The 70,875-nt window shown below is 43.7% G+C and overlaps 5 protein-coding genes across 10 annotated transcripts in view; 1 reads left to right on the top strand and 4 right to left on the bottom strand.

Moving 5' to 3' along the window:
- Positions 1–3,877: 3,877 nt before the first annotated feature.
- Positions 3,878–14,981, bottom strand: LOC310793526 (far upstream element-binding protein 2-like). Of its 4 annotated transcripts, none has more exons than XM_083655328.1 (18): positions 14,888–14,981; positions 14,101–14,203; positions 13,956–14,009; positions 13,833–13,869; positions 13,642–13,703; positions 13,480–13,551; positions 13,314–13,371; positions 12,185–12,359; positions 10,109–10,207; positions 9,874–10,014; positions 9,287–9,389; positions 8,173–8,297; positions 7,729–8,037; positions 7,435–7,547; positions 7,202–7,308; positions 6,809–7,006; positions 6,456–6,637; positions 3,878–3,933 (listed from the first exon to the last, which is right to left on the bottom strand). In XM_083655328.1, the coding sequence occupies exons 1-18, from the start codon at positions 14,969–14,971 to the stop codon at positions 3,925–3,927; spliced, it is 2,031 nt and encodes a 676-aa protein (XP_083511454.1). In that variant the 5' UTR covers positions 14,972–14,981; the 3' UTR covers positions 3,878–3,924. The 4 variants fall into 4 exon arrangements, with proteins under 4 accessions (XP_083511454.1, XP_083511452.1, XP_083511453.1 ...); XM_083655326.1 differs by having other exon boundaries at positions 9,859–10,014; XM_083655327.1 differs by having other exon boundaries at positions 13,314–13,383.
- Positions 14,982–16,899: 1,918 nt separating this feature from the next.
- Positions 16,900–25,927, bottom strand: slc25a23a (solute carrier family 25 member 23a; the record flags this gene model as incomplete). Its single annotated transcript, XM_083655259.1, has 9 exons — positions 25,694–25,927; positions 25,459–25,546; positions 21,322–21,433; positions 20,319–20,477; positions 19,349–19,501; positions 18,909–19,022; positions 18,490–18,657; positions 18,190–18,337; positions 16,900–17,120 (listed from the first exon to the last, which is right to left on the bottom strand). The coding sequence occupies exons 1-9, from the start codon at positions 25,812–25,814 to the stop codon at positions 16,900–16,902; spliced, it is 1,284 nt and encodes a 427-aa protein (XP_083511385.1). The 5' UTR covers positions 25,815–25,927.
- An 8,391-nt stretch (positions 25,928–34,318) lies between these two features.
- Positions 34,319–41,376, top strand: LOC310793790 (regulator of G-protein signaling 4-like). 2 transcript variants are annotated; one of them, XM_083655678.1, is made up of 6 exons: positions 34,319–34,450; positions 34,610–34,699; positions 38,766–38,834; positions 38,926–38,978; positions 40,377–40,540; positions 41,097–41,376. In XM_083655678.1, exons 3-6 carry the CDS (start codon positions 38,776–38,778, stop codon positions 41,262–41,264), a joined length of 444 nt encoding a protein of 147 aa, XP_083511804.1. In that variant the 5' UTR covers positions 34,319–34,450; positions 34,610–34,699; positions 38,766–38,775; the 3' UTR covers positions 41,265–41,376. The 2 variants fall into 2 exon arrangements, with proteins under 2 accessions (XP_083511804.1, XP_083511803.1); XM_083655677.1 differs by lacking the exons at positions 34,319–34,450; positions 34,610–34,699 and adding an exon at positions 38,524–38,640.
- A 240-nt stretch (positions 41,377–41,616) lies between these two features.
- Positions 41,617–44,480, bottom strand: LOC310794339 (UPF0390 protein zgc136864-like). The gene is made up of 3 exons (XM_083656322.1): positions 44,348–44,480; positions 42,836–42,891; positions 41,617–42,703 (listed from the first exon to the last, which is right to left on the bottom strand). The coding sequence occupies exons 1-3, from the start codon at positions 44,436–44,438 to the stop codon at positions 42,551–42,553; spliced, it is 300 nt and encodes a 99-aa protein (XP_083512448.1). The 5' UTR covers positions 44,439–44,480; the 3' UTR covers positions 41,617–42,550.
- Positions 44,481–52,810: 8,330 nt separating this feature from the next.
- LOC310793621 (methylthioribose-1-phosphate isomerase-like) overlaps positions 52,811–70,875 on the bottom strand; it is a 20,083-nt gene continuing 2,018 nt past the window's right edge. For both annotated transcript variants that reach the window (XM_083655457.1, XM_083655456.1), the window contains 5 exons: positions 68,622–68,845; positions 59,320–59,489; positions 58,724–58,900; positions 56,453–56,677; positions 52,811–55,251 (listed from right to left, as the gene is read on the bottom strand). In XM_083655457.1, the coding sequence (XP_083511583.1) occupies positions 55,118–55,251; positions 56,453–56,677; positions 58,724–58,900; positions 59,320–59,489; positions 68,622–68,845 (930 nt within the window). In that variant the 3' untranslated portion in view covers positions 52,811–55,117. The remainder of the gene's footprint in view (positions 55,252–56,452; positions 56,678–58,723; positions 58,901–59,319; positions 59,490–68,621; positions 68,846–70,875) is intronic.

The raw sequence follows: 70,875 nt of genomic DNA on the forward strand, positions 1-70,875 counted from the left end.
TGGAGCCAATGGAATAAGTCCAGCCTCACCACCATGCCGTTGTCCACCCACGGCTGGAAGAGGGTCTCAAGGGCCGTCGGACCCTGTGCCTTGCAGCAGCCACAATCTATGTAGAGGATCTGGGGGACGGGCTGATTGGCGCGCCTGAACCGCTCCATCACGCCGTGACACATCGGCCTCAGCTTCTCCACGGACTCTTCGCAGGTGAGCACGAAGGTCACTATCTGGGAGTACTCGTTGCAGATACTGGTAAACCACTCCGCCGAGCCCTTGCCCTCCCCAGATAGCTTCTTCACCACCTGCAACAAAACAAAAAAACAAACAAATGAAACAATTTTTAGTTTTGCATAATGTGGTGTTTCCCACTGAGTGCTAGTATGTCAACACGCTTTGCTTAACTTGCCTTCTTGGTGGAGTCCATTTTCAGGACCGTGCCAAACGTGGACAGAATCTGGCTCCGGTAGTCCTGCACGTTTTCCGCCTCAGACAGGAGGAAGGCGTGCCGGATGAGCCGCGGGCAGGGAAGCTCCCTGGGAGGAGGTGCCGCCTGGAACGTCCTGTGGCCCATAGCAGAGACGATGCCTCCGGGTTGCACCAAGGCCATGGTGAGCGTGGTGTAGAGGTCCTTCCTCTGCAAGTAGAGGAAGGACTTTCGCTCGGCTCGTGCATTACGCTACGCCACATTTTGTGGGTTCACGCGTACCTTCCCACGCGTGAGAAGCTTGACAACATTGTCTTTATGCTTTCTTTGAGGTTTCAGTTTCTTATCGTCCTTTTCTGATTCTCTTGGACCTGCCGCCATACCTTCACCATGGTGTTTCCCTCCGTCCTGTCACGCAGGAGGCGAAGGACACTCTTGTCCACCGCACGCCTGGTGGTGAGCACTGCCGGAAACATGGCCCGATGAGCCTCGCTCAGCTGCCTCATAATGGCGTCGTCCCACGCCAGCCACCGGGCAATGGCGCCACTCCCATCCCTGAACGCCTTGAGGCACGGACCGCAGTACACCACCTCCGTTAGCATGGTGTACCACCCCAATACGTCACAGACGTAACGAACCTAAATAGTCCAGTAAAAATGTCACTTGACCTCACACTAATTGCAACAAAACCAAACTCAACTGATTTTGTATCCTCAATATGTCCTCAATGAAGGAAAAAAAGTGTTAAGGAAATGTATGAAGGGAAATTTTTGAAAATGACCCATATGATGCTACCAAAAACGTTTTTTTATTTATTTTTTAACATTTTTTTTTATTTTTTTATTTTTCTCCTTGAAGCAAAAAACACATACAGGATATAAGTGATGAGATTTATGGCACATTAAAAAAAAAAAAAAAAAGGCTTCCATAGGCTACCATCATATTTAGGTCATTTTCAAAACTTTCCCTTCATACATTTCCTTAACACTTTTTTTACTTCATTGAGGACATATTGAGGATACAAAATCAGTTGAGTTTGGTTTTGTTGCAATTAGTGTGAGGTTGACCCACATATTTGCGTAAAATGCCTGGACTAAAAGCACACATCAGAAAGAGGTAGGGAGAGGGAAAGAGGGGGGAGCGTAACGGAACGTTATTTATTAACATTAGCTTTACGCAAAGCTAACAAGCTAAGATTATCCAGTTGCACTCCGCTGTCTCTGAGCCTGGCTAGCTAACTAGTAATCTACCTCACTAAGCCACAGACACCAATAAACAGCGCTGGAAACGACGAAATGCAGGTTTTTCACAATTAGTCACATTAATTACACATGCCACGCACGATCAGTCATCTCAAGAATCGTGGTTATTACGACTGTATCTTGAGTTATCTACCTAGCGTTAGCTAGTTAGCAAGCTAGCCTCTAACATTACAGAGCAGAGGCACTGAGGACTCCTCAAGTGTCTTTCGCTCGGCTCGTGCATTACGCTACGCCACATTTTGTGGGTTCACGCGTACCTTCCCACGCGTGAGAAGCTTGACATTGTCTTTATGCTTTCTTTTAGATTTCAGTTTCTTATCGTCCTTTTCTTTCGAGCTGGGCGCCATCTCCCACTGCACCGTTAGTCTGGGCACCTTCCACCCCGCTTTTTGTCATGGGGGCGTAAACCCCGGACCCAGAATTAACACCGGATGGCAATGCGCCTAACAACGTCTTTGTTCCCGTTAGCTTGACGCGGTGATGTTACCTAAACTAGAGTCTGATCAAAACAAAGCTAGCGTTACATAAAACAAAACGTTTATGCAATATGGCATCTCCGCCACCACCGCCTGACACACCGGTCAAAACGGTGAAAGAGGATTCTGATACTTGGGTCAAATTGTCAAGTTAACGTGAAAGTTGACGAGCTAGAAACGCTGCCATCCGGTCTAGGGCGGGCTCTAGGCGGGAGCCAGTAGGGTGACAAAATCAATTGTGGGCGGGAGCCAGGCTCTTTCTCGCCGAGAAGAGCCTGGTGACGCGAGGTTACTGCACCGTTTTCTAATGTTGGAGACAAGGCCTTGCCGATTGGCTGAGTCTGTAGAGGACGTCTCCCATTGGCTGGTGGGCACATCACTAAAAACAAAGGCGGGCACAGCAGAGGCGACATCCTATCTCCTATCTATAGTGACCACAAAGGCAATTATTGTATGTTATCGCTTTCACAGTATATCATTGATATTTTAACAGACTGATATGACTTAGAATCAATCAATCAGTTTAATACATGTCCCAGACGGGCACTTTGGTTCACATCAGGCAGTAGTGGTTATTACACATCATTACTAGTTTGAGAGTAGTAATAAAGGCACACTTCAGAATTATAGTAACATTACTAGTTTGAAAAACTAATAAGGCACTTCAATATTATAATACATATCCATTTGTTGCAATATGTACAGATTCCAAAAGACCATCTGCTCCCCTCTGTCGAGTCGCCGCGTGCGCAGCGCCCCGGTTATGGGTCTTACATAGAGTAAGCAGCTAAGAAATACAATGCTGTCAAAGACCACACAATAAATGACTGTATTTGAACGTTTTTATTGTTTAGTATTTAAAAACAAGCAGTAAAAAATAACATTAAAAAAATCAGCATACAATAACATGACCTATTGGAACAAAATAAACCAAGGTCTTCCAACAATAAAGTTGTGAATAGAAATAGAGGGCCATGAGTTTCACACACTCGCTCACATGAATCAACATATACTGTACGATAGTGCCTTAAGATAGCCATCTTGCACACATTTTTCTGTTCAGTAGCATACACTGTATACAGATGGATACACACGGCGCCCCTTTGTGAAACTAAGATATGGAAAACAAAAATTAAAATTTAAACATTTTAGCAGGGAGAAAACACCTGCAACTTAAAACACTGGGAATGTTTCAAAATAAAGTTAAAAAAAAAAAAAAGCTCTAAGAGAAAAAAAAAACACTTGCTATATATAATTTTTTTTTTTACAAACAATACATTTTTGTACTAATCAAAATACTGCTAGACAACAGTTTTTGCCCTCAGGAAAATTGGGAAAAGAAAGAACAAAGGTTACATAAATGTGAGTCCATGTAACGTTACAGATGCTGCTGCGTTAGCTTACAAGCGAAAATGCTTTCCCTTTCACATAAAAAAAAAAACGTTCATTTCATCAGATGTGGTGGTGACAAGGTGTGAGTGAAGTGAAGGAACAAACTGAATGCTAACCCAAGTAGTTATTTGACGCTTTGCTGGACAGGTGGGGAATGGAAGATGACTGGGTGTGGATGAGCAAATCAAGGTCTTTTGTGATTAAAGCCAAAGGAGAATCTTGATAGAAAACAAAACAAAAACAGAGGAAAACAAAACATGAAAGAAAGAGCCTTAAGTCCAGAGAACCATCAACCCCCCCCCCCCCCCCCCCCTCCCCCTCCTCCACCTCCTCCTCCAAGATCATCCAAGACAGAAGACGGAGCCACTCAAGTTCACTGGGGCTGAAATGAGACACCACAAACATGCTGGATTTTAAATCGGTCTTGCTTTGTGTTTGAAAATGTGCAAATGCTTCCACTATGCTGCGAGTACATGAATACACGTTATGTGCAGGGTCCAAGATTAATAGCTGCCAAGTGCCAACTGCTGGTAAAATTTACTTTTGGCAGGTATATCAGCAATAGTCAAGACGCTTTTTGAAAACATTTGAATGCTTTTGGTCTTTGCTTGCTATATATAGACACTTTGTCCCTGCTGACGTACACTCCATCTGACCGTGAGCCAATTAAATCAAAGCAAAACAATGTGGTAGCATCTAAACCAGGGGTCTCCTCCAACAGGTAGCTCACGAGCTACTGCTGTCAATAAGCAGCTCGCCAAACAAAGCCAAAATGTGAAAATAATAATGATAATTTATGCATAAACTAAATCCCACTCATGTATAGCGAACTCTCTCTCCTATAACTAGGGGTGTCACGATACCCTCAGTTCACGATACGATTCACGATATTGGGTTCACGATAACGATACGATATATAAATATTTTTTTACAAAACTTGAATAATGAAAATATATGACTGGAAAAATAGTCTTTTATTTGAAATACACAAAATGCAAAACATGCTGTTGTTGGAAATTGTTATTATAATAACTAGAAAACAACATGGAAGATAAGGCTTATCTTGCAATATAATGTGTCACACTGTCACAAACTAAACGTTTGTTGCATGGTAAAAGAAAAATAAACTATACAATCTATATCTTAAATAACTTATGCAGGCAACGAGCTGTGTATTGTGTAGGCTACTATCTTCACATTTAATTGTCATCCTCTAAGAGGATGATTCCTCTTCAATTAATTCTCTGACTGCACTGCATGTTGAGCGTTGCGCAGCGTTAATTGACGATTGAAAGTTGAAACGTATCAAGTTAACGTTACTCTTTCTTTACCAATCCAACACATGCCAGAGAAATTGTTTCACAACGTGAGTACAGAGCTGCATTGCCTAATGACAGATAACCTATTATGCGCACATTAGACGCATTCAGAGCGAGATTCATTTGTAGGCAATGCATTGATTAACTGTTTACACGACATGTTGTGCCCGTGGAAACAATGACACGACAACTAGTTCATTTCAGACTAGGTCTAGTCTTTAGAGATGAGGGGAGACATCTCGCCTGCCACTTGGACCGGCCGGGTCTCCCTGTCAGAGTGTCCGTCCGTGCCTCTGCCAGGCAGAGGCAGACACACACAGCCAGTGCGCCCTGCTGTCATCCACTGAAACACGCGGTCCGCATGGGGATAACCGCACGGGGAAACGTGAATAAGTGTTGCGCAAACTTCACCAGCTAGGGGAATGCATTAGTCTATAAATAGCGCATTTAATCTTGTCGGTTATTTAATGAGCGTTGGTTTAGTCCCCATTTCAAGCAAAGCAATGAAAAAGATAGAGAGAGAATACAGATCAGTGCCAGCCCATCAGTGCAGCATGTTCAGAGGTTCTTTTTCTCGCGATATAGTTTTTCATCTCCACGACACATATCGTCAGGTTTTGATATCGCAAAATTTCGTGGGACGAAATATCTTGACATCCCTACCTATAACTCTTATCTCCATCTAGCGAGTTGAAAGCGGGCTTGCAACGGGGGCAATAATCACTGTTCACAACACCAGTGAAGAAAGCCAAGGACCACCGAAACATCATTCAAAGTGGCCCATCCTTTAGCAAAGAATACAACGCCTTTTACAGATGGGGGTTTGTTTAAAGATGCAATGACTCTCTTGGCCAAGTCTTTATTCAATCATCACCAAAAGAGTAGAGGTGCAGTTAGGCACAAACCATTGCAAGGAGAGGTTCTGTACTGTCTGAAGATGCAAAATAGGCAGTTGCAGCAAGTAGCTCTCCTCTCACCCTAAAAAAGGTTGGAGACCCCTGATCTAAACATGTTTCTCCGCCACCTGGATGGTTATCTATCTAGCCATAATATTAGTTGAAAACGTATGGTATTCCCACATGTGGACACAGGAATGCAACCAGGCTGAGGTCACCAAAAGGGGGGGGGGGGGGGGGGTGTGTGAAGACGAACACACAAAAATCTCCGTTGCATAAGTGGGTGAGCATGTTTTCAATTTACTATTTGTTCTGGGGCTCACCTGGTGGAGCGTGTACCACAAAGCCGTGGAGACGTATCTTGTGTCCAGTGCAGGGGCAAAATCATTGCCAGTTTTTAGCACTCACTTTTTTTCTTTTAATTACCACTGGGTCAGTACATCAGAGGATGTGTTTGAGCGATCCGGTGGTAATTCAAAGAGCCTTAAAGTCAGAAATGAAGTGAATTGAATATTAGGGGAGTACCGGGACTACAGACGTTTCTGTACCACTGTCTTGGAATGATACTGTCTGAACTGCTTCCCTAATTCTTTGTCTAAAATAAAATATATAAAAAAATTAAATAAAAAATGAAGTGGGGGTAACTTGGCAGACAAGTTAATTTTGGACACTGTGTGTGTGTGTGTTACCTGTTGTCCCTGCTGTGGCGTGCCAGCCTGGCCAGGTTGTCCATAGTAGGCAGCCTGCTGTCTGTAGTACTCAGCCCAGGCTGCACTGTAGTCCTGCTGGCCTCCCGCTGCAGGCGCGCCTCCCGCCTGCGCTGCTGTTCCTGGGGCTGCCGCTGCACCAGGCTGCCCTGCACCAGGCTGGGCTGCAAGCGCACAAACACACAAGCACACACACACACACACACACATGCCATTAGAGTACGAGATGCACTTGGCAAAGTCATCCAAAACACATAATGCAACATCATAGGTCAACCAGTCAAACCACATTTAAAAAGTACAGACAAAATTCTGTGTGGGCAGATCCCACTTACCCATGCCCATTTTCTTGTAGTACTCTTCCCAAGCCTTAGTGTAGTCCGGCTGACCCCCAGGGGCCTGCGCTGCTTGGCTCTGCTCCCCTGGTGCTGCTGCTGGGGCCTGGCCGGCCACAGCGCCCCCTGGCTGCTGCTGGCCGTAGTATTGTGCATAGTAGGCTGCCCATGCTGCGTTTGGGTCTGCTGCTGCCTTACCTAGGATGGGGGCAAGTTAGGGAGGGAGGAATCCACAGAAAAGGCCATGAGGATAAGACTGTCAACAGGCTAGAGGAGAGAAACAATGAACAAGTAAATGAAGAAAATGGGGGGGGGGGGGGGTTCGACCACTTATATATATTTTTTTTACCGTTTCCAAGAGATAATGAGAGAGATAACAAGCAATGGACTCACTGGGGTCATGTGGAGCTGGGGCTTGTTGCCACTGCTGCTGGTAGGCAGGGGCGGGGGCGCCTCCCCAAGCCTGAGGATTGTACTGGTGACCACCAGGGGGCGCTCCACTGTAGAGGGGGTGAGAGAGTCATGAGGCACATGAAAGACATAAGGTGCTTCATTATATCAAGCATTCTTATCAGAGGGAAGCTTCAAAAACCTAGCATCAAATGTTTTCTGTGTGTTGTACTTACTGTGGAGGGCCACCAGGAGGCCCTGCATTGTAAGGGTTGGGATTATAGGGACCCATTGGACCGCCTGGGCCTCCTGGACCTCCCGGACCAGGGCCCACTGGACAGAGCGGACCCTGACAAAGAGAGGGAAGAGACTATTCAATCTACTACGGTACTGCATTGCATACAAATCAAGAGGTGACACTAAGAGGTGATTCTAAATCAAGTAATAAAGAATGACAGGCCAAGTATAAAAAAAAACTTGAAAATGATTTGGGCCCTATGAGGTAAGCTGTGTGAGACATGTATGTGTACCTCTATCTTGTCTTCTATCAGCTGCTTTGCATGGTCGATCTGTTGCGGAGACCCCCGGATGATGAACATTTTGAAGTTGGGGTCACCGTTTGGCGGCGGCTGACGTGATATCTCCACAAATGCGCCCGTCTGTTGGTTGATGGCCTTGACATTCTCTCCCCCTCTGCCAATTACAAGCCCGCATTTGTGAGCGGGGATGGAGAAGGTCATCTCTCCTCCTCCGCCCGGAGGACCCCAGTTCCCCTGGCCTCTACCCCTGCCTCGCTCACCAGGCGGCATTCCACCTCCACCTGGAGGACCTGGGGGTCCCTGGGGAGGAAGCACACGCACACCACGCATCAGGTTTCAATGTTCCTCAGTAGAAAGCCCTGTGCAAACTCAATGTGGGCAATTGAACAAACGCACTTAGTCTCAAACTCCTGCCTCTCTACACTCTGTACCTACCCCATGGCCACCCTCCTCTCGGTCACGGACGCTCTGGAGCAGGTCATTGATGATGGAGACGGCATGTTCACATCTGTCTGGAGGCCCCATAATGTGGGCAATCTTCTCAGGTCCTGCACCATCATCTGTGAGGGATGACAAAAGAACCGGGTGTGGGGGGGGACAGAGATTCAGTACCAAAGAAAATGTCAAGAGGGAACGGAAGAAGAGGAGAAGAATAATTCCTATCCATACAGTCTAAATGTTGACAGTTCTTCTGTAACATTCAGCCGGGGAGTTTTGACTAGCTCCGCTGAAGTTTGAGTGACATGGAACTATAGCACTACCGACATGTTCAAATTCTAGCTGCTCAGTAGAGTAGTTATGTGCACATCCACTTATTTTTAGGCCAATTTCACTGATTCAGTTGTATTCCTTGAGCCATAAAATCTAGGGTCAGAAGAATCTATTCTTTTATTTGCCAGGGTATGTTTTCACATACTAGGAATTTGCCTTGGTGCGGTTGGTGCTCATTAACATTGATAAGAACAAATATACAAGACAAAGAAATAAAATATAAAGGATCTAAAGAGAGTACAAAATATTATAAAGGGATTCAGATTTTAACAGATATAGATAGTATTAACAGATACAAACAGTATTAACAGAGTATAAACAGACAAACAAATATTGCCTGAGTTTAAAACATACCAAGCTTATAAAATATCATAAAATGATACAAATATTAACAGATATAGATAGTATTAACAGATATAACAGTATACAATCTAGGGTTAGACACCAAAAACACCTTTCTAGGTTGAATAGTAATTGATATATAGCAATTTTAAGCTCAATTTGTTTTAAGTATCAATTTGTTCTTGGTTAGGTGTTTTTCCCCCCCACAAATTTATTGGCCTGTAGGTTTGAAACAGACTCAAAGATTCATACAATCTTTGATGCGTGTCACTCTGGACAACAAACATGTACGGTATGTTAACATGCAATTGTTCTTTACATAAATACAATTTAGAGCAAGATGAGGAAAAGAGACTGTAAGAGAGAAAAGAGACTATCTATGAAATATAATGCATTTTAAGTTTCAGAAATATTAGGACCACCTAATAATGCTCACCAGGTTTAAACTGTATCTTCACTCCAGCATCGTTCTGGATCTTCTTGATCATTTCCCCGTTCCGGCCAATCACAACTCCCACAGAGTGGCGCGGCACAGGCACCTATAGAATTCAAATGGATATTTCAATAATGCTTATTTTACTATCGCATTACTACTGTGTATTTTATTTTATGCTATGTGTGTTATGTGAACGAGCAACTGTAACTTGTCCCAATTTCCCCCCGGGGATCATTAAAGTCTTTCTGATTCTGAAGTACGTATGTGGCTGCTGCTCAGTCACACTGCTAGGTAAACGGCCGCTCTGGATTCATTATAGATTAATTAGCCAGGAGGCGAGTCATGTTGCTGAAAGCTGATCTTGTCCGTAGCCAAGTGAGGGACATGACCTTTTCTATGGCAATTACCTCCAATAGTGCTTTTCAGATTTCAATTCTGCAAACACATGCACATGAAGGATACTTCAAGATTCAAGATTTTTATTGTCACTCTGTAGTACAAGTATCACGTGTGAAATTATTGTGCTGTGAACTCTGTGTATAACATAGTAAATATAACGATATAGTACTTACAGTTACAGTACTTACATCCATGCCACCACCCCCGCCACCGCCGCCTCCTCCTCCTCCTCCTCCTCCTCCTCCCATCCTAGATCCATATTCACTTCTTTCCCCGAAACCGGCATGATCCCTCTCTCGCAGAATCTCATTGACCATATCCTTTGCTTGCTACAAAGTGACATGAATGGAAGACACTGTGAGTGGGAGGACAAACAAGTGGCAAAACAACAACAATGACTATTTCCTCTGTGCACAAGTGTACCTGCACTTTGTAGGGGTCTCCGATGATGCGTAGGGGTTTATCCATGTTGGGTGGCTGGGAGCCATCTTGGATCAGAATCATCTTCACTCCAGCTCGCTCCTGGGAAGTTGCAGAAGATAGAGAGGCAAGATAAGACTGATTATAGACACATGACAGATCAACAGCATCTCTCCTTAAGTATGGGAGCTATTCCACTCATTGCACTCAAAAGAACATCTGCTGGGTATTCCCATTACGCGATAATGGTAAATCAACCTAGAAGTCATTACAGCACTTCTGCCATGTCCGGCAGATTTCAGTCTCCCGGACAAATGGCATAAACTCTGGTCAAATATTTGATCTGTGCTTAATGATCTTAAAAATCAATTGATGGCAGGCTATAGCCTATAATCTCAATATTGGAGTAAATTCCCTGCACTGACTAAGTAACCGTCCATGCTTCTATGACCAGTAAATCAAAAGGAACGACCCCAAATGCAAGCTTCGGGGGTTGAGAAATTCATTTCTCCGTGCCGTGCAGCGTCGATGCCGATACACACACTGAGGCTCAGACAATGGCCCGCACATTCCACAGAATTTTGGAGTCCACAGTGGAATTCGCAGGTGGTCGTCTTGAGATGACAAGTGAGAAAAAAGAAAGCATCGCCACCTATAAAAAATAAACCCTGGATATAGATAGAGCTCAACGCTGGCAAGTGCTTTCAGTTCTCAGATGAAGGTTACAGGTAACTAACAATGATAGCCTAGCCTATTCTTACCTTTTCAGTCTCCCTGAGACTGAGCCAGCCGATAGGCTAACTGAAAAAAGTGCCTGGCTGAGCCACGTGTAACGTATAGGGCAAGCCGAATAATATAAGTTCAGTGTGTAATAAAGACAATTTTCACGTAAGGTATACTTACTCTACGTATTTTGCTTACTTAGACGTATTCCACTTATTTTGCTCCTATCGCATTTAATACTGTTTATTCTATGCTATGTTGTGTTCTTATTCTGCTTATTTGCTATCGCATTTACTACTGTTTATTTTATGCTATGTGTGTTATGTGAGCGAGCTACTGTAACTTCTCCCAATTTCCCCCCGGGGATCATTAAAGTCTTTCTGATTCTGATTTCTTCCATCAGTTTAAAGTTAAGCAAATATTCCCAGCTGAGCTTGTGAGTCAAGCTGCCTATTGTCTGTTCTGAAAGCGAGTTGGACCACCGCGTGTCAATCAGCTGTAGTTTGCTTTTAATCAACAACATGAGACCAGCTTGGTTTCAGAAAATACTTTTGAAGGCTTGACTGTCATGTCTCGCTCTCTCTCCTCTCTGCATGTCGGTATGCAGGCGCGGTAGCCACAGTCTCCACCTCAGAGCTGCTGACTGAGAAACGTGCACGCATCCAATCAAGAGTGCGTGCATCCTAATTGTGAATTACGTTTTGTTGTTTCGTCCATCGCATAACATACAGTAGCCTACTATAACATGCACATCATAAAAATATTCATTTAGGCTATTTAATAGAAGGGGATGTGTGGAAATGTATTTGAGCCTATTTTAATACAACTCAACAGGACTTTGTGACCGCCAGATTTGGATTAATTTTACTGGTTAAAAAAAACAGTACCGGTAATTACTGGTAGGGATGCAACGGTATGAGTTTTTGACGGTATGATAACCTTGGACAAAAATACCACGGTTTCACGGTGTTGCGGACCATTTGCGTTTTTACAAAAGCCGAAATATTCCCATACAGCCGACGTCGTCTTTTCAGATGGGGGAAAGTTCAGGGGGGTCCTTGCGGCTCCTCTCTACTGTGCTCTAGTCTAGGTAGGCATGCAGCCAGGGGGAGGGGCCGCGTAAGCTGCACTCTGCAAGCGACCTGGGCACTTTGTTTTGGGGAAACAGCTGATACTGTGGGGAAGGTATGACGGCAAATTTTAGTTGTTTTGATAACGTGACGTTTTCAAACCGCGGTATACCTTCAAACGGTATACCGCTGCATCCCTAATTACTGGCTAACGGAAACCCTACCACTGTTAACGATCAAGTGATCATCAGTCCAGTGTTACAGCTCCAGAACACGTGCGTCTCACCTGCAGCTGTTTGATGGTCTCTCCTCCTTTGCCAATAATGAGGCCGGCCTTGCCTGCAGGGATCATCATCTCCTGCATGGAACCTGCCTGCCCATTGGTCGACTCATGGTCCCGGAAAGAGGGAGGAGGGCCACGACCCCTTGACACGATCTCGTCTAGAAACCTCTTCGCTTTCCTGGGGCAAACGGAAATGAAAAGGTGAGAAAATGATTGAGGAACCCAATGACCAGCAGCCAGTATAAAAGTGACCCATCAACAAAGTCTGTATGCCCTGAATATGGACGGTGCAAAAGGCTTGTGATGCTACAAAAGTTTTGAACAGGCAAATCATGTATTCTTTGCTGCTCTGGTACTGCCTGTCATATCGTTGTTTTGAAATTGTGAACTGGCAAGCGCTAATTAAGGTATTCACCAAAGCAACTTTTGAGACATTTGTTCCTGTAGTTTAAAAATTCATTTTAAATAATTAATAATTTGGGAGCTTTGAGTGGCTGCGATAAAATTCTCACCCATTTTGCACTTGCTAGGAATGAAAGTGGAAAACAAGGAAGCACACAAATCAGAGTGGTTGTTGACGGCCAACAAGCTGGTTGTCGACAAGCTTGTTGACTGGTAGCTCAGCTCCATAGAAAATGACTGGACTTCCAGTGACTTGTAAATGGTGCAGCATGCAGTCTGAACAAAAGGTTAGAAGACTAGCAATAGAGAAAATGAGTTGACCAGAGAAGTTAAGTTTGGAAATTGAGAAATACACTGTTAAGGCCTAAATATAATTCTGCGTCAAACCCCTGCCGGCGCAGCCTGCGTGCAGCTCCTCGGAAATGTGACTCATCAATGCAAATGACGTGAGCAGCGTGAGTATAATATAATGTAGATGGGGAGATAACAGGAGAGAGTGAAAGCTATTACCAAGTATATGCACTACATTCTCTCCTTGGACTAACTTCTAGTCATTGAAATCCTAGTGAAAAATCACACAATTTTACTCGTTTTGCTGGGGACTTCCCTGTGACCCCTCTCAAGCTGACGTTGGAGTATACAGGACTAGCTGCCGCCGGCAAGGCTCCAAGTTGAGGCTGGCACAGAAGTATATCGCAGCCGTTAACTGTTACCATGAACACCAACTTACTGTATGGAATCCATTGATCCCGTCAGAGAAACACTCCTTTCTGGCTGACCCCCACTGTCTGGGAATAAATCCATACAAACAAACATACTCAAGTGTCAATGCAAGGACATGTACTAATATTACACTTGTTGATTCAACCAATCAGATGTTAGCACATTTAACTCACCAGGTGCAATCTGGACCTTGCAGCCAGAATCCTGTTGTAATTTGTTAATCTGCTCTCCTCCTCGGCCAATGACTGAAGATGACAAAGAGAAAACCGTGTTAGGTTTTGGAATACACACCATTTCAAACATATGGTCTGGGAAATGTGTGTGCATGTACTCACTGAGGCCGACCATGCTATCAGGCACCCTGTACTCTTCTGTCATTGCGGACGGCCTGGCAACACTGCATAGGGGTAAGAGTAAGACACAAAGATGTACCGAGTTCCTTATCGCAGTGTCAAAAGCATGAGCACGGAAGTGTTTATGTAAAAGAAAGAAAGAAAACACACACACACACAACACACACACCTACCTTTGTTGGGACAGGGCAGCCAGCTGAGCTCCAATGGCTGCAAAAGGAAGAAAATTTGGTTACTGATGGAAAATGAGCCAAGAGTGTGTGCTAGCTTTAGGAGCTGTATTATATTTAACCTACACATTGCAGAATCTCTGTCGCTCTGTGGTGCTAACTTCTTAGCATCTGGTTGATCTGAAAACAAGAAAAGACTAGGTAAATCTTGCAATGAGCAAAAATAATGTGTAAAAATGTTTGACTTGATTGATTTGTATTGACTTCCAACCTGCATCTTCCAGTGATCGTTTCTGTGGTGGGAATGGGTAGCTCTCTGCTCCTCCGTTATTGCTCATTGGGGGCACAGCATCCCCACCAATCTTTGCTGCAATCTGGAAAGACAAGAACACTGGATTTGTAAATCAAATCCAAATCAAATAACATTGACCACGAGAGATACAGTCAAGGGACAATCTCCCAAGTCCCCACAAGACTAACGCTAAGTAACCTTCGACAGTTTGTGGTCTGTTGTTGGTCAGTCAGTCGAGTTTCCTCGTCACGATGTATTGGAATTGCCATTGATCACGCAAGTTTGCTAAACCGTTCACATATTATGTAAATACATTAAGGGTCAGAGGGGAGAAACTCCATATAGCATGTTACCCATTCCAACTTGGACGACCTAGCGTTAGCGCGAGTTAATCTAGCGATGTCGGTCGGGTGTCGACAAGTAACGTTAATCTAGTTTATTTACGCAAGATTGATGCAATTTGTCGACGGTTATAACAAAGTTATGCTGTTCCGTCCATTCCATCGATTCGGTAATATCGCAACAAGCTAACGTTAGCTAACCTAATGAATGGCCTGGCTACTACTACTAGCTAAACGCTAGCTAGCGGTTAGCTAACTAGGTCCTAGCTACTGGTTAGCTAAGGGCTAACGTGAAGCGCGGCCAAGCTTGCTGGCAAGCTAACGTTAGCTAGTGTGTAATGTATAAGTAACGTTATTCCCACCGGCTAACGTTAATTAGCTGCCCGGAGTATGGCCCACCACCCTCTCTGTAACCGTTGAGTTACCTGTCTGGCTCGCTGTACAGCATCTGCAAAGGCGTCTTTTTTTACTCCAGCACCGCCACCGGCCCCGTTAGCGTATTCAGACATGCTGCTCACACGGGGTACACACAGGGGGCAGGCTAGGCTAGGTCTGGCCGGCCCGGGTCGGGTTGCGCAGAAGCGGGAACACGAGAAAGGAAATGAGAGCGTGTCGTGAGGCGGGTATGCGTGATTTCTAACCCCACACACTCACCACCACGCCGGTGTTGGCAACCTGCCCTCATTCAAATAACAAAATCTGAGGGACCTTTGACACGCCCCTCTATATAGCCTTCTTAACGAGTTGATCGATCATATAGGCTACTGATCATTTCTGCTGCTGCTGCATCTTGGGTGCCCCCTTTTCCATTGATTATGGTTGCACCAGTGGCTTGGATGGAAAAATCGTTTGGGGCATCCTTAAATCTGCATGTTCTGGAAAGATCAGATTAAAAAAAGAGCAAATTATTGATCCGGGAAACTCAGGAAAGTGAATCATTATTCCACCAGTAGCCTAATGTTGACGGGACAAATCCTAATAGCTGCCACTATATCCACAACCTCCATAAGGGCAAGGGCAGTTAAAGAAAAAGGCAAAAGGGCGGAGAAGTGTAACTTATTGCTGAGCTGTGTAGTGTGGCGGTCAATCAATGCTCTCATTTATGACATATGAATGTAATGTTTTCCATTTTCTTTAAGCTACTTCTCTATATTATGTCAAGTTAAACAAGCATAAAACACAAGAGGAAAGCTTCGTGGCATTTTAATTCAAGGCAGCAGCAGCAGCACCATGCATTAATTTATATTCAATAGGTCAGATATTATGATCAAATCAAATTGTTCATTGGCATCAGGGGATTCATATAGACACAATTAAAGTTCAAACTGTTTTGAACATGTATGTTGTGCACACATACAGTATGGTTATGTGGCCTTTTCAAATGTAACCTTCTGTAGAACACAAACAAACACACAGACACATCTTTCATTGTGTGTAGAACACTCTTTGTAGAATCAGAAATAAACACGGTGCAAAGAGAAGTTTCAATGATTCCTCCAAGCATACAGTAGTTTCCCCAACACCAGATGGCTTTGACCATTTCACTCCTGTCCTGTAAAGTCTGAAGTCCTCTCTGGTGCTTTTGGCAGCAGCCTAGTAATCCTTTCAGGAGACAGAAGCTCTCTCTCCTCATATTCTTTCACCGTTCCGGCTGTGTCCATGGATCATTCATTCGAGAGCCGAGATCAGCAACAGTCTGTTGTTCGTAGGCACGCTTGTTCATAACATTTGTTAAAGGCATGTCACTTCGGACTTCATGACTCTATAATCCCATCACTGGAGACCAGAGGAGAGGAGCTGCCGCAGGTTCCTTCATCCTGAGATGAAGAAATTGAGATGGAACCGCCTCCTGTCAATCCAAAGCGTTCTCTATGCGCGACCTAATGATGTACGGGAGAAAAAGGTGTAATTTCTTATTGTGTATATTGTTCAGGATTGTAGGAATGTAACATGGTTTTCCAAATTTGGTCACACGCATCACCTTTTATCACTTGGTTCTCAAGCAAGTTCAAGCAAGTCCAGAAGCACAGAAGAAGCAGGGGAGCTAGTTGGTTAGCTTTCACCTAAATCAACTGTTGGCATGCTTTGCATGCAATGTACTGTATCACAGGTTACAGGTAACACTCATCATAGCAGCTGCCAGTCCAGGTGAAGATATCCAAACGTCAAGCTTCCACATCAGATTACACACTACGGTACTTGGATCCTATGTGACGATAAAAGACCTGTTGTTCCATGGATTCCTTTCTTTCCCATCCTCCCTACATTCTGCAAACTCAGATGTTGATGTTCATAGGAGTTGCATCACAGTCAGTCATAGCCATGGTCCCAGAAAAATCCAAGGCCTCATGCATTCCCAACATATTTGAATGTGCTTAGATGCGAGTCCTCACACCACACCACACCACACCACACCACTCCAATCCCATAACCCTATCTATCCCTTTTCCCCCTTCGCTGTCCCCCCCTCCCTGTCCTCCACTCCCACCCCCAGGACCTTCCTTGTGTATTCGTAGACCACGTAGGACATGCTGACAGCAGGGATGACTTTCAGCATGTTGGGGACGATTCCCCGGTAAAGTCCAGTCACGCCCTCCTGCATTACAATGTTCTGAAAGATGCGCAGCATGGACAGCTGCGGGCCGCCCTTCACTGAGGCTGAGGGAAGAGAGAGAGAAGGATCAGCTCCAACACATTCGTCTCTCACCTGTACACGCAGTTCATTTTACAATCTGCAAAGTAACGCAACACGGCTTAACATCATGACAGGCTGACAAAGTGCAAAAGCAATGTTTACATTTGGTTCACCAAAAGCCTGCAGTCCCCAAGGATTGGAATCGCTTTCTGCACTGATGTCATGTCATTTCTTCTTTGTTTTTGCAGCTTCTTTTTACATATTGATACTTTCTATCAGCATATTGTGTGTTTTTGTCCCGGAAGTGATGTCACTCAAAGGGAAGTGATCTTCTTCTTTTTGGTGACGTCACTTGAGCAATAATTGTGCATTGTGACATCACTGATGATGTCATAGACATTGTGACATCATCAGTGATGTCATAAGAGCAGGCGGTTTGTAGGCTGAATGCGGAAGTCCCGAACTTCCTGGTTCTTCACTGTTTCTGTCTATGGGATTTTTGAATGGGTTTTCGGCGCGATGCTTCAAATAATGTCTGTGGGCAACGCAAGTTTAATCAAACGCGAACCAAGGTTCAGCGGGATAATCTTCACACATGAGGACCACTTTCATGAGTTTTGTAGCGTAAATGCGAGCCCTAGAAGTAAAAAGCTCGTGCTAAGCTAATCCAGAACTACACACAGTGTCGCATAGGAGTCCACGCGAAGGTGCGAGAGAAAGAATTTCCGCGTTCACTCGTGATGACGTATAATATCCGCGTCGACATTGTAGTCTCATTTAGCCGTTTGCTAGCTAGCCACCCTTTTAACGGCACATAAAAGCTTCAAAACTCATAAAAGTGGTCTTCATGTGTGAAGATGATGTTACTAAACACTGGTTCGCGTTTGATTAAGCCAGCGTTGCCCAGAGAGATTATTAGAAGCATCGCGCCAAAAACCCATTCAAAACTCCCATAGGCGAAAACTGTGAAGAACCAGGGCTGTTAGCATCGATGATTTCCGGACTCGTTACTGGACCTCTCTATAGGGCAGGCATGATGTCTTCTGGGTTCTTCTGACTTTCCCCCCAGCACATGAGCATACATATTCTCACCTTGTGCCTGCATGCGGGTACGGATCAGCGCCAGTGGGTAACTGGCCAGCTGTCCACAGGTGCTGGAGATGGTGCCGCAGCACACAAGCACCAGGACTCCTGGGTCAACTAGACCTCTGTTCCTCTGCAGCCAAGTATTCTTTAGGGTCTGGAGCACAGAGGGAGGAGCACAGAGCGAAAAGGAGGTGAAAAGCCTGGAGGTGTGCGCTGAATGTGTAGAGATGTGTGTGTGTGTGTGTGTGTGTGTGTGTGTGTGTGTGTGTGTGTGTGTGTGTGTGTGTGTGTGTGTGTCCCTCTGACCTCGTAGACAGCCAGGTCGATGCCAGCATAAGGGATGATGCCCAACATGTTGGGTATGTAGCCCTTGTAGAAGGCCGTGACACCTTCCCTCTGTAGGATCTGCTTGGCACAGTCTGCTACTCCAGAGTACTGGCCCGTCTTCCTTAAGGTGAGACGGGTTTTCAGCACCTTGGAGGAGAAGGAGGAGGAGAGATCAAAGGAGGGGGGGGGTCAGTGATCGGATGACGGAGACAAAGGGAGAAGAAACCAAAAAGAGTTCAGTCCCAACCAGAAAGAGCAGTTTCTTTATACTGTTTTGTGTGTGTGTGTGTGTGTGTGTGTGTGTGTGTGTGTGTGTGTGTGTGTGTGTGTGTGTGTGTGTGTGTGTGTGTGTGTGTGCGTGCGTGCGTGCGCGTGTATATGTGTTACCCTGGTATTACCTCCATTGGATAGATGGCTGTCTGAGCTGTGGCTCCAGCCAATGAGCCGGCAACAAACCTCTCATGTATCTTCAGACTTCCTGCCTCTTTACTGCCACGCATCACATGCTTGATCTACACAGAGTTATGGAGAAACGGGGGGGCGATAATGTTTTGACAACTTTGGAAACATTTTCATTTTAAAAGCAAATGTGAGAGATGAAATGAAAGAAAGGGAGGGGTGGGCTGAAAAGCTACCGGGGGAATAGATCGATGATGTGCAGATGACAATATCAAACAAATTGGTGTGTGAGAGAGAGAGAGAGAGAGAGAGAGAGAGAGAGAGAGAGAGAGAGAGAGAGACAAGAGAGAGAGAGAGGGAGCATGAGAGAGTGAGAGAACGATTGAGGTGATGAAGATGAGCCGAGGGGAACAAAAGAAACGTCTCCAGTCTACTGCACCTTCTCGTAAGCTGTGAACTTGATAGCAGTCTCCGGGGCGATCTTAAGAACATTGATGGCGTTGCCTCTCCACAGTGAGCCCAGTCCCCCCTCTTTCAACATGGTCTGAAAGCCCCTCAACACGTTCCCTTTAACAAAGTTGGAGCCGTGAACCTGGGAGAGCAGAGGGAGAGAAGTTCATGTCAAATGGATGCAGGACTTTGTGCAATGTGGTACTTCTAATGGTTCTCCATGGGCCCAAGGTTCATCAAGCCCATCTTCAAGCTCTCTCTTTTTTCTTTTGGAAATTTCCCCCTTTTCCCGACAGCGATGAGTTTCACTGGGAGGACGTGGCGTGTGTGGAGGAGCACATTATTCCCCCCAGGTGCCCCCCGACTGACCAGAGGAGGCGCTCGTGCAGCGACCAGGACTCATAGCCTTGCCCGGCTTCCCACCCGCAGGCGCGGACAATTGTGTCTGTGGCCACATGTGGCCTGCGATGGAATTGCATTTTTATTTTTATTTTTTTTTACAGTGCACCTGAACGCAACATGCAAGATACCTGCTGAATAAGTGTCCAAATGTTCATGTCATTCTGGCCAATGCTCCTGCCCAATACTTTTGGGCAGGAGCATTTCAGTCTGGAATATGGAATATCTTTCAATAATCTATGATTTAGCTGCTAAATTGTCAAATACCGCCGTCTGCTCGCTACCCAGGCACTTCTGTATGTACTTAACCTAACTAACTATCCGGTGTGCACAACATTGTCAGACTAAACTCCGGCTGACACCCCAAAAACCTACAATCCGCTACAGAAAAATGTATATTGATTGTTTATTAACTGGCCCCTGGCCTTCTATCATTTCACAAAAGTGGCCCCCGGGACAACGTTCAGACATAAACATGAGTAATGTAGATGAATGCTCATTTGTTTGAGTGTGGTCAGGCTGGTTTGAGAGCTGAGATCATCACAGAGTCTGCGACTGACCTGGAGGAAGACTTTGAGGCGGTCCAAGGGAGCTGTCCCAGTTCGCGATACGGACCCGGCCATGGCCCCCGCCATCAAATGCCGCCACACGATGCCAGATTTCTTCTCCTGCTCTGAAAACTCATCCGGGACTGTCAGCTGCTCACCTATGTCCAACATCTAATGGAGCCACAGAGGGAGAGAGGTGAGGAGATGGTGATGGTAAGGAGAGGAGGAGGAAAGGAGTTTGGGTCTATCAGTCAGAGGAGAGACACTTGTATAAAATGAAGACACAATAATGTCCTAATGAAATTGTGTGTTTTTATGCAAATAACCACTATAGATGACAATCACAAAGGAAAAGGATAACATTTAGAATTTTGGACGGTTTACACTGACTTCAAGACGATGTCATTCTGCTACTGCTGTTATTTTGGTGAAAGTAATGCAAAAGTAGTGTAAGTAGCAAGTTACTCTAGTACACAGACAGTACTATTGTAAAGTAACTCATTACTTTCAAATGAAAGTAACTACGGTAGTAATATGTAGTATATTACATTTTGAAAGTAACTTGCCCAACACTGAATATGATTACTCTACAATGGCTATTAAAATCAATCTTGAATCTTAATCATGACTCTTGACTTGATACTTAAAAGGCACATTTTCTACACAGTTCCCATGATCCTCTTTGTGTATTCAGCAAAAATGACCTCATCGCCATGAATGCGCTGTGGGACTGCACCAAATCTCTACTTGTTTGGTGAGCATCACTTAACAGATGTTTGTGAAACGTGCTCGGCTGCAGCTCAATGCTCTGAGCACTAAAACATGCTATGCTCTCAGCACTGTCAGAACATGCATAATGTGCTTCCTTGTTCAGAGAGGGAGAGAGAGAGAGAGAGAGAGAGTGTGTGTGTGTGTGTGTGTGTGTGTGTGTGTGTGTGTGTGTGTGTGTGTGTGTGTGTGTGTGTGTGTGTGTGTGTGTGTGTGTGTGTGTGTGTGTGTGTGTGTGTGTGTTCACCATGGAGCGTTTCCAGTGGCGTGCCACATCCTCCATGTTATAGAGAGAGTTAAACAGGAAGTGGTCCCGCCACTCATTCCAGTCAATGGTCATGGTGCCATCCTTGTCCATACTGGGTGACACACACACACACACACACACACGCACACGCACACGCACACGCACACGCACACGCACACACACACACACACACACACACACACACACACACACACACACACACACACACACACACACACATTCTAAATCCCAGAGTAGAAAGTAGAATCACTATGTAGAATCACTATGAAGCTTTTAGTAGCTTCCTTGGGGTACCCTTTTGTACACACTGATCATTGTTGTATATGAAGCTATTTGTATTGTGAAATTTTTTGTGTGTATGAATAAACAAAATCAAATCAAATCAAATCAAAACACAACGTTTGAGATGTTAGGAACAATGATTAACTCGCATGTGTGAGAAGTTGTTTCCGATTTGACCTGAGACTAGAATTGAGTTTGAAGAGTTTGAAGACATACATGTTAAAAGTGAAGTGCTGACTCGAGCAACTGGGCAGAAACAGAGCTCTGAAGGAGGAGGAGTCCAGGAAGCACAGGAAGCACTTTAGATACAGAGCTCTGAAGGAGGAGGAGTCCAGGAAGCACAGGAAGCACTTTAGATACAGAGCTCTGAAGGAGGAGGAGTCCAGGAAGCACTTTAGATACAGAGCTCTGAAGGAGGAGGAGTCCAGGAAGCACAGGAAGCACTTTAGATACAGAGATATATTGCAAAGTGTAGGAGGCTCATGAATGTGAACAAAACAAGAAGATGAAATAGAGGAAGCTGGTGATGGAGCAACTCCACTGCTTGTTGCTTTACATTTGATTTCTGAACGACTGAGCAGGCTTGTTTCAGGCCAGGAGGATGAGCCTCTCATCAGCCTATCAGCAGGCTTGTTTCAGGCCAGGAGGATGAGCGTCTCATCAGCCTATCAGCAGGCTTGTTTCAGGCCAGGAGGATGAGCGTCTCACCAGCCTATCCATGCAGAGGCCAATAGACGGTTTTCACTATTCACTATTACTAAACACCGTCGTCCCGGTGGCAAAAAACAAAAACCCTAAAGTCCTAAATGACTTTGGACCTATAGCTCTCACCTCTCTGGTGATGAAAGTCTTTGAGAAGCTGGTAAAGCAGGAGATACTGAAGCAGGTTGAAGGCTCTTATTTATTGATTTCTCGTCTGCATTCAACACCATCCAGCCTTATCTCCTGGCAGAGAAACTTATTTCTCATTTTAATCTGAACCCAAATCTTATTGGCTGGATTGTGGACTTCCTGACAGACAGGTCACAGTGTGTGAGGGTTAATGGCGTATTCTCCTCCACTGGTTCCCCCCAAGGCCGTGTCCTCTCCTCACTGTTCTTTATCTTATACACTCACTTCTCTATGAGAAGAGGCATATCCTGAAGTTTGCCGATGACTCAGTCATTGTAAGTCTTTTAAATGACAATGAGACTGAGCATGGTCCTATAGTGGACCATTTCATATCTTGGTGTAACGACACCTTCTTGTCAATCAATGTTTCGAAGACCAAAGATATGATCATTGATTTCCGTAAATCTCAACCTGTTAATTCTCATACCACCATTCAGGATATGGAAGTTGAGATCGTCCCAGAGTACAAATACTTAGGTACTATTATAGACAACAAACGGAGCTTTGAAACAAACACTGGTGCTGTCTGCAAAAAGGTCCAGCAGCGCCTGTTCTTTTGAAGAAAACTGAACACATTTAAAGTCTGTGATGTTCTAATGATTATGTTTTATCAATGCTTCGTTGAATCTGTTCTCACCTACTGTTGTGTGGCCTGGTTTGGCTGCCTCACACTGTCCAGCAGAAATAGTCTGGCAAGGCTTGTCAAAGCAGCCAGTAAGGTGATTGGCGTGCAGCAAGCCCAGCTTCAGGACATCTACTTTCAGCGGGTAAGGAGGAATAAGGCCAAACTTATTCTAGACTGTCCTGACCATCCACTCTATCAGGAGTTTGACCTCCTTGACCTCCTCCCCTCTGGCCGCCGTTTTAGAATGAGCCTCCTTCATCCCTGTTGCTATCGACAGGCTCAATCTGCTAGGGTAGGATTATGGAATCCCTATTTCCCCCTGGGTCTATGCACTCTTATGTTTTTTATCTCTACTATTTTTACTATTTCTGTTACATATTTATTTTGCAGTGCAAAGTATTCTTATCACGTTGACTGATGTAAAATTTATGTTGCACTATTTACTATTTACTATCTATTGTTGCTGCTTTATGGAGGCAATGCCCTCATTTTTGACTTGAACTCGATCACTCCTGGAGTGTGTGTCTCTGTGTCACCTGATGTCTGATGATGTTGACGTTTTTGTACTATATGTCCACATGCCTGCTGCAAACCAAATTTCCTTTGGGATATCAATAAAGTTGAAGTTGAAGTTGAAGTTGAAGTTGAAGTTGAAGTTGAAGTTGAAGTTGAAGTTGAAGTTGAAGTTGAAGTTGAAGTTGAAGTTGAAGTTGAAGTTGAAGTTGAAGTTGAAGTTGATGAGGTTTTTGGAGAGCGGAGCGCAGGTGGAGGTAGAAAGTAACCCCGGGAACACGTTAGCGAACGCTGGCTAGCAATCTTTGTTGGCTTTTTTTTTTTACAATGGCTGAAGAAAATAGGAGTTTCTCTGAATATGTAACGTTAGAGCCACTCACTCTACGGGACCGTGAGTGTTAACTGAAAGGGTTCATATTAAGCAGATGGGCCAACTCCTACACACATACTCAAAGAAGGGATGATATACTGTGGATGAATGGCACGCTGATAGAGAAACCAAGTGTATATAGTAAAGAGGGTGTATACATCTTTAGATGCATATAACTATGTCCTGAATGGCCATGTAGGCCAGTGGTTCCCAACCATTTTTGTGTTATGTACCCCTTGAGCTGTTTTACCATGCCGATAGTACCCCCTCACTCATGTGTTTCCATAATTCTCCTAAAGTTGTTATATTAAACTTATATTAAACTTTTAGTAGGCCTCTCTAACACATCTCATTAAATGAAAATAATTTGAATGACTCCTCTTTAATACAATTTTGACAGTTTTCAATTGGTTCAGTTTTCAATCAGTTTTTATCATTTTGGAAATACATTGTAATCCCAATCTTTCCAAGTACCCCCTGCAAGCTGCTCAAGTACCCCTAGGGGTACACGTACCCCTGGTTGGGAATCACTACATTGTAGGCTACAAGACTTGAAATACAAAGACTTAACAGATGAGTTTTGTGTCATGTGATCTAAAGTTCTGCCTCGCCAGCGGCAGACAACCATGGCATGTATCAGTGGATTCACACACAATTGTTTTCGTTGTTGTTTTTTTGGCTGGCAGTGGCAGCTGGTATGCAATAACATTTCAAGTTGGAGCATTACTCCTTCGATTCAGCCACCCAACAACACAGAAAGACGACATTTTTGTTAACGTTAGCCCGGAGGTGATTCATGTTCACCTTCTGTAATAAGACATCTCAAATCAAACATCTTATCATATCAGTTGTGGGCCCTGGGACGAAATCTCATCAAATGGGGGGGGGGGTCTGTGGTTGAATTTGTATCAGTGTACGTTAGGGCTGTGAATCTTCGCTGGCCTCACGATTCGTTTCGATTACGATTCAGAGAGCTACGATTCGATTCTATTATGATTATCGATGCATCTTGATGCATCTCGATGCATCTTAAATCGATGCATCACTTTTTTCCGCAATACATGATTTATTTTTTCTCACTTTCTTTTTTCTCACTGTGTGGCTACTTTTAAAATAAAAGTGCATTTGGAATTGCATTGTATTATGATCCATAATTAAAATAAACAACTGCATGTACTTCCATTATATTTTATTTGATTATAAAAAAAATAAAAAAAATAAAAAATAATAATAATCGATTTTTGATATTTGTGAATCGATGCAGAATCGTGCACGTCCGCATCGCGATGCATCTTATAATCGATTATTTTTGACAACCCTAGTGTACGTAGGGGTCCTTGATGTGAAACGATTTGACAACCACTGGCATAAGGGACACTTACATCAGATCCTCATGTGTGTGAGACCATGAGACATCAGAACACTGATAACACACCTTTGCAATATCCTGGTGGCGTCCTCTAGAGTGACGTCCACGCCGACCGTGTGTAGAGAGTGCTGGATCTCCAACGCATCTATCTCACCTGCAAATAGTTGCCATTCACACACAGTAAAAGACAGAGGAAAAGACAGAAAACAATAGTATTGAGAAATGTTCAAAGTCTCTCAATCTATCAAGTTTCAAAGTGCCATCACTTCTATCAGGTGTGTTTCGTGGGTTTGCTACCCACCGTCATTGTTCCTGTCCAGACTGCGGAACATGAGTCTCAGCTGTTTCTCATTGCTACGAAGATACTGGGTGAACTCCTCAAAGTCCATCTCCCCATCATGGTTGGTGTCTCCTGCCTTCATCGCCTGCCATCATCGCAGAAGCCATTAGAGAGAGAGAGAGAGAAAGAAAGAGAGAAAGAGAGAGAGAGAGAGAGAGAGAGAGAGGGGCTGGGGGTGTGGGAGATTCTGATTCTGTTGGGAGTGCCAAACACAAGGGGCATAGCAAGCAGGGGTCCCCCCATTGTTGCAATCCAGAGGATCAGACTGACATTGCTGATTTTGAGTCGGTATAAAAAATAATCAGATAGGATCATTCTGATCGAGATGCCAGAACATGAGAGAATCCAGATTTACCTGTGTAAACAAAACTCTATCTTGCCATCTGCTGGTCAAGTAATGATACATGTTATTTAGCCAAAAAGGCACGAGCAACCTAAATGAACAAGTATAAACTACAGTTTGTATGTTACATCGATGTACTTATCTGCACAACAATGCATTAAAATCCAAAGACACACACACACAGAATCTAAACAAAATTGATCAAGCTGTTTTCATTCAGTAATTCAAGGATCTTAATTTTTTTTTTTTTGATTGGAATGTCTCATATTGGTAAATCCTACTGCAATGGTGGCAGTTGGTGTGAGACTGCAGGTTTGAACGTTTTGTTCATTTAATGAAATGTAAAGATTAAGTACTATTTTTTATTTTATTTCCAAGCCGTATAGGCCGTACTCTCCCCACATACTCAACAGTTGCATCACAATTTCTTGGTTACACGAATCTGGCAGAGATCCAGAAAAAGATCTGAAATAAGGACACAGGCCAAGTTGGAAACCAAGTTGAAAGTTGGATCGTTTATGACTGAGTGACGGGGAGGGAAAGGTTAACTTTCTCATCTTACAAATTCCCATCCCTCATACTAAAATAGACAACATGCTGTCCTGTGCATGTGTGCACACAAATAGACAGAAGTAGACAGAGGAGAGAAAGGGAGAGAGAGAGAGAGAGAGAGAGAGAGAGAGAGAGTGTGTGTGTGTGTGTGTGTGTGTGTGAGAGAGAGAGAGAGAGAGAGAGGGAGTGAGAGAGTGATAAGGAGAACGAGCGAGAGAGAGAGAGAGCCAGTCACATGACTCACACTCCTTGCCCATAGACCAAATCACCGTGACGTCACCATGTAAACAAATTTACTTCCGGGTACCACTTGGGGAAGGCGGCAGGTTTAAATGTGCGTGTTGTCAAATAAATGCTGTCAAACCCTCTCGTTGTTTTCGGCCGACTACTTTCAATTTAAATGGTTAAACGGTTGGTAAACATGCTTGTCCAACGTATCTAGCCTTTCTTCTGTGTTTGTTTTATGTAGTGTTAGCTAGCTAATAATGTTTGTTTGTCTGTCAAACTCGCTGTTTTTTTGCAGACTCGTAACCTCGCGTCACCAGGCTCTTCTCGGCGAGAGCAGACTCGTTAACGTTACAGACAGAGCTACCGACGCCACGTTAATTTAATTTAGCGTCAAGTCTACTCTGGTCTGGTCCAACAGGTAAATAAGCTAGTCTGGTCTCCACTAACGTTAGTGAAAGTGTTGTTATGAATGATATTAAACAACAACACAACACGGACGAACCATTTTTGTCTTCTTTGTCTGTTTTTGTCTTCAACACGTCAGTTTGTGCCGTTCACCGCCATTATAATGTGTGGACCCAGGGGTACCCGGAAGTAAATGTAAACATCCCGCTGATTTGGTCTATAGACCCTTCTCACGGGGCCATTTTGTGTCGAGAAGCCAGGGTAAACACAGGTGCAAGCAACACACTAATGAGGGTTTCCAACTTCCATGATTGGAATTTGGAAACCCTCATTAGTGTTTTGCTTGCACCTGTGTTTACCCTGGCTTCTCGACACAAAATGGCCCCCGTGAGAAGGGTCTATACAAGAGACTGGGACAGACAGGGAGGAGGGAGAGAGACTGTGTGTGTGTGCGTGCGTGTGTGTGTGTGTGTGTGTGTGTGTGTGTGTGTGTGTGTGCGCGTGTGTGAGAGAGTGAGGGAGTGAGAGACAGACAGGGAGGAGGGAGAGAGACTGTGTGTATTCATAATAAAGTGATGCTGTTGATGTTCTCTGGCGCTGCTATTGTACCAACAACACTGAGTACGTTTACATGCAAGACCTCAAGCAGGTTCCAGATAATGGACAGCAGGAAGCATCTAACAGAGCAGAGTGAACAAGCACAGACAATCAACAGGCAATGGATATGAAATGACTAGCATTTAATGAACAAGCAGTGAGTTTCCCTTGAACGACCTTATGTTGGCCTACGTTGATTACATTTCAGTCAACAAGCCATTCCACTGGATGAGAGGAGATAAGAGGAGAGAGAAGAGAACCTGAAGGAGAGGGGAGGAGATAAAGTAGCCTGGGTAAACCCAGCCCCCAGTGACCTGCTCTCAGGCTTACCCTGCTCACGAGTCACAAGGTAGTGACTGGGAACTCTGAGAGCAGGTCACGTGGGGGCTGGGTTTACCCAGGCTAGAGATAAAGGTCCTTCATAACAATAACATCAGACAGGTCTCCTCATATAAATATCTAGGAGTACATATTGATAAGGATATGAATTGGCACACGCATGTCACATCTTGCTGTGCAAAGATACATCAGCGTTTGCACTTTCTTCGCAGACTCAGGTTGTTTGGAGTCAGTACGAGTATCATGTTGATTTTCTACAGGGCGAGCATAGAATCGATCCTGAGGTATGGTATAGCCAGCTGGTTTGGCAACCTGACGGTCAAATTTAAATCCCAAATTGTAAGGCTTGCAAAAACGGCCGGGAAGATCATGGGCATGTCTAGCCCCCCGATCACCCTCCAAGCCATTTTTGACCAGGAAGCTGTCAGACAAGCTCGGAACATTACTTCTGACCCTTTGCATGAACTGAACCCAGAATATGTGCTCATGAGGTCCGGTAGAAGGTATAGAATTCCAAAGTGTAAATACAATAGATATAAACACTCCTTTGTCCCTCTCTCAATTAAGCTACTTAACGATAACTAGATGCTCCTTCCTAAGGGACTTGAAATCCATAAGGGTGTATGCAATTTTGTCTTATGTTTTTGTGTCTGATGTATCTGTGTTAAATGTCTGTACGCAGCTTGGATCTCTGTCTCCAAGACAAATTTCTCCCAAGGGAGACAAATAAACTTGAACCTTAAACCTTGAACCTTGAACCTTCAGCGAGGGAAATCCCTGTGAACCCTCTCTCTCTCAGGTGAGCTCTTGCAGTGAACTCCTGAAGATATCCAGACATTAGACGGGGTTTATGAACACAACTGTCCACGCAAACGGATCTTAACCACGTGCCCGTAGCGCTCGCAGAGCAGCTCGTATTTGAAAAGTACAGTTTAATGTCCAGAGCGAGTGGGTGTGTTGATGGCTTTGGGATCACTTCTGTTATATTGTTAAATGGCACTTTTACAAGCCATTCCTGTCCCTGCGTGAGTTCATTTCATGAACGGATAGTTACATGGCTGGATTATTTGGAAGAGAAAATGCCAATTGGTGAGTAAACAAGTCAAAGTTGAATGGTTTCTTTTCCCCCAGTCCGATTGTTTGAATCGTGAAAATGCAACAAGGAGATGATAGTGCTGAAGCTATATATTAGAGAGATAACTTTTGTGGGGGGAAATAAATTGAAAACGGGTCAGATATGACTTGAATGGCACTTGTAAAATCACCCTTTCCGGCGTTTAACATTTCCGCGATCACTATTTGGCAGCTGACCTTTGGGCGATGTGCAAACAGGCACTCACTTTTTGTTGGCACATCGCAAGCCTGCGTTTTCTAACCATATCGCCAGAATAATGCGTTGAAGGGTTTTCCATGTAGTGGAGAACTGCTTTCTGAAATATATCTTTGATGTAGTCTACATTGATTTTTTTTTTTTACTTAAAGGTCTGTCTGGCATAAACACTGTGATTCCTGCAGCACACTACGTCATAGCCCACCTCCCCTCTACTACAGGAGGACCTCCCCATGTGTGGAAACAACAATAATGCCTCTTGTCTGGAAGGGCTGCTCCGGGGGAATGTCCGGACCTGATTCAATGGACATAGTCCAGAATGGCGTCACACGCGCATGACAGATAACCCCCCTCCCTTGTAGCCTGGGTAAACCCAGCCCCCAGTGACCTGCTCTCAGGCTTACCCTGCTCACGAGTCACAAGGTGAGGCTAGTGACTGAGAACTCTGAGAGCAGGTCACGTGGGGGCTGGGTTTACCCAGGCTACCTCCCGTGCAGTAGGAGGAAGCAGGGAAGAGAGTGATATGAAGCTCTTACCCTCTCCACCGAGCGCCTGGAAAGCCCTCGGGCCACCAGTCCCGCCCGCAGCTCAGAGATGTCAATGCGTCCGTCCTGGTTGAGGTCCAGTTGATTGAACAGCTTGGCCCACCTCTCCTGCCTCCGCTGCTCCGGACCTGAGCCCCCGCTGTCCCCCGGGCTGGACGCCTGGGGGACTTCAGCCCCTCCTCGGGGTCCCCCCATACCTGGTGCCGGTTAGGTCAGCTGCTGGGATGCAGGGCCGTCAATTCACCAAAGCCTATCAGAGAATGGCAACTGCAGCTGAGTTTCACAGTTTCCACACTCATCTGGACATCAGTATCAAGGCTTTTTCAATTACCTTCAAAGTTTTTTGTCAAAATTAGACATTCGCTTTTTGTTTTACTCGTGATCTCACAAAAGTAAGACATCATGGTGAAATCATTCATTTTAAAACTGCTATCAATGCAGATATCATAGGGTATTCCTCAGGACATTATTTAGGATGGAGAGCTGAGGCCAAAACAAGGCCATTCACTCTTTTTCAAAAACCTTCAATGCTTTATTTTATTTTATTTGATCAAATCCACAAACTATGAAGAATTATCAAGGCCCGTGGGAGCGCTGAATATCATTTGGCACCAAATCTTCAAAATCCACTAAATTTCTGAGGACATGTGGAGCAGTAATGACATTATTATGTGGGCAACCCTTTATATTACAGGCCATTGATTACATAGACTGGAAATAATAATAGTAATATCCAAGTAAAAGTAATAACTTGTTCTAGCATTGAAATGACTACTACTACTACTAAATGACATTGAAGTAACTACAGAGTAATACATTACATTACGACATTTGGCAGACGGTTTTATCCAAAGCGACTAATAATACACAAGTAACAATGTTTTCTTTACCAGACTAGGCCTGTTCTGGGCTTTCTGTTGTCATTTGTGTATAGTTGGTTTATATTATGTATGTATGTATGTATGTATGTATGTATGTATGTAGGTACAGTATGTATGTATTTATGTATGTATGTATGTGTATGCAATGCATGCATGTATCCATGTGAATAATACTGTACATATTCAGTAGGTATAGTGTCTTTTCTAAAACTAGGCATCTTGCGCGCTACGCGCACTCAATTCCTGGGCTCGCCTGCTGCAGCTCGCATACACAGCTCGGCCGCTGTGTGGCCTCGCCCTGGTAGCCTGGGTAAACCCAGCCCCCACGTGACCTGCTCTCAGACCTCTGGTTCTCAGTCACTAGGTAGTGACTGAGAGCAGGTCTGAGAGCAGGTCACGTGGGGGCTGGGTTTACCCAGGCTATCGCCCTGGCTGCTCCTTGATGGCATACTTCAGGGATGCTGGATCACCTGTCCTGGAGCTGGCAACATACAGCTGTCCATGGCTGAAGACGGGGGTCTGAAGCCAGACTCCCACTTCTTTCAGTGTCTGCCCCTGGGACTTGCTCTTATGACATCACTGATGATGTCACAACTGCTCTTATGACATCACTGATTACATCACAACCTCTTATGACATCACTGATGATGTCACAATGCCTCTGGCATCACTGATGATGTCACAATTTATTTAACCATTTGACTTCCTGTGTAATGCCTTGTCACTACTGTATACAAGGTGACCATTAAGACACAGTCAGGCACAGTTTCTGGGTTGATTTGTCTTACTGCCTGGTTGTGTGCCAGGGTGAGACCTAGCCAACTGAAACTACCATACTGACTGTGTGTGTGTGTGCGTGCTATCTGTGCGTGCAGGCAGGCAGTGTGTGTCATAATATCCTGAGGATGATGAGAAGCAGATAGAGGAAGGAGAAGAGGCCCCAAAGTGTCACAACTCATTTAGCATTTATTCTGAACACCACCAAAACAAAATAAATGCTCTTTTATCCCAGGGCTGTGAGAGCTTATGACCCAGTGATTATTGGAGACAAAGAAATAGAGCAGGTCGACTCATACAAATACCTGGGAATTCAAATGGACAACATGTTAAAATGGAATGTCCATGTCGACTATTTGTGTGCCAAACTAGCACAACGTCTGCACTTTCTCCGTAGACTTAGATTGTTTGGCGTGAGCACTAATATCATGTCAACGTTCTACAACGCGGTGCTGGAAAGTCTTATCAGATATGGATGGCTGCTTGGTTTGGGACTCTGACCGTCCAACTCAAATCTAGAATAATGAAAATGGTTAAAACTGCCATGAAGGTGATCGGCATGAATGAGTATCCGACACTTCAGTCTATCTTTGAAAATAAGGTCATCAGTCTGGCACAAAGAGTTCTGACTGACCCATCTCACATCTTATTCTCTGAATACGAGCTGCTACCGTCTGGCAGACGGTACAGAGCCAGCCGCTTTAAGAGCAACCGCTATAAGTTATCTTTTCTCCCAACTTCCATTGCACTGCTGAATAAACAGACAGCTCCCTCCCCACGGGTGTAGCTAGCACCTTTCGAATAGTGGCAGTTTTGTAGCGCTTCTATTGATTTTATTGATTATATGATTTTATTTTCTTATATTTTCATTCTCTTATTGATTGATTTTATTGATTATTTGATTTTATTGATTTTATTTTCTTATATTTCTATTCTCTCATTCGTTTTTACTACTTTATTGTGTTTGCTTTTCCCGTTTGGTTATTATTTTACCTTAATGGGGTAACATTGATTGAATCATCCTTATAGTGTATATTATGTTATGTACACTACTACAGCAGTAACTGAAACTATGCCAGCAGCTGGAACGATTGTGGGTTTCATTATTTTATTTGGTTACTATTTTATTTTACTATTTTATTTTCCTAATCTCAGGAATGTTGTTGGGCTATACAATTGTGCAATAGAGCTTGTGCAATCATGCCGAACAGGTTCTCTCTACTGTGGAGTTGTGCAATGTTGAATGTCCCTGTCTGTCTCTGTTTTTGACGTTGTTTGTAACGCTGGGTTGCGGCTATGTGCACTTTAATGCCCAAGACAAATGTCCCTCCGGGGACAATAAAGTATATCTCTCATCTCATCTAGCAAACAATCTCCTTTCTTTGTTACTTCTTCTCATCCACCCTTCCCCTTTTTAAATTCAACTCTTCTGCTTAAAACTTTCCCCCATCCGTTCATACTTGCCTTTGCTACCACCCTCTCCATCCTACCTCCTCTCACCTTTTCTTTTGCACCACACGTTTAAAAAATGTATTAAACATGGGTCATTTACAGCAGGATGATGTGGGAATTTAGGACTTTAATCATGAGAGAGATAACGAGGAAAAGAGTGGAAGAGAGATACAAAGTATGGAGACAAGATAGGTGGGTTTTTATCCTCATGGAGACTTGGACAGCTATTTTGAATACCATATCAGTGGTGTAAGGGCCAGTGGTTCCCAACCTTTTTTGTCTTATGAGCCGTTTTGCCATGCCAATAGTAGCCCCTAACTCATGCCTGTTGATGATGCTCCTAAATTTGTTCTATAACTTTTAGTGTAATAATATGCAGACGTACAAGTAAATCCATACAAAATAGATTTTTCACTGAGCTGCTGGTGTGTGGGCGTGGCCTCCTTTTTCCTTTTGTAACCAGGCTCCCCTAAACCTGAATCTGGAGCGACAGCAACTGGAGATTTTTGAGCCATTTATCAGTCATGTAGCCTAACAGTTGACACCTGTCGGGGGGGAACTCGTTGTGGTGTGCACGTGCCATTTTAACAATGGGCTTATGAAATGACTTTTGAAATTATTATTTTTTCATCATTTTGGAAATAAATTGTTGTTGTTCTTTCCAAGGAAGCTGTTCAAGTGCCCCTACGGGGTCCACGTAGGCTACCCCTGGTTGGGAATCACTGCCCTAAGGGATCCGTTCATCCCAGGCCTGGGCAAGTGGTGGCCCTGTGAAGAGGCTCTGGGGGTTATGGGCCCCCTGAGCTCTTGGGCCCCTGGGCCCGGTAGGCCCCTTTGGTAATACATCCCTGCATCTAGTTATCCCTTAGTTTTCTGGTCATTACTGTGTAATTAATGGTCTGTCATTTAAAGGGTTACTAAATATGTGGCCAGTTTGATAGATCATTGACCTGTCACCAAAGTCATTTGCACATGATATAGGCTACTAGAGAGTAAACTGAAACCCCGGATGTTTAGCCTACTAGACAGGGCTTCTAAATAGACTAGGTTTCTTCATCCACGGTTACAATAACACAAACTGCTAGATGAAATTGTGACTCACTTATTATTGCAGCGTCACATGTTGGCATGATACCGAGTCGATGCGGTCCATGGTGGGCTGGCTAGCAGGGCGGATTATGGGCTGGAGATAAATCCGGGTCGGGTGTCCGGGTGGTGGTAGGCTGGTGGTTCTGGATGTCAGGAAACTGGATTTGACACCGGACAGCTGTGAGTCCACTCGCGTCTCGTGTCTGGTTTATAGCGAGAAGAACATAACAGCTCCCTCTGGGTTCAGGCTCAATGTTGTTTACAATTCAGATCAACATGCAGTTCGTGTCGTGTCGTGCGTCTGGTAACTTTTTACTTCCACGTTTCTTGAGGAACCAGGAAGCGAGGAAAGGCGACCCCTCCTCTCCCCAGCCCTGCTACCCGAGCTCATCTGGACCTTTCGCGCGACCGTCAGTCTTCTGTCAGAAGGTGAATCGGGTGTCAGATTCATGTAGCCTATGCAGCGCTGCTATATCATGGATCCATCCGCACACCGAGCCAAAGCCCAAGGGGGGAGAGGCAACAAATGACCGATCTGTATATTGTGTGCCAGTTGTTCGCGTGAACCACTTGTAACGTTGAATAAATACGGATGGATAAGGTTATGCAAAACATAATCTGGAGGCGCATATGGCTATTGTCAGCGTGTCCTCTTCGTGTCCTCCTCCTAACGTTACACCTTCTCGGGTTCCTTCTTCACACAGCACCTGCTGGTCTGGGAAGTGTGAGTCGCACTGAAAAGTGGGATTTTGAGTCTGCGCCTTAATGTTGATTTTACCGACTACAGACTGAAATGCATGGTTTTATTTAGGCTACAGATTGCCTAATCCAAGTGGTTCTCAAAGTGGGGTCCGGGGACCCCCAGCTGGGTCCTTAGTGGGTTCCAGGGAGTCCCCAGAAAAAAAGTGTAATAATTAATTTTCACTAGAATTCCAACCATAAGTAGGCTAACAACGGACTATTTTGGTAATTGGTTTCATACACTTTCAGTAATCAAATATCTAAAAGTGTGACAGCGTGGTGTTGGGGTCATTACACTGATTGGGTGCACCTGTAGGCTATATGGAATGCACTCGTTGGACGTAAAAGACCTTCAGACCATTCAGTCTCTCTCCCTCACGGACGCACCCTTGTGTTTTGTTTGTTTAATGTAGTTTGTGTTGTGTTTACCCTGCTAGCCGGGCGGGGCGCTACTGATCAGTATGAGCGAGAGCGCCCCGCTAGCAGGGTAAGTGTGTTAGTTTCAGTTAATAAATTATTGGGTAACACTTTACAATAACGTACACAAATCCTATAGTAGTTACTGATAAACTAACCATTAACTAATCGCCAGTTAATCATTCGCTAATGAAAAATTTGGCATTAGTTTATCACTAGTTAATCATAGTTAATGAGTAGGTAGTCATTAGTTAATGATTAGTATCTAATTTCCTGAGTAGAGTAGTTAATCAGTACCTAATGATTACTAAATTTCAGCTCGTGAATAGAGTAGTTAATCATTACTTAATGATTCCAAAATGTCAGTGCGTGAATGTATTAGTTAATCATTAGTTAATCTTTTTGTGTACCCTATTGTAAAGTGGTGCATCATACTCAGTAGTTTATGAATACTGAATCATTACCTGTCCATTAGTTACTCTTTTCGCACCCTAATATAAAGTGAAAGATATCCTTATCAAATAATCACTCCCTCCAGGTGAGATTCGAACCCTGAACCCCAAGATTGTTAAATTGTAAGTCTGGTTCTCTACCATCTGAGCTAACCAGCCTGTTGCTTGTTCGAGCCATACTATTGAATGTAGAGCCTGAGACCAAGTATTATAGTTTAAAGGTATATTCCACCCAAATACTACTTTCTGTCCAAGTACTTACAAGCAGTGTTGGGAGTAACTAGTTACTAAGTAACTAGTTACTGTAACTTAACTACCTTTTTCAGTAACTAGTAATCTAACTAATTACTTTTTCAAATTCAGTAACTCAGTTACAGTTACTAAAATAGTAACTGGACTAGTTACTAGTTACTTTAGGACATGAAAATAACGGACAACTTCAGAGGATTACCCAGTTTCTGATCCTCAGACCTAGTCCGGGGAAAGAGCTGCAGCCAGAGCCCCAGAGGCTAAGGACCTTGATAGGCTATAAGCCTCCCCAATAAGCGAATGTTCAATGCCACACTGTGGCACAGCAACACTAACATAATGTGTGCATTAATAACAATCGAAGCGGACTTTTAAAAGTAACGCAAAAGTTACTTTCCCTAGTAACTAATTACTTTGAAGTAACTGGTAACTTTAAAGTAATTAAATTACCTTTTGAGAGAAGTAACTAGTAACTGTAACTAATTACCAATTTTCAGTAACTTTCCCAACACTGCTTACAAGTACTTAGACATAAGTAGTATTTGGCTGAAACATACCTAAGTACTTGGACATGAAGTAGTATTTGGATGGAATATACCTTTAAAACTATAAGTATTTGGAGAGAAGGTAGTATTTGGGTGGAATATATATTAAAAACTATAAGTACTTGAACAGAAAGTAGTATGTGGATAGGACATAATACTTAGTCTCTGACTCTACAGACCTATAGTATGGCTCTACCAAGTAACAGGCTGGTTAGCTCAGATGGTAGAGAACCAGACTTACAATTTAACAATCTTGGGGTTCAGAGTTCGAATCTCACCTGGAGGGAGTGTTTATTTGATAAGGATATCTTTCACTTTATATTAGGGTGCGAAAAGAGTAACTAATGGACAGGTAATGATTCAGTATTCATAAACTACTGAGTATGATGCACCACTTTACAATAGGGTACACAAAAAGATTAACTAATGATTAACTAATACATTCACGCACTGACATTTTGGAATCATTAAGTAATGATTAACTACTCTATTCACGAGCTGAAATTTAGTAATCATTAGGTACTGATTAACTACTCTACTCAGGAAATTAGATACTAATCATTAACTAATGACTACCTACTCATTAACTATGATTAACTAGTGATAAACTAATGCCAAATTTTTCATTAGCGAATGATTAACTGGCGATTAGTTAATGGTTCGTTTATCAGTAACTACTATAGGATTTGTGTACGTTATTGTAAAGTGTTACCAATTATTGTTTTACTTTGGTATGTCTGTGGGGATCCGTGGTCTAATTTGTGGGTTTAGTTTTTTTTACGAACCACTGGCCTAATCCATTGAAACGGAGCAGATGGGAGTCACCTTCGGATCTCCCTACTCAAACCTCCTATAAAGCACACTGGACACTTTCAGGGTGTACAGTAGCCAACTACATCTTCAGTAAACACACACATAATCCCTTTACTGTAATCCTAATTTTAATCTAACCCTATTAACTCAAAGATGCCAACATTGTTATTCAACCAAATAGTTTACTGCAATAACATTCCACCACAACACCAGGTTTGCCGGGTAATGGTCATATTGTGGTACCCAGCCTATAGGGTTAACACGTTTGAAAAAAAAAATAGTTTCTTATGATAAGAAACTGGAATTACCTCTCAATATCGGCCCAATAAAAATAAATCCTTCAAAAAGAAGAATATGCAGGGGCATCTATTGGGATGCAGATGACAGATAATTCTCACTCTTTTTAAATATCATCTATATAGGACAGGTTATTGTGTACAGTATGTCAGTGTGGACACTAGGAAGAACAGCTGATTGCCATGGCATCAGCTAATGGGGATTTGTTTAAATAAAAAAAGAAACCATAAAGCAGCCCCTTAAAGAAGTGAGGATTGGAAAGTCCTCACGTTGCAAAGATCCATCCTCACGTCTGAAGGTTTAAATCTCAAGTTGGATCTCACAAATGTATAAGTATAAGAACACACACTCACACACAATCAATTGCACTTCTATCTCTCCCACTCTTGAGAGATGAGTGATGTTGCCTGACTGCCCACCTGCTCCTCACTCATCGAGTCTTTCTCTCCTACATATTACTCGACATACTCTATATTCTTTTACTGATGATCCCTGACAAACACACACACCTGAAATCCCCTTGGTGTAATTTTCCTATATTGTTTTGTCCCACCTGTGAACAGATGGGACAGCTCAGCACCAGTGGGCCCACATGGCCTGTGAGCACGTACACCAGCCCTCTTATTCATCTCCCATAGTCTGTGCACCTGCTGCTGTGTGTGGGCAGACCCACAGAGCAGCTACTCTATATAAGAGAAGCACCCTGTGGTCTGGGAGCTTGACAAAGTGGAGAAAAGCACCTAAATACTGTGACCGACTACAGTTAGGTCTGTTCATCCAGTCTTCTCTTTTTGGCTTTTCCTACAACTACAATGTGCAAGGGCTTGTCCTCCCTGCCCTCCTCGTGCCTGGTTAAGTGAGTATGGAAGTGGGGTCATAATGTTTTTGCAGGTGGAGACAAGTGAATTGCACTGCCACGCATGTTAAAAAGGTGTTGTATATGCAGAGCCTGGTGTGATTTGATCTGCCGGTGCGTTTTAGGGCAAAGGAGATGCGGGTGAAGTTGAGCCACCTGGCCGAGAAGCAGGACTGGACACACCACAAACACAAGTAGACCGACACAAATCCACATTTCAAATACATATTAAATCCGCTGATCACAGCAACGGTGGATTCTGACAGTTTCTGTCTCTTCTCTCAGACATCACGAGGAAAAGGTTCTTCAGGACCTGGAGTCTCTGCTCAACAGCAAGAGTAAGACCTCATTTATTTCTTCATTAAGCATTCTAAAAATAGGGAGGTACGGTGGTGCAGTGGTAAGCACTATCGCCTCACAGCTCGAAGGTCGTGGGTTCGATTCCCACCTGGGCCGATGTGAACACTGAAGGAATGCGTGCCCGTCCGCATGTCCTCGAGTGCCCACCACCCGGGTGGGGGTCGGCAAAATGGCCTTTCTGTGTGGAGTTTGCATGTTCTCCCCGTGCCTCCCGGGGGTCTCCTTCATATAGGAACCCCCTTCACAAAAACATGCAACATCCTGGTTGCTTATATGGTTCCTCCTCTGATCGTTAAGGGCGCCTGTTCAGAGGGAGGGGAACTGGTTGGAATAGCGTGAACCTCCCACGTGCTATGTCCTACCGGTGAAGCTTCCTCGGGCAGGTGAAAAGAAGCGGCTGACTTGACTGCCCATGTCTCGGAGGATGCATGGAATCAGTCTCGGCTCTCCCCAGATCGGCAGAGGATGGAGTAGCAACCAGGATTGAGTAATTCAAATGAGCACTAAACGGGGGATAAAAATGGGATAAAAAATCGGGAAAAAAACATTAAAAAAAAAAAAAAAGCATTCTAAAAATAAGATGCTATTAGTAGGTCTTTTTATTCAAAGCGTCTTCTTCCATGTCCCATGAGTATGTACATTTAGAGGGTCCCAGTGCGAATAAACGCCCATCCCATCCTAGTCAGTGAATCTACGTATCTCACGGTGTGTAAACCAAACCCTCTCTGCTGGACCCTTATCTGCAAATGCAACCGTAACCTACTGCATCCCGTGCTACCTAAACCCACAAAGTTTTATTGTTTCTATTGATTTTATGGTTTCTATTGTTTTATTGCTTTTATTGTTTTTTATTATTGATTTATCTTTCCATTACTTTGTGCACTTTACTGGCCGTTTGTGCACTTTATTCTATTACCTCACTTTATCGGTCGCTGCGTGTCTGCACTTTACTGATCGCTGTGCACTTTAATGCTACCTTGCACAGTTATCGGTCACTGTGTGTCACAAACAAGGTCCTTGATGTTTTATTTAGCCTTTTATTTATTCTTAACTACATGCATGTAACATGTTAACATGCCACTTGTGTTGTTCTTGTCTGTGTTTTTATCTGTATGTCTATCTGCTGCAACTCAATTTGCCCTTTGGGACACTAATAAACTTGAACTTGAACTTGAAGTGATATGTGCATAATGCACATGTCTGTATGTAGAGTGTGGTATAGTATATCAGGGTGTCCTTGAAAAAGAGAGCTTGCTCTCAATGGTCCTCCCTGGATAAAGGTTAATTAAATAAATAAAAAATAATGGATTCTGTACCATTTATTCTCTGGCCATGCTCTGAATTCGAGGTGTCCCTGTATCCCCTGTCCCTCCTAGCCGGTCTGCAGGCATTCCGTGGGTTCCTGCGTTCAGAGTTCAGTGAGGAGAACCTGGAGTTCTGGCTGGCCTGCGAAGACTACAGGGTTTCCCCCTCACGCCTGCAGAGAGCCAAGACCAGCATCATCTACAGCCGCTTCATCAACCTCGACGCCCCACAGGAGGTTGGTGTAGAGGGGTGTGAGAGGAACGGTGAACTAGACCAGTGGTTCCCAACCTTTTTTGTCTCATGTACCCCTTGAGCTGTTCTGCCATGCCAATGGTAGCCCCTCACTCGTGCGTCTCGATGATTCTCCTAAATTTGTTCTGTTAAACTTCTAGCATCGAACACATCTGATTATTAAATAAAAATCATTTGAATGACTCCATAATTATTATAATTATTATTATAATACAAATACATTTACATATATTCAGACTTGCCAAGTAGCAGGTTGAACTCCTTTTGATCAGTTTGTTTTTGTTGTTGATTTGACTTGAATTCTGACAGTTTATTATTTTTCTTCTCAGTTTTACCAAGGCTTCCTTGGTGTTTGGTGCTGGCTTCATTGAATTGTCAGCTAACTTTAAATTATAATCCCAAATCTTTCCATGTACCCCCCGCAAGCTGCTCAAGTACTTGTACCCCTTGGTTGGGAATCACTGGACTAGACCAGTGGAATTGAAAGACACTGATTGAAGTCACCTGACGTTTGTTCACATGGTCTTTTCTCCTCTCAGGTGAACTTGGATGCAGAGACCCGCGAGGCTCTGCTGGGTGTGATGGACTCTCCGGCGGCGGACACGTTCAGCAAAGCCCAGCAGAGGATCTACAACCTGATGGCCAAAGACTCGTTCCCTCGCTTCCTTCGTTCCGCTCACTGTGTGGAAACCATCAAGGCTGCGTAGACAAGACTGGCAGTTTACTACCAAGTAACAGTTTATTATCACAGACTGGCATTAGAAGTCCTGATGAATCGGTGTTGCATGACATGTTGATTGTATTTTATGTCTTTAACAAGTAGCATGTTTTATAATTTCTTTTCCATATAGGATTGTTCTTGTGTAATGCATGCTCTGTTGTAATTGAGTTGTAGGTAAAGTTGAATATTGTAATTCAGAAAGTGTTACCCGAGACATGATTCAATAGACTGTGGAAACTCTCATAGGCTCAGAATTATCAAAGGAACTCTGAATTGCGTTACTTGCAAGTGATATCCACAAAAATCAAATAAATACCTCGTGAAAGAATTGATGTTGATAGTATTTAATACATAAATACAAACACTATTTTGTAAACGGAAGCTTGCCAAAGTTGCGCGAGCGTAGCCTGAGTAAAAGGGTTTAACAGTAAAAACCAAATAAATTGAGTTCAGAATGTTGTTCAGCCTTATCACTGGCTGCTGGGCTCAGTCACAAAGTCGGGCGGGTGAGCCCGTCCTTGACACGGTCGCAGCAAAGTGTCGCCCTTGAGACACATTTAACACCCGTAGCAAAGGATCATGGGAGTTTTAACACAGTCAACAGAAAAGGCGAAAGCTGTACAAACAAAAGCAGAACACAGCCCATTGAACAATTGTGCGTGTCGTGTTCTGCAGAGATATCCTTATCATGTTGAACTTGCTTTGTGAAACAGGCTAGTGGTTTGACATACATCATGTCGAACTGATCTTTCGCTCATTACTCGTACTCATCGTTCTTTGTACAATACAGTGGTGTCAATACAAAACACAGTGATAGAAACCTTTATAAAAAGTATGACCCAAAGCTCATATCAAAATATGCTTTCTGAAGTCCATTCCCTGTTTTGAATGAGGATGTCTATGAAAGCAAGCAAACAAGTCAGAAACTCCATGTAGTTCCTTTAAGTTCTGTGGTGCCCCCCAGTGGAGGTTTTTGGCATAATTTCATGACCCAATGCTACACAACATATCATTTCCAGAAGATCGTCTCTGTTGCTTTCAGTCTTTCTTTGCAATTTAGCAGACTCCTAAAAACAGCATAGAGCCAAGAATGAAGCAGACTATTTCTATAACTACGCCTGAACCCAACTCAAACATTTGGGAATCAAAAACAAGCAGAGAGCTGACATCTTATACTTATATGTTCATTAGCCCCAAATTTTGAGTTCAGTAGCTTTGTGTTGCAATACCATCAGACTCAGGCCTGGCAGGCGTGCCGTCGTGTGTCTGCTACTATTTGGAGCTGGATCCTGGACGAGGGCCTCCAGGTCCAGGGGGGGCTTTACGTTCGGCCCCCTTGACAATGCTCAGCCGCTTGTGGAGGGAGGAGCTGGCCTTGTGGGTCACCTCCTGCTCAATCTTGTTCCTGATGGCAACCTCTAGTCCCTTCAAGGAACAAGGAAGTCATGTTGATGATAAGTTATTGATCAAGCCCACTCTGATGCAATCATTCTCAACCTCAAACTTTTCTACCAGAAAGAAAACTGCCACTGTCACATATAGTTCTTCTTCTCTTACCTTCTTCAACTTCTGTTGCTGAACCACGTGAGTCTTTTTGGGCGCGATGACCCTCCCTATTGGGTAGAAATAAACAAGTTGAGTGAAATCCACAGTCATAATAGTACACTTTCCAATTGTTTATGTGAACTAAAATTGAACTGATACACACAAACGTATAAAGCAAAAGTCTGTCTGAAAACAGATACCATGTCTCTCCTATGATCTTGGATCTTTTATGGCTTTTGAAGGATTTTCTGAATATCGCGTAGAAACCCCCCCCCCCCCCAGCATTTACGCTTCAAAAATCATAAAAGTGTGTGGTCCTCGTGAAGATTGTCTTGCTGAACACAAACCGTTTCATAAACTTTTGTTAACTACAGACCTTCACGCATTTAACCGAAATTCCCATACAAAAATCACATCGACTTTTCCACAGCTGGAAGTGGTAACGTCCAGGTCTTCCCGACTCATTCCTGCTGTACTCTATAGTCTGCAGTCTTGCAGGGGGTACATGGAAAGATCGGGGATTACAATTCTTTCCAAAACGATTAAAAAATATATATTCATAGTAATTTCATAAGCCCATTGCTAAAATGGTACATGCAACTAGTTCCTCCCTGGCAGGTGTCAACTGTTACACCACTTGTTAAGAGTTCACCGTTCACGCATGTCAAAAGTGTGTGCAGACCAACTTGCTAGCAAGGATGAATGGCTTCAATCGTAAACTGTCAGAATAGTTCATTCATTTAATAATCAGTTGTGTTCGATACGGTTTAATGGGTTTAATAGAAAAACACATTTAGGAGAATCATCAACATTGCAACTCAACAATTGAGTCAAGATAGCCCGATATTTCTGTTGACATCCTTCAGACTACACCAAACACATCGAAAAGGTCTGTAGAAAGGCATTTATTTCTTTTCAACTGTGGGAAAGTGGGAAAAACAATCAAACCACTGTATCTCTGAAGCTTTTGAACCAAATCACACATTAGTCTATTCAATGAGACCATTTACACCTGGCACTAACATGCATTTTCTGTGATCAGATTGCAATCTGTTGACCCAAAACGGGTGTCCTCCAGTCCAAATCCATATATAGTTGCTGTATGCGGATTGAGAGGATGCATTGCATTTACACTTGTGCTCGATCGATGTGGTCACAATGCATCCCTGACCACGCCGAAGGTGGTTTGGCCAATCAGATCGCAATCCATCTTCAATGTGTCTTGGGGCGGGCGTTTATATCAGATTGCAATCTAATCACAGAAAACGCATGTTAGAGTGCCAGGTGTAAATGGCCTCAATGTGATCTCCTTTTGATAACCAATATAATAACGAATTCAATGTTTTTTTTTCCCTTCCATTCACTGAGCCTCCCCTGGAACTGTTTTGGAGCCGCAAACGGGGCCCCAAACAGCGACATGTGTGGAAGGCAGGGCCCCTTCCACACATGTCGCTGTTTGAATAACAGTTTTCATGCCTTTTTCGCTTGAGTACATGAAAAACCACTAAGACATTTGATTCATACCTCCTTTCTTGGGTCCTTTCTGCTTGTGTTGTGTGGGTTTCTTTGAAGCCCCAGGACGCTGCGCTTTGAACTTGTGTTTACCTTGAGCCATTTTGCGAGCCTCCTGATTCTGAACCGGAAACAGACTCCTACTTTTTCTTCTGCTTCTACTTCAGTGGTCGAAGGTGCATCATCGCCCCCTACTGCTCCGGAGCAAAGAACTTTTATGGAAAGAACTGAAAGCTCCATATTGCCCCATTGCAACATCAGCGCCCAGCAGCCTCCGCCATTTTTTATTTTTGGAAGCGTGACAGCGCCAAAAGAACCTCGCACAGGCTCGCAGTGGTCAGCTGCGGTAGCGCGGGCCCCTATAATCAGCCTCTCTAAACAGTAACTCAACGGGAGAACACTCTAAATTTCGTGGATTCACATCTTTTCTGGGCGTACTGCAAATCTTGATTGAAGTGGTGTAGTGCAGGGATGTAAAACAACAACCATATTGTGGAAACTAAGCAAAATTTTTCGTTTTTTTCTTTTAGTTTTTTCAAGATAAATAGTAAATGCAAAGGACCCGAGGTTAAAACCACGGCAACGCACTTCTGACGGAGTGGACGACAGCCGCATTAGCTATTTATCTTGAAAAAACTAAACAAAGAAAACGAAAAATTTTGCTTAGTTTCCACAATATGGTTGTTGTTTTACATCCCTGCACTACACCACTTCAATCAAGATTTGCAGTACGCCCAGAAAAGATGTGAATCCACGAAATTTAGAGTGTTCTCCCGTTGAGTTACTGTTTAGAGAGGCTGATTATAGGGGCCCGCGCTACCGCAGCTGACCACTGCGAGGCGCATTCTGTTTCCAAAAATGGCCGGAGTGTCCTCTCTTTCCTTCCATGCTCTTTGATACCTAGCCATGTCATTTTTCTTCTCCTTCGACTTCAGTGGCCGAAGGGGCATCATCGCCCCCTACTGCTCCGGAGTGTGATACCTAGCCGTGTGTCATTTAAGCAGTTTATTTATTCATTTATTTGTCGAATAGATAAGTAATGCTCTTGGGTAGGCTATGTCTATTTCAAATACCCATTTGCTTTCGCCAATGCATAATGACATGCACGGTGCATTGCAATGCATTATGCGTGTGAATTTTAGACTCTAAAATAATTGACAGTTTAATCGATAATGAAAATAATTGTTAGTTGCAGCCCTACTCAGCATTGGTAACATGTCCCACATTGTCCCACACAAACATACTTTGTCCCATATTTGGTTTGCTGGGATCTGGTCATCATCATCATCAGTATATAAATGGGCGCTAGGGCTCTGTCTGTTTCTGTCTCTCTGTCTGTCCCACTGTGACTGTCCCACTGTGATGTCATAAATCCCACTGTGACATCATCAGTGATGTCATACATCCCACTGTGACATCAGTGATTTCATAAATCCCACTGATGCCATCATCAGTGATGTCATAAATCTGACATCAGCAGTGATGCTGGTCTCATTGGCCACACAGCAGCCGAGCTGCGGGCAAGGCCGTGCTGCGTATGCGAGCTCGCCGAGCTGCAGGAGGGGCGAGGCTGCACAGCGGGCAACGAGCGCGCGAGATCCCTAGTAGAAATACAATCCCAACAACATGATAGAGCATACAACAGTACAATCCCACAGAGCAAAACATCCTTATAGAATGTAGAACCTTTACAGTTAGAATGATACAAACAGCTCTCCCTCATCAACAGTACACACCGCCCCCTCCAGGCACACATCATTGACCAAAGAGTAGTATGCCAGTTCTGCCCTTAGCCCTTGTTCACACAGGACGCCGAACGCAAGTAGAACCGAAGCTTGAAGCAGCACAAGCTGAACTGATGCCTAACCGTTCACACAAGAAGCCTTCTTTTTTCCTCTCAGCGCCTCCTCGGCATGCCATGAACCCACCCACAACTCCCATTGACTTCATGCCTGGCAGCTTCAAGCTTCACGCGTCACGCTTGGAAAATAGGCGTGAATCCTGAATGATCGCTTGAGCAAGGCGTGAGCGTGGCTTCGGCGAGGCTTCAGCGTGACACGTGCGCGAATGGTGTGAACGGCCTTGCCTGTTAACAAGGACGCCTAAACGAAACTTGTGGGTTCAGCGTAGGTTGAGCGTTGCTTCGGCGTCCTGTGTGAACGTGGGCTAAGACGTGCAGAGTCATCTATTATGTTCTGTTTAAATTTTTGTCCCACAAGTGAGGTCATCAGTGATGTCATAGGCATTGTGACATCATCAGTGATGTCAGAGGCATTGTGACATCATCAGTGATGTCATAAGGCATTGTGACATCATCAGTGATGTCATAAGGCATTGTGACATCATCAGTGATGCCGGGCAGTTACATCATCAGTGATGTCACAAGGCATTGTGACATCATCAGTGATGCCGGGCATTGTTACATCATCAGTGATGTCATGAGAGGCATTGTGACATCAGTGAATTGTCATAAATCATCGTATGACGTCATCAGTGATGTCATACGATTTAGAGCAAGTGGACAACGTTGTTTACATTTTTGTCCCACTGGTGACATCACTGATGAGGTCATAGGTATTGTAGTCTCGCAGTGCCAGCCATAGATGATACCTCCATCGCTGGAAGCTTGATGACGTCGACGATGGCTACGTGAGAGACTATAGGCATTGCGACATCATCAGTGATACACACACATACCCACACCCACAAACGCACGGGCCAATGGAGCAGGCGAGGCCACACAGCAGCCGAGCTGCAGGCTCAGCCGCTGCGTATGCGAGCTGCAGGGCGGAGCAAGCCCATAGCGCGCGAGATGTCTAGTAATACCAAACTTTCCAAATGTCATTCATTACTGCTTGGGAACATAGAAAAACGTATCAAGCTAAAGTCTGCCCTGAAACAGACGGGCTACAAGTATTTCGTATCTTGGATGGTAAAATAGTGCATTTGATTTGAGTATAGTGATTATTTTATTATGTGGTATGTAAATCCCTTTGAGACATGCTTGTGATAAAGGGATATATAAATAAAATGTACTTGTTCAGTCTGATAAATTGAGGCATAGAAATTTACAAGAATCCAAATAGATCAATTAAGGCGGTGTGAATGAGACACAGGTGACTCGTGTCATGGTGTTTTTATTCCCTCTTTATTGTATTGATGTGAAAGAGAAATCTCTTAATTCATGACCGCACTTTACAGCATTATATTCATATACATAATTATATATATTAAAAAGAAAATCCAGTTTTGAACTATCTCCACATTACAAAACTAAACCTAGATCAAGTGATTAGCAATAAGAACAATAACATACTTGCACCTAAAGAGGCCATCTGAACAACACTCCTTCCATAGTACCCACTGGCCACACTTCTAATCATTGAATACACAAGCAGTCAACTTTGATCAATTCAAACAATGAGGGTCAAAAGTGACAAAAGCACTGAATTTCGGCACCTGATTGTTAGGCCTGTTTTGAGCTTCTTAAAGGAACACTCCGCCCATTTTCAACCAGCTTTGTATCATTAGAACATCAGTAGTATATCAGAAAACTGTAAACTGTTTTGAAGTCTGTCATTTAATTTGACAGTTATTGAGTGTTAAAGTGTGGACCAGTGACATCACTGGTCCACACTAACTCAAATTAATAACTCATTAACTCAAATCAACTCTCAATAACTGTCAAACTAGATGAATGATATCTATGAATGATGTTTGACAGTTATTGAGAGTTGATTTGAGTTAATGAGTTATTAATTTGAGTTAGTGTGGACCAGTGATGTCACTGGTCCACACTTTAACACTCAATAACTGTCAAATTAAATGACAGACTTCAAAACAGTTTACAGTTTTCTGATACACTACTGATGTTCTAATGATACAAAGCTGGTTGAAAATGGGCGGAGTGTTCCTTTAAGGGGAAGTGGGCGGAAAGCTTTTATTTGATCATTAGGCTATACAGTAATATTGCCGCACCTTTTGAAACTTACAGTATAATGCAGAAATAAGTCTGTTGCACTTTAATATTACGCAATATGACATGCTAGTCTGAATCTAGACTAAAATCACTGCCGCAAATATTAATAACTTTGGGTTAAACATTTCTGAGGACTGGAGAATTTTTTGCCCAGATTCTAGCGATTCCGCAATCTGTCAATCTATTCTGCTGCAACCTGGCGTCTTTAGTGCTTGCGTACATGCGTGTGTGTGTTGGAGTGTGTGGGCAGGCGGAGAGGCAGTGTGTGGTTGAGGAGGCCTCCCCAGTGTGGCGTACTAAACAATGGCTTAATCACTAGGAACCACAATGTAATGAAAACATTAAATAAGAAATAATAATAATAACCCCCCAAAAAACAACAGATCACAGCCAGAGTACTCATCGTGGTGTACAGACAAACAAAATCGTGTACCTCTTAAGTTTTAGAAAGAAACAATTTGCAGGTCTGATCCCCACAAAGTTGCTACATATTTCTGGAACATTGTCTAAACCTGCACTCCCCCCCCTCCCCCCCCACACATTATCCTTGAACTCCTTTTTTTTTAGAAAAAGAAAAAATACAACAAAAAAACTCAAACACAACACACAAGTGTATTTCACCCTCGTGTGCGACTAAACAGCAGTGTTGTGAGTCGAGAGGCGGGCGATGAGCTGATGGACAGAGGAAGAGAAAAAGAAAGTAACGAAGAGGAAGATGGAAGTGTTTTAAAGTGAGGAGAGCTGAGGGAAGAAGTGGGTCTATTTGACTGAAGGTCAAGGGTATGGCACGGACACTATGGATCCTGCAGTTTTTGTATAATACTTTTGAACATTAAGCTTGTATCTAGTGTTCTCTGGACTTCACAGCAGTGGTTTGAAAACAAGAAAAACACACATGGAGTAGAAGGGGTGGTGGGGTTTGCGTATTTGTCATTTGAACGGTTAAAACCAACAAGGGGAGCATGTGTTGGTTAATATCATAAGAGAAAGAGGGGGTGGGTAGGTAGGTAGGTAGGTAGGTAGGGCTGTCTGTCGTCTCTCCTGTTAGCATGCTGGCTCACAGACTGTAGCTGTAGTCTGTGTTGTGAGCTGTGTTAGCATGCTGGCTCACAGACTGCAGCTGTGGTCTGTGTTGTGAGCTGTGTTAGCATGCTGGCTCACAGACTGCAGCTGTAGTCTGTGTTGTGAGCTGTGTTAGTGCTGTACCTGCTGGCTGTGTAAGGCAGTGAGCTGTGACATTCAGTACAGTGAGTAGGCAAGTCTCGATATAGAGCTAGACATCTGGGACTTTCTGCATAAACCCTATGCAGGAGCCATTTCATGGTTTTCTATGCATGTACTAAATTGGTCCTGTGACACCCTTGGGTCAAAGTTATTTAGGAAAGTGGGTTGCAATCATTCAGCAGGTGTGTGTTGCTCGACGCGGAGCAATACAGTTTTTGTCCGCCACGAACATGGTTGGCGTTTTGCAGAAAATAATTGTTTCTATGACGATTTGCATTGCATCGGTATGGATTCTTGCCAAGTATGCCGTCGAAGACCATTAAAACGGTGGGCATATTCATCAAAATTAGAAACTGGAGTTGGAATTGTATTTATTTCACAGACACTGCTGTTGGCCAGCGCATCAACTAGCCTAAATCACAGTCTGTGCAGCCACCTCAGTGGCTTAACGTTCTAGGCTTCTACATTGAAGTCAAAAACTCTGCTTCATTACGTAGGAAGTAGGAGTTTAATGGCGTGCTACAATGTTAAGGGCTGTAGTTTCTAGCAGAGTGCACTGGAAACTAAACTGGACACTTGGTATCCACCGGGAGCCCTGCCGCCACACTACACACATGCCGGTTATTGGACCCACCTGAGCCTAGCCTCTTAAAACAGACGAGTTGGCTCCCACAATTTTCAAATGCTTCCGCCTACACCGGCCCGTATCTAGCTATGAGGACAGGGAGGTCCGGACCTCCGGACCTCCCCTAATATTTCAGAGAAAAAAAGAAAAAAAAGCTCCATGGAAAAGCATGAAAAACACGGGATAGAACATTGTCATGATATTCTAATTTATGGTGATGCACCTGTATGTGTTGTAGTAGACTAGATTTGACCGAGGTGGGTATTTGATACTGGGCAATAGATGATGATTGATTTAGAATGATATATTCCTCTAAATATGGCTAAAAAAGGTTAAAAAAAAAACATTTTTTTTATTTAAAATTATATATTACTCTAAATATGGCTAAAAAAACGGAAAAAAAACTCTCATTTTTTTCGGCGGCGCCCAAATCCGCTTCCCCTTGCTGGACCTCCCCTATTTCGAAACCCTGGATACGGGCCTCTTCAAGCTGGGAAAACTTGGTCAAAACGGAAAGGGAAACTCAGGGAAAATAATGAGCAATGATGGGGGATGGCCCGGATGGCCCGTCTAAAGGAAGACCAGGCATATTCATCCAAATGAGTAACGAGTTGGAATCTTATTTCACAGACACTGCTGTTGGACAGCGCGTCGACTACATCACCGTCTACGCAGCCACCTCAGTGGCTTCAAGTCATAGGCTTAGCCTATGACAGCCTCTTAGAATGAAGGGGGCGGCGTTTAGGGAAGAGACCATTTTCACGGGGGCCATTTTGTGTCGAAAAGGCAGGGTAAACACCGGTGCAAGCAAAACACTAATGAGGGTTTCCAACTTCCAATCATAGAAGTTGGAAACCCCTCATTAGTGTTTTGCTTGCACCGGTGTTTACCCTGCCTTTTCGACACAAAATGGCCCCCGTGAAAAGGGTCTATTGCGTGACCACGGGGCCAGGGCTTTTAGCATCCAGTTTACTTAGACTGGTGGGTTGGAATCCGTCTCTTGATCAAATTCAGACGGGAAGAGGGAATAATCCAAACAGTCGGTCACATTCTAAACAAGAGCACTAAGGCAATAAGTGACTGCTTAGCGAAGGCCTTGATCACAGCCTTTGTCTAAAGCGAAATTTCTTCGGAGTTGAATATTACATTCTGATGGTTGGTGTCATCATGCCATCAACCCACCAATCTTAAAGGAACAGTTCACCGAAAAATCCCCCCCCCCCCCCCATGTCAGTTGAAGCTTCACTCAAGTTCGCAGGACCAACTAACACAGCGAATTAGCCCCCGCTTTTCCATCTCAGCTTTCTCCCAAAATGCTAAAGTTAACACAGCCATGTTTACGTATACTATAGCTAAAAAATGAAATAAATGCCAGACTGGATTTATAGAACGCTTTTCTAATATCAACTGCTCAAAGCGCTTTAGTGAATACCTCACACTCACCCACTGACACCTACGGCGGCGGCAGCAGCTATGCAAGGTGCTTACCAGCTCATCGGGAGCAGTTGGGGGTTCAGTGTCTTGCTCAAGGACACTTCGACACAGCCTCGAACCGGGAGCGTTTCCCGATTCGCAGGCGACAGCTCTACCTCCTGAGCTACTGCGGTGACGTCCCAAGGCGACAGCTCTACCTCCTCAGCCACTGCGGTGACTTCCCAAGGCAACAGCTTTACCTCCTCAGCTACTGCGGTGACGTCCCAAGGCGACAGCTCTACCTCCTCAGCCACTGCGGTGACGTCCCAAGGCGACAGCTCTACCTCCTCAGCCACTGCGGTGACGTCCCAAGGCGACAGCTTTACCTCCTCAGCCACTGCGGTGACGTCCCAAGGCAACAGCTCTACCTCCTTAGCTACTGCGGTGACGTCCCAAGGCAACAGCTCTACCTCCTCAGCCACTGCAGTGACGTCCCAAGGCGACAGCTTTACCTCCTCAGCCACTGCAGTGACGTCCCAAGGCAACAGCTCTACAGCTCTACCTCCTTAGCCACTGCGGTGACGTTCCAAGGCGACAGCTCTACCTCCTTAGCCACTGTGGTGACGATCCAAGGCGACAGCTCTACCTCCTTAGCTACTGCGGTGACGTCCCAAGGCGACAGCTCTACCTCCTTAGCCACTGCGGTGACGTTCCAAGGCAACAGCTCTACCTCCTTAGCTACTGCGGTGACGTTCCAAGGCGACAGCTCTACCTCCTTAGCCACTGTGGTGACGATCCAAGGCGACAGCTCTACCTCCTTAGCTACTGCGGTGACGTCCCAAGGCGACAGCTCTACCTCCTTAGCCACTGCGGTGACGTTCCAAGGCAACAGCTCTACCTCCTTAGCTACTGCGGTGACGTTCCAAGGCGAGAGCTCTACCTCCTTAGCTACTGCAGTGACGTTCCAAGGCGACAGCTCTACCTCCTTAGCCACTGCGGTGACGTTCCAAGGCGAGAGCTCTACCTCCTTAGCCACTGCGGTGACGTCCCAAGGCGAGAGCTCTACCTCCTTAGCCACTGCGGTGACGTCCCAAGGCGACAGCTCTACCTCCTTAGCCACTGCGGTGACGTTCCAAGGCGAGAGCTCTACCTCCTTAGCCACTGCGGTGACGTTCCAAGGAGACAGCTCTACCTCCTTAGCTACTGCGGTGACGTTCCAAGGCGACAGCTCTACCTCCTTAGCTACTGCGGTGACGTTCCAAGGCAACAGCTTTACCTCCTGAGCTACTGCGGTGATGTTCCAAGGCGACAGCTCTACCTCCTTAGCTACTGCAGTGATGTTCCAAGTCGACAGCTCTACCTACTTAGCTACTGCGGTGACGTTCCAAGGCGACAGCTCTACCTCCTTAGCTACTGCGGTGACGTTCCAAGGCGACAGCTCTGCCTCCTTAGCTACTGCGGTGACGTTCCAAGGCAACAGCTTTACCTCCTGAGCTACTGCGGTGACGTTCCAAGGCGACAGCTCTACCTCCTTAGCTACTGCAGTGACGTTCCAAGGTGACAGCTCTACCTCCTTAGCTACTGCAGTGACGTCCCAAGGTGACAGCTCTACCTCCTTAGCCACTGCGGTGACGTCCCAAGGCGGAAAATGTAGTAAGGCAGAAAATGTCCATCAGATTTCTCCAAACAGCTTGTGCAGGATAATCCAAGTGTTTTGCAATGAAACGATTGCCCTGTGGGTCCAAAAGTCCAATATCTACCTTATTATCCTTTATATTTTCCTCACTAACAATGTTCTGATCTTTGAAAGACAATTTCTGCTTTTTTAGGAGCTGTAAAAAAGCATCGCCCCATTAACTTAGAAAAGTTGGAGATAAGAATGAAATGAGGCATAACTCGCTGTGTTTTCGGCGTTCCTACAAACTTCAGTGGAATTTCGGCTGACATGGAGGGCGAGAAGATGACTTTCATTTTGGGGTGAAATATTCCTTTCATACTGACGTCTATCATGGAAATACAGTAGATAAAACAGACATCTGAGCTCCATGCAGAAGCGGTTATGGCATAAAAATGACACCAATTCCCTTTTTTAGACATTTTATTCCTATGGAGCATATTGTGTGTGGTAGCGGTGGACATTGATATGGTAGTGAAATAAGTATGTTTACGTATACGAGCACTTTATATAAGATAAGTATGGTATGACACAGTACAACTGGGAACAGCAAGATACAAACAAGGAGGGAGGTATAAATAGAGCCATGTATCGTCATAGGCTGCAGCTGACTAAGGACGACTGATCAACAATTTCCACTTGGCGTCAAAAAATTTGCAACACGGTTGGCAAAACGTGTGTGAAATACGATTCCTAATAGCATTACGAAATTCTGCTTCTCAAAGTCTATGAACTGTCACAATTTTCTTGAATTATTCTTCTACAAAAGTTTCTACATAGATCAAACGAAAGCAAATGTTAATATAACATTTTTGACGGGGTGAATTTAGATTTTAAATAACCACATATTTGGTTAAAATGATGGTACCTTTAACTATCAGGGGTTAGTTTTGTACATATGTACACACTACCAAATAGGGTTATATATATTTACAAGTTGGTAGCAGCACTTTAAATCTCACTTTAAACATCACGGTGGATGAAAATCACTACTTTCAAAATGGGTTTTTTTCTGTAGTTGAACAAACCCTGAAAGAGTACTAGTAGTGACTTATCAAAATTGTTTGCCAAATAGAATTCATGGGAGAGTCTAGCTGAGCACTATTCATCAAAGCAGAAGCCATTTAGAGGGTGAGAGAATGAGAGAAAGTGAGAGAGAGAATGAAAGAATGGATACCTTGGAAGAAGGTGAGGGTGGAGAGACCACAGAAAAGAGGACAGAAAAGGAAGTGGAGAGAGACTGCACTTGTGTGTCTGCTTGAGTCCCTGCAGTGTGTGTGTGTCTGTGTGTATATACACATCCTTTCCAAAAAATTAGAATATCATGGAAATATCATGGCATCGAGGCAGTAATTAAAGCAAAAGGATTCCCGACCAAGTATTGAGTGCAGGCATGAACATTAGTTTTCAGAAGATCGACATTTCTGTTTTGAAAATACCGGTTTTTGATTGGTTTTATGTGACATTTAATTTCTTGAAATTTGGGGGTTTTTATGAGCTGGAAGCCAGACTTATGCAAAGTTAAACAAATAAATACTTGAAATACTTTACTTTCTGTGTAATGAAATCTATAAAAGTTTCACTTTTTGAAAGGAATTATGGGGAAAAAACTAACTTTTCCATGATATTCAAATTTTTTGGAAAGGATCTGTATATGTGGGTGACAGACTGTACTGTAGAAAATGTGATTGTGTGTGTGTGTGTGTGTGTGTGTGTGTGCCACTGATCTTTGTGGACTGACATGTAACACTGACTATGTGTTTACCAATGTAGTAAATTAAATTCCACCACAACCGTGTGCGTGTGTGTGTGTGAGAGTGTGAGGTGCAGTGGCGCTCATGAACCAGCAGGAGGGGCTGAGTGGGTCTAGAGGGCGGTGAGGCGTCCGGTGAGCGCTGCCTGGAGCTCAGAGGGGAGGAAGACACCCAGCTCTGTGATGATGCCTCCTGTGATGAGCTGGTGAGGAGTCACATCGAAGGCCGGGTTCCACACCTCGATCCCTGCACACAGGCGGCCAGCAATGTCAAATGAGTGAGGCAGTCCATCACTACAATTATGATTCTTTTTTGTACACAAATATCATGTTTTCCCTATAAATCTACAAGTTTATCAATTTAAAATTTGGCACAATTGTGATCTAAGTATATCCTTCAAAAACCCTGGAGGACCACATACAGTATATTTTGAGAGACAAGCTGCGGGCAGGACTTTGGACATGCCCGCACAAGATGGACAAGAGAACAGCACTGTCACAGAAACACAGATACTGATTCAGAGTGGTTTAAGCGAGAGAGGGAGAGATGGACAGTCAAGACGAGATCGATGTGCCCGGGCACACGTTTTCCTCTCCTCTCCAGGGGCCGGCGAGCTCATTAAATGAAGGTGCTTTAATTACTGTGATGTCACAAGTGTCTCTTTTCTCTGGCTGTCTAATTAGAGATCACATGACACAGCTCAATCGGCGCTCACAAACTCACCTGGGACGCACTCATCCTTCTCCCCTAATCTGCCACTTTCCCTCCATACAGCACAGTTTATATGAATCAGCTGCTTTCCCTCTCTCCATTAGGGCTGTCACTTTTTATTCGAAATTCGAATTCAACTTCGAATGTGGGGGAGGAGGGCATGTTCGAATGTATAATTGACCTGTTCGATTTTTTTTTTTTATTATATATATATATATATTTTTTTATTAACCAAAATTAACCAACTGCTGCTTGCTGGTAATGTTAATCCCATGTCAGAAAAAGTCTCCAGATTTGTCGCGTTAGTCTCTTCTGAGAAAGATTGTCTCCAGGGTCGGAAAAGTTGTCTCGAGTTGGATGCAGCCAAGTTTGTGAGGCAGTGTTGTGACTGTGAGCGTCCGAGCTAACACGTCGGGCTGATGCCTATTGCCTGGTGGCCTGGCCTGCAAAAAAAAAAAAAAAAAAAAAATTACCGTAACCAATTCGAATTCGAACGATTTGCGGGCAATTAAAGTTCGTTCGAACTTTATTTTGGGAAAAAGTGACAGCCCTACTCTCCATACAGCACAGTTTATATGAATCAGCTGCTTTCCCTCTCTCCATACAGCACAGTTTATATGAATCAGCGTTTCCTAAACACTGGTAGTGACTTGAGTTCTGTGGTAGCTCACCGGTTCTGTTCAAAAACACATTTTCACAAAACCACCAGCGGCCCATCCATTCACCCTCATCTCACCTGGAGCAGCGATGGGGACTCCGTTGATGCTGGTGAGTTCCTCAGGGGGGCGCACCTCGATGATAATGTCCCTGCCGCTCTCCAGACTCAGGTCGCACGACGTGCTGGGCGCCGCCACGTAGAACGGTATCCCATGGTGCTTAGCGGTGATGGCCAGCTGGTATGTGCCCACCTTGTTGGCCGTGTCACCGTTGGCGACCACCCTGTCTGCACCGACCACCACGGCTGAAATACGGAGGGTAAACACTAGGGTTCAGGAGAGAGGACGGTGCGGTGTGGGGAAAGTGAGAACTTCACACGGGATATCAAGCATAGGATGCACACCGTTGACTGTAGAATATATGGAGAGATGTCCTAGCTTCCTACCGCTATACAAAAGTGAAGCCAAAATATCTTGTTTTGCGCGAGCTGCCATCTTACTTGTGTGACTGTTGCTGCCTCCGAATGGAACTTGTGAACTGAAATTACAGTTTGCCATTTTATGCAGAGACTGTTGTCGTGTAAATATGGTCTTACTGTAACGTTACTGCTAACAGTTTGATGCCCGGGCTGCACACAATGTTTGACTGTAAAGTCCAGGGTCGCACTTTATGGTTCACGTAGCCACTCCCCCCCTCCTTTGAGGCCATGCTCTCACTGCAACTCCTGTCCGAAGCGGGCGGCTAAGCTCTGGATAGAAACCGTGTATTTTGTATATTGTAACGTTGTCTCTCCTCTTCCTTAACCATCGCCTCCCTCTTCCCTGCAGCTGGATTTGCTTCTCAGCTCTTGGGGGGTTTCGTCTTGCAGACGCACCGCAGCCACACCAGAAACTGTCAGGATAGGGTGAGTTCAGCCCTGACAACACGTAGCAAAATGTTGATTTAAACAGAAATGGTGGCGCATTGAAACACGGGAGGAAACATGAACGTTCAACCTGGGAACCGTAGCAAAACTGTGCACACCATTTTCATAGGTTCAACTATGAAAACACCTCAGCTGATCGCTGTTAACAGTCAGGCCATGTAGGCTAAATAATGGACCCACTCGCAACAATAAAAGTACTCCAATAGGGAGAAAAACAACAATGAATGCGCAAAGCCACATATAGTTATGAGCCAAATAACGTAGCTTACTACTTTGAGTTAAAAATCTTGGCGTTATTATTGATTCCGATCTCAATTTTAACTCCCACATTAAGTCAATCAGAAAATCAGCTTTCTATCATCTTAAAAATATAGCAAGAATTAGGGGCTACATGTCCAGACAGGATCTAGAAAAACTAATTCACGCCTTCATTTACAGTAGGTTAGACTACTGCAATAGCCTTTTTTCTGGTCTCTCCAAAAAAGAACTTGGACAACTTCAGCTCATTCAGAATGCTGCAGCTAGAGTTCTAACAAAGACTAAGAAAGCTGATCATATTACTCCAGTTCTTAAGTCCTTACACTGGTTGCCAGTGTGTCATAGAATAGATTTTAAAATACTGTTATTAGTCTATAAATCACTTAATGGCCTAGGCCCAAAATACATAGCTGAATTGCTCCCACGCTATGAACCGTCTAGAACTCTTAGGTCAACAGGGTCCAGCTTATTAACTGTCCCTAGGATCAAATCAAATCATGGGAAAGCCGCATTCACCCACTATGCTTCTGCTAGCTGGAACAATCTGCCTGAAGACCTCAGATTTGCCCCAACCTTACTTACTTTTAAAAATAGACTAAAGACTTGTATGTTTACCGTCGCTTTTAACTGCTGACAGATAGAAAATTTGTTTTATTCCTCTGTAAGTTTTTAACTATTTTTGCAACTACATTACTCTGTTGTGATGCTTTTAAATGTCTATTTTATCCTCTTATTTTCTTGTATCGACCATCTTATGTGAAGCACTTTGAATTGCCTCTATCTGATTTTATGCAAACCCAATGCTGTGGCAAGTACGGGTAACAGAAGACGCAAGGTACCAGAAGAGGGTATGCTTGGCGTCCAAACTACAGTATAAAGACAAAGCTGTTGTGAAATGTCCATTTTATTCTCTTTTTTATTTTCTTATGTCATCCATTTTATGTGAAGCACTTTGAACTGCATCTGTGTATGAAATGTGCTATACAAATAAACTTGACTAGCAAATAAATCTAGAAAAAGTAAGTATAGAGAAATGTGTGATAAATACACAAGACAAGTCATGCAACCCCTAACACACACACACACACACACACACACACACACACACACACAATGCCCCTCTCTCATATGGTGAGGGCCGCCATGTTGTCTGTGATACAAACACACCTGTAACGCCCCTCTCTCTCATGGTGAGGGCTGCCATGCTGTCTGTGATGAGTGTAGCAGGGAAGCCCTCTGCTACCGCCTCATATGCCGTCAGTCTGGATCCTTGGTTGTACGGCCTCGTCTCTGTACAGTACACACGCTTCAGCCTGTTCAGTGAATGGAGGCTACGCACCACACCTACAACACACAGAGTTACAGGTACAGTGTCATGAATATCTCAACTGTCTCTCTCTCTCTCACAGCTCCAGTCTTACCCAGTGTCTCTCTCTCACACACAGCTCCAGTCTTACCCAGTGTCTCTCTCTCACACACAGCTCCAGTCTTACCCAGTGTCTCTCTCTCACACACAGCTCCTCCAGTCTTACCCAGTGTCTCTCTCACACACAGCTCCTCCAGTCGTACCCAGTGTCTCTCTCTCACACACAGCTCCAGTCGTACCCAGTGTCTCTCTCTCACACACAGCTCCAGTCGTACCCAGTGTCTCTCTCTCACACACAGCTCCAGTCGTACCCAGTGTCTCTCTCTCACACACAGCTCCAGTCGTACCCAGTGTCTCACACACACACACACACACACACACACACACAGAGTCTTACCCAGTGCGGTTCCGTATCCAGCAGTGGCCAGCGAGCCGGTGTTGCAGTGTGTGAGAATGGTGACAGAATCCCTCGGGACCCCAGACAGGATGTGCTGGGCGCCATAGTTACCAATCTTCCGGTTATCATTGACGTCACGTTCCAGCATCTCTTCAATCCAGGCAATGACACTGTAGGAGAGGGAGAGGAGAGGGGCGGGGGATTGAAAAGAAGCTCCCTCTGCCACTGTGTCCAGTGTTTCCCCTAGAAAAAATGTTCAGGCCTGGAGGGATTTCGAAACGTACCTCGACCGCAACGGTGGGGGCCCTCGCTGGCGACGCTAAACTTTTAGCTAAACCTGTTCGCAATGGCAGTATCATCATACTATTATGGGATGCGATGCGAACAGTTGTGTATGGGATGTGCGTTTCCCAGACAACGACACACGATGACATGGACTACGCCATAGCCAGACACTATGCACAGGCAAAACATGGCTCTGCAGCCACACTCAGATTTTGGGGGATTGAGAAAGTCTCTCCCTCACAGAGAGGGGGAGACATTGTCAACAGGCTACTTAGAAGAGAGGCTTTTTGGATCTTCACCCTGAATACAGTGGAACCACAGGGACTAAACGAGGAACTGAGCCTCTCTTGTTACCTGTGATCTTATTGTGAGGAAGTGATGTGTTGTTGTATTGTACTTGTTGTTTGTTATGTATTATTATGAGGGAGTGCTGCTCTAACACAGCACTGCCCTCCTTTTCTATTTTTTCTGTGAGTGCTCTCATGGTATAGGCTTACTGATTAAGCACCTCCCACTCCATTGTAACCAATCAGAAACTACCACCTAGAATGGAGGCTCTCTTAAGGGCTGGGATTTATGCCTGTACTGTTTGACTCTGAAGAAGACGCAGTGCGCGTCGAAACGTCAGTTTTGTACCTTTATTAAATTTATTTAAGTGACTTCGTGTGCTCCAGCTCACTCATTGGGTTAGTCCTTTTGGAAGTGGCCCATTGACCTGTTTACACGTTGACATGTTTTGGAACAGCGGCGCACGCTGGCACAATGCTCCTAAAAGCAACATGCTTATTGTTTTGAATGATTTGGCATCTTCTATTACTGTCAACAGTGTCAACACCTGTATTGCTGTATTGTAATATGCCATAAAGGTTTATTGAAATTTTGGGGAGAGCAGGAAAAAAATCTCTTACAGTATGGACTGCATTTATAGTCTACAAGTTACAGTATGACTGCATTTATATCAATCAATCAATCAATCAATCAGTTTAATACATGTCCCAGAAGGGCACTTTGGTTCACATCAGACAGTAGTGGAAATTACAATACATAAACATTTGTTGCATTATGTACAGATTCCAAAAGACCATCTACTGCCCTCAGCCGGGTCGCCGCGTGCGCAGCGCCAAGTCTACTTAGTAGACTATAAACGCACTGCATTAAATTTTATAGTCTACTAAGTAGACTATAAATGCAGTCCATACTGTAACTCGGGGGTGCCCAACCTTTTTTGACCCAAGATCTGCTTTTCAGTAGCCAGCCTCCTGAGATCTACCAGTCCAGTTTCAACATGGCAAACGCACACACATCGTTTCCAGCCTGCAGTAACTAACCTCACAATACTTTCTCGTTGTCCCACAACCACTTGACATTAGGGCTGTGAATCTTCACTGGCCTCACGATTCGATTACGATTCAGAGGGCTACGATTCGATTTGATTACGATTATCGATGCATCTCGATGCATCTTAAATCGATGCATCACTTTTTTCCCCCAATACATGATTTATTTTTTCTCACTTTCTTTTTTCTCACTGTGTGGCTACTTTTAAAATAAAAGAGCATTTGGAATTGCATTGTATTATGATCCATAATTAAAATAAACAACTGCATGTACTATTATATTTTATTTGATGATTATTTTTATTTATTTATTTTTTAATAATCGATTTTTGACACCCCTCGCGATCGACCTGGGGTCAGTCCGCGATCGACCAGTAGGCCGCGATCGACTGGTTGGGCTCCCCTACTGTAACTAGTAGACATGCTCTCTCTCTCTTCCAATCACTTTCTATCAACCGTTATTGCTCAATCTCATCCTTTCTTCACTTGGAGCTGCTCTGCCTTGCTCTACATTTTTAAAAGGAATACACATGTTTTTGATTGAGCCCATTGGTGAACTTACCCATGAAGTGATGAGAGCACATACCTAAATTATTCATGGCCTCAGTACATCATTCACTTTAGTGTCATACACTATACTGAGCGAGAATAGTTTAGTGTCATACACTATACTGAGCGAGAATAGGTGACTAGCATTATCCAAAGTAACAAGACTGACCTTTTAGTCGTAAAAAGTTGTTAATTACGCAATATTATAAGGAGTGCTGTTATACTGTACACCAGTACGACTGTGATTATTATCATGACATTTATATACATTATTAAAACAGTTCACTCAGGGTTACACTACCAAGTGTTGCCAAGCAACACTAACTTTGTTGTCTTGGACCCCAGGAAGACTAGCTGACGCCTAGGCGTCAGCTAATGGGGATCCTTTTTTAATAAACAATAAACAAAACTGCCAGACCTCACTCCATATTATTTAATAATGAATAAGTATAATAAGCATATATCAGGGTCTGAAGTGATTTATTGCTTTTATAAAATGGTTACAAAGTATGGCAATATGAAAATGATTATTATATTTAAATTGAAATATATTTAAATGTCTTAAATCACGGTTTATAAAATGAGGTGAGCTGTTTGGACCTGAGCCCCTCTTGCCTGCTCGTCTGCCTGCCTCTGGCTAACTGTGGTATATTTACTGTGGTATATTTACTGTGGTATATTTACTGTGGTATATGCTAAATATACCACAGCTGTGAGCCATTCAGATTGTTTGATTTGAGAGAGCAGTTTTATAATTCTGATTGTGATTATTATTATTAATATAATAATAATAATAATAATAATAATAGATAGGACTTATATAGCGCTTTTCTGAATACTCAAAGACGCTTTAATATATTTATAATTACCATGGTCTAGGTCAGTGATACTCAACTTGCGGCCCAGGGTGCAGAGTGGCCCCCTGACCATTTTCTAATTCACAATATAAACTAACGCTAAATAAAGTTTGAATGAGCTCCAGCTAAATTGTCAAATATCGCAGTCTGCTTGCCACCCAGCACTTATATGTACTTAACTAACAACCTAACTAAGTATCCTGTGTGCACAAAGTCGACCTGTTTGGTTAATACTGTATTCTTTTTGAGAGAGATCCTTTATTGATTTGTTTGGGAAGAGGGTTTACTCTGAACAGATTTGAGAACTGAACTTAATTGAAGAAACGGAATTTCTAACTGTTGTTGTTTATCGTTTTCATTGTACCGCCAATACACTGGATATTGTGTTTTGCATTCTCACTCTGATTATTGCTTGTTGTTGTTATTCTGCTTTGTGGTTCAGATTGATGCTATGTGGGTTCATGGCAGAGTGTAAAAAGTCTTAAACATTTAAAATTATCAGGCTAAATTCCGGCTTGCACCCCAAAAACCTACAATCCGCTACAGAAACATATTATTAATCTTTGTTTATTATAGCTCCTGGGCTCCTGTCATTTTGCAAAAGTGGCCCCTGGGCAAAGCAAGTTGAGTATCCTTGGTCTCTAGGTGAATAGTCTTTTGTGAGTGGCCGGCAGGTGTGCATTGCAAACGTTTATCGCACACATAACTAGCTCAAGTTTAACCACCGTTCTAAATTAATCGATTACACAACCTGTAAGCAATCTGAATATCTTATTTACAACACAGTCTGCAGTAACACATAAGCTGCTTAACTTAACTTAACTCTGCAGTAACACATAAGCTGCTTAACTTAACTTAACTCTGCAGTAACACATAAGCTGCTTAACTTAACTTAACTCTGCAGTAACACATAAGCTGCTTAACTTAACTTAACTCTGCAGTAACACATAAGCTGCTTAACTTAACTTAACTCTGCAGTAACACATAAGCTGCTTAACTTAACTTAACTCTGCAGTAACACATAAGCTGCTTAACTTAACTTAACTCTGCAGTAACACATAAGCTGCTTAACTTAACTCTGCAGTAACACATAAGCTGCAAGAAACACTCCCTCTGAACTTACTGATACTTTGTATCACTATTTAAAGTCGCGCTGAACCCAAGAATGACTTTTCTTTTCTTTTAGTTCAAATACCTGGGTATGCAGTGCACCTATTTAATAATGTATGCAAACAAAATCACAACAATCTAATTTCTTTAGTTTTTCACACTTTTTCACATCAAAAGTTCATTTTTCAAGATTTCATTGATAACAGTAATGTACAATTTGCTGACGTCACCCAGTAGGCTACTATCAAATTTCTACCCCATTTCAACCAATCATATCACGACATGCAGCTGTCAATCAAAGGAAGGCAGCTGGCTGGCAGCTGGGTGCCTGCGGGTCGCTGAGCTCCACTCCTCCCGTCAAAAGGCTCTTCCCGAGGGGAGCGCCACAACACACTGAATCCCGGCACGGTGGCTCAGTGGTAGAGCTGTCACCTTACAGTCAGAAGGTCCTGAGTTCGATTCTCGTCTGGGACACTGTGGGCGCTGTGGTTGTGTTCCCCCCCATATCTTCAGTGCCTACTGCCCAGGTGGGGTATCTCGTCGTAAGGGCCTTTCTGTCTGTGTGGAGTTTGCATGTTCTCCCCGTGCTCCCCCAGGGGGTTCCTCCGTATATAACCCCCCCCCCACCAAAAACATGCAGAAGATCAGATCGTCATCGTCACCCGACCAGTGACGACAACATCCGAAGTCGGTCCCCGGGCGCTGTACGAGAAAAGCGACCACTGCTCCTGGCCTGCCCCCCAGAGGAAAGGACAAAGCCAGGATGGGTTAAATGCAGAGGACAAATTTCACCGGCCACCGTCAGCATGTGTGTGTTGTGGCCCTCCGTGCATGTGTTGATTGTAATCGTGTGACAATAAAGACAGGCTTGTCCGTCTGAAATCGTGATTTGGAGGCGGAACACGCCAGGATTGGCCAAAGCCCAATCCAGTCCCCAGAATTGTCAAATAAAATCATCGACATGATACTATGACCCGCCTCTCAACCCGTCATCTTAGACAAACTATGTTTTCAGTCTGAAACGGACTCATTATGCACGTGACGAACAGGTTCAGTTCGACTTTAAGCGATAATCTCACATTCCATTCACTAACGTTATTCAACTCGCTACTTCAGCTTATCTCATTGTTCGTGAAAATCGTGATATTGATTTTGGGACAATGGCATGGCTGGATAGCTACCTACTAGTAGCTAGTCTCGTTGTTAAACACACTGTCAAATTATATTTACTGTTTGTCAACCGTACGCATATGCAATGTTATTGAATTTGAAACCTGCTAGCATAACGTTAGCTTTCTGGCTCTGAATGCACACCTACTCTTTGATTATCTCTTACTTACTTAGCATTTGGTTTTATAGCTACTACAAGTAGTACTGTTTTGTCACTCTTGTGATAATGCTAGTCACCTGCTATCACTGAACATGGTGTGTACACTAATGCATTTGCATGGAGCACCAGAGTGAATGACCTCCCAGGGACGGACAGATGGATCATTTTGATAATGATATTCTCATCACATTATTGGTAAATTGATCAACCTCCCAGAAGCCATTTGGTTATTCCCCCAAAGCATAACGACATTGTCAACCTGTACCCTCATTTCCATCATTTTGGATCATACCAAATCGATTGTGACCAAAATCTCCCCAATTGCTCCACTAAAGAGCTGTTTAGTGTTAGTCCTGTAGGGCCAATGGACACTCAACCCAAAACATGGATGTAATGAGACATGTATAGAATTGATTTTTAGTGTATAAATGACCTGACAATGTTCATTATTTATTTTGCACTACTTATTAGGGATGCAAGGATTAGAGATTTTTATGGTACGAATAGTCTGAGGGAAAATCACCTTTTCATGGCTTAATGATTGATTATTATGCATGAATTAATTTCACTACACTATTCACTGCGATCTTGCCCATGTTCTTATGCGTTTACAATACATTCATGCTACAGTTAGTAGATTGGTTAACTATGTTTCCCATACACCCTAGGACAGTGGTTCCCAACCTTTCAGGGTCGCCTGAAATTCCCCCCCAATTTTTTAATTTGATTTTTTTTAACACCACACACAATTTAAAACTAGCGAAGATGATTAGGGTCACTTGCGTTCTTTTGGGGTTTTTTTTGCATTTTCTTTTAGTTCTGAGTCCTCCTAGTCCATCTGATGGACTCTTCCTGCATTCGCGTATGGGCCGTTTCGACATTTTTTGAGTATATGGTCTTAAATTAAGGCTAGGTATTTTTTTGGGGGTATTTGACGAAAATCAATCATAGTTATCATCTTTATACGATCCTAAGACCTATTTTCAAAAATACTCCTCAATTTACTCTTGGTCCATCTGATGGACCCATTGACTTCCATTGAAACCACTCTATTGGTACTCCCAGCAAATTTTTACAAAATTAATTTATTTCATTTATTTCAGCGGGCATCCTGGACCAAATACCTTGAACTTTGACCTTAATATCTAACCTTGGAGTTGGTAGAAATTTTGGGGGAGTTACATGGTCTCAAAGTCCATTGCATAGTTGTCCCATTGATTTCAATGTTAATTTTGTACAAAAAGAACATTTTTTTTTTACTTCCAGCAAATTTTTCAAAAAATCATTATTTCCTTGATGTTACACATCTCACCTTGACTCAAGTGGTTAAAATTGTAGTTTCTAATGTGTTTGCCTATTTCCCCATATTCCCCCAGTTTTGGCATAGCAATCAATTCCATACAGTTTACATGAAATGTAAAAAAAACTGATTCCTATGCCAAAGATGGGAAAATATTAGAAAACTGAATTTGACAGTCCACACTACTGATTTGAAGCCTTTAGACCAGGATAGATGCTGGACTAAAGCTCGTTTGTGTTTTTTGGGGAAAATGGCTGGAAGTCCAAAACATGCGCTTTTTGGATTTTTGGCTCAAAATATGAAAAAATACTATTTTTACAAAAAATCACAAAAAATACAAAAACCCACTGATGATGTCACAATGTCTGTGACATCATCAGTAATGTCATCAGTGACATATTATTGACAAAAAATCATCTCATGACATCACTGATGATGTCATAGGCTAGTGATGTCATAGCTATTGTGACATCATGCCTGCAAATCTTTGATACTAGGCATCTTGCAGTGGTGACTTTTGTAAAACACCCCAACCTGCCCATAATATCAGACCCAAAGCCAGTTTGTCTTTATGGGAATGGAAGAAAAAAAAATCACTTTTTTTTTTTTATGTACTTTTTTTTTTTTTTTTACTGTACTCACTGTACACTGGCATTTGAGGGGTTAAAATTCGAATAGGTATGAAATGTTGGTATGAGGTATTAGGGAAGAAGTTACCAATGAATTATAAACAGTCTAAAATTTAAAAATTTAAATTAATATTTATAAATTAGTACAGTATTCTCGTTAAGGTCCATCAGATGGACCAAGAGTAAATTGAGGATTCCGCGCCTGCAGGGTACAAGGGTTAAAGTCAGAATTCTGAGGGGGAAAAGAAGCATACATGTGACATCACTGATGATGTCACTGATGATATTATTATCGATATTATCGGAATTTGAATGTCTAGGGTCCCTAGATTTTTGTGATGTCAAATCGGGTCACGGCTGCATGTTAACATCTGGGAGACAGTTGCCAACTTTGGTTGATGATGGACAGTATTGACCATGTTTTTCAAAGCACTGTAATCACGGAACCACAGTTTTAATGATAATGAAAATTTGAAATGGTACGGTTATAAGGAATTTTATCACGGTTATCGTTCAAACCGGTTATCGTTACATCCCTAGTTGGGAACCGCTGCCCTAGGGGGCGATTATATTTTGTGGCCTGTGACAACTAGGAAGGGTGATCTTTTAAGTCTTCATCAAGGTGCACAACTTCCACAGTACCATAATGTCCCTATTTTTTAGAGTGAAAACAGAAACACTTTGTGTGGCTGAGCATTTACGCTTATAAAACCATGATGCTTTAAACGGCAATTAATAGTGAAATTAGTTAATCGCTGTATCCCTTATACTTATACAGTGACGCATATAGACAGACACCAACAGCCGGTGTTGACCATTGCTTAGCAGTTGGTCTAGCATCAAAATTCTCTAAGAAAGGCATTACTTTGAATAATTTTGACATACCTTTTTTACGGACATGTCACATTTCTGAAAAGCAATCAATGTGTTGTGAAAGACATATTTTGGGGACTTGATTTTTGGAGTAGGACTGTGTTGGAGAGCAGCGCATACAGGCGAGAAAGATGCAAGTAACGTTAGCTCTGTAGTGAAGCAGGTGATGAGATTTTGGTCAGAATCGATCGGCAGGATGGAGCAAGATGGGAACACAGGGTCCAGGTGGAAAATAGCTAGTTAATTAAGTTTTACGCTACGTTCACACAGACACAGGGAACCTACGCCTTGCCTTGCCTCAACCCACGCCTACGCCTGCAGACCTTGAGCTGGGCGTGAACCGATCACACCGCACGCCTTTGAACACTGAACCTGGAGCCGAGTCACAAGCACCTCTCCTCTCTCCAAACTGTATTTTTTCACGTGTGGTCCCGAATTATCATGGGTAGGGTAGGTAAAATAAATCTGATATATTTAATGTTCTATTGATGCTGGATATGTATAACCAGGTCTGACTATAGTCGGACATTTTAGAGAGGTAATCTTGCAAGAATATGTGCTGGCACAACAACATTGTCCATCTTGCTTCTTCGGTCGCTATTCTCTCTCATGAAGATTTGTTTGCCGACAGGGAGAAAGCCCCACGTGATAGCCACCCGTCAATCTCTCTCTCTCTCGCTCTCTGCTCAACACTGTTGTAGTAACTCCATTTTATTTTGAAATTCAGTTGACTTTGCCATTTCCCACGGATATTGTCGCGTCTTTCTTTCATGGCTTGACAGAAGAAGCCTGCCTGCACGCGCCTAGTCGGCTTGAAAATAGAACTCACGCCTAAACGATAAAATCGGCAAGGCACAGGCGAGGCGTGGGTACACGGCACGCAGGGTTCACGCTCAGGCGCCCGGTGTACAGCCTCGTTGACTAAAATGGACGCCTATTTAAAAGCGTGGGTAAAGGCAAGGCGTAGGCAAGGCTTGGGTCCCCGGTGTGAACTAAGCCTTAAGGTCTCCACCTCCCTCCCTCCAGCCCTACCTTTCCCGCAGCTGTTCAGAGTTCTTCTCCATGCTCTCGTTCTCCGCAAACTCCATCAGCTCGCGAGCGGCGCGCCCCATGTTGACGGCGGTGGGCCGGGCTGAGGTCAGGTGACACAGAGACTCTCTGATGAAGGTCACGGGGTCGTCGCCGCCGGCGCCCGCTCGCAGCTCCACAGCCAGGCTGAGGCAACCAACGATGGCGATGGCCGGGGCGCCTCGCACCTGGAAGGGCAGGAGAAACTTGTTATGGTCTCTTCTATGGGCAGACCCGTAACCAAGGGGGGGGCTTTGAGGGGGCCGGGCCCACCCACTGAATCAGCTGTGCCCGCCCTGATGAAAATCTGTTATTTATTTATTCTTTCCATGAGACGTACTGTCTCTTTAAATCTCTGTTATGACGGAATGACCTGACCAATCCCAACTAAGGAAGGCAACGTATTAGCCAATCACAGGCAGAGTAGGGCGGGTCACCATCTTTGGTTGTGCTTCGCCATCCTAGGATAGGGATGAATTGACAATGATTATCAGAAGATAATAAGATAAGAACACCAGCAGAGCAGCACATGGCGTAGCATCGTCATCGAGCAGCAACGAGCAGCGTCCTCCTGGAGCTAAAAACGTGAGCAGCAGCACTGATGTAAAGTAACAATAGCACTGAAGCTAGCAGTGCTAGTATGCTAAAATGGGGCATTTGTAGGTTACAGCGCCAAGTGATCTTGGCACAGAGAAGCCCAAGTGCGTAATTGGACAGCGCCAGCTCACCTGATCCAGCCACTTTGATCTCTGTTACAGCCCCCGATTCGTACGCTACAAGCCGAGAATATGAGCTTTTATTGCTACAATTAAGTCATTAACAGTGGGTAACAGAATACATGTGCGTGTGCCAGGGGAGGGGGGTGTTCCCCATAGAGCTATAGGTGCGCTCCCCCACTTCTCCAGATAGCACTACACCTCTGGATACGATTGATACAGTAGATATATAGAGTAAATAGAGTAGATAGATAGATACTGTAGATAGATACAGTAGATAGATAGATACATAGATAGATACATAGATACAGTAGATAGATTAGATAGATACATACAGTAGATAGAGTGCTTTATTCATCCCCAGATAACCCTAAATTCTGGCTTTACAGCAACAGTATCATCCATGAGTGCGTTTACATGCAGACAATAAACAGTTTATTAGCAGATTTCTGGAGTTACCTGATTATTCAAATGGTCATGTAAACAGCATAAACCGATAAGCTTTATCCGTTTATGGCCGTTATCGGGTTATGAATAAACCGATAAACATACCTAGGTTTTTGGCCAATAACCCGTCTTTTGAGTGCATGTATACAGCGTATCAGGTTTCTTTGTGGGTTTATACATCTGCGCATGTACAAGTTGCATGTAAAAAGTTGAATTACCGCCGCCTTCTGGAGAGAAACCCGACTAATTGACTGAATCATGTAAACCCGGGTTTTTCCTATTGTCGGATTATTAAAGTGCATGTAAACGCAGAAATCAGATTATTGCCATAAACTGATTACTCACAGTTATCAGTTTATTGGTGTGCATGTAAACGCACTCAATGACAGCAACAACAACCTAACTTGTGTCAAAAACACACTAAGGGCCCTTTCACACCTAAAAGTCCGGACCAAGGTCCGAACCAAACTCATGTTGTTGTGACATTGTATACATTTGGTCCAGTAAGGTTCGCTTTCACACTGCAATGATCCCAGCGGACCAGCGGACTTTAACATGACAGACCTACGTCCTGTCGTCATCACCTGCGTGGGCTGCGTCTCCACTGATTGGCTCGTGGATGAGCGTGCGTCTGACGTCAGCGTCCCGGAACTGCTCCAAGGAATTTGCTCCTTGTTTACACCAGGTTTACACACCACAATGAATGAACAGATCCACTTTGTTGTCATTATAATAGCATTATTATTATGGCATTGCTACCAGCAACGCCAACTTCACTCGCAATACTCGAGATTAGTTTGTGTAGATGATTTGATAATCGCATGTCACGATGTTTGTCTACTGTGAGCCACCGTAGTGTTTACAAGCTAAGCCTATCAGCGTGCCTCTAGCCCCAGCTGGTGTCCGAGTACCGGTAGCGTATAGCCAGTTCATGATTACATGCCAATGTATCTGGTCCGCAACTCACGTTATTAAAACTAGCAATCTGTTCACAAGTGTGTGATCCTTGACTCACACACCACACGTGAAAGTAGATTTTACAGTTCGAATTCGCC

This window comes from Poromitra crassiceps (assembly GCF_964638095.1).
Source record: "Poromitra crassiceps genome assembly, chromosome: 19".
NCBI lineage: Eukaryota > Metazoa > Chordata > Actinopteri > Beryciformes > Melamphaidae > Poromitra > Poromitra crassiceps.

What these genes read in the sequence shown, in the direction of transcription:
- LOC310794339 (XM_083656322.1), bottom strand. Translation starts at nt 44,438, where the DNA reads ATGGCTCAAGGTAAACACAAGTTCAAAGCGCAGCGTCCTGGGGCTTCA. An exon ending in GAAAGGACCCAAGAAAGGAG is followed by an intron (nt 42,892 to 44,347) that starts GTATGAATCAAA and finishes TCTACCCAATAG; the next exon opens with GGAGGGTCATCGCGCCCAAA. An exon ending in AGCAACAGAAGTTGAAGAAG is followed by an intron (nt 42,704 to 42,835) that starts GTAAGAGAAGAA and finishes TGTTCCTTGAAG; the next exon opens with GGACTAGAGGTTGCCATCAG.
- LOC310793790 (XM_083655677.1), top strand. Translation starts at nt 38,597, where the DNA reads ATGTGCAAGGGCTTGTCCTCCCTGCCCTCCTCGTGCCTGGTTAA. An exon ending in GTCTCTGCTCAACAGCAAGA is followed by an intron (nt 38,979 to 40,376) that starts GTAAGACCTCAT and finishes TGTCCCTCCTAG; the next exon opens with CCGGTCTGCAGGCATTCCGT. An exon ending in ACCTCGACGCCCCACAGGAG is followed by an intron (nt 40,541 to 41,096) that starts GTTGGTGTAGAG and finishes TTCTCCTCTCAG; the next exon opens with GTGAACTTGGATGCAGAGAC.
- LOC310793526 (XM_083655326.1), bottom strand. Translation starts at nt 14,971, where the DNA reads ATGTCTGAATACGCTAACGGGGCCGGTGGCGGTGCTGGAGTAAAAAAA. An exon ending in CAAGGTCCAGATTGCACCTG is followed by an intron (nt 13,372 to 13,479) that starts GTGAGTTAAATG and finishes ATTTATTCCCAG; the next exon opens with ACAGTGGGGGTCAGCCAGAA. An exon ending in AGACCATCAAACAGCTGCAG is followed by an intron (nt 10,208 to 12,184) that starts GTGAGACGCACG and finishes GCAACTTCCCAG; the next exon opens with GAGCGAGCTGGAGTGAAGAT.